Source organism: Hyperoodon ampullatus (genome assembly GCF_949752795.1).
Source record: "Hyperoodon ampullatus genome assembly, chromosome: 3".
In the NCBI taxonomy this organism is placed as follows: domain Eukaryota; kingdom Metazoa; phylum Chordata; class Mammalia; order Artiodactyla; family Ziphiidae; genus Hyperoodon; species Hyperoodon ampullatus.
In genome coordinates, this window is record NC_136916.1 from 131,295,562 (window position 1) to 131,367,650 (window position 72,089).

General features: G+C 40.2%; 1 protein-coding gene across 2 annotated transcripts; it reads left to right on the top strand.

The window, feature by feature from the left end:
• Window positions 1–13,465: 13,465 nt before the first annotated feature.
• FRMD6 (FERM domain containing 6) lies at window positions 13,466–46,486 on the top strand (the record flags this gene model as incomplete). 2 transcript variants are annotated; one of them, XM_079700093.1, is made up of 13 exons in its annotated part: window positions 13,466–13,621; window positions 19,321–19,411; window positions 22,327–22,430; window positions 23,407–23,483; window positions 25,695–25,881; window positions 29,059–29,214; window positions 32,666–32,731; window positions 33,623–33,691; window positions 36,170–36,344; window positions 41,106–41,441; window positions 42,162–42,293; window positions 44,119–44,210; window positions 46,202–46,486. In XM_079700093.1, 13 exons carry the CDS (start codon window positions 13,523–13,525, stop codon window positions 46,484–46,486), a joined length of 1,869 nt encoding a protein of 622 aa, XP_079556219.1. The 2 variants fall into 2 exon arrangements, with proteins under 2 accessions (XP_079556219.1, XP_079556218.1); XM_079700092.1 differs by having other exon boundaries at window positions 13,523–13,621; window positions 22,327–22,406.
• Window positions 46,487–72,089: the final 25,603 nt, after the last annotated feature.

Here is a 72,089-nt window from a genome sequence, read left to right on the forward strand (position 1 = left end):
GTCCTGGATGACATGTTAAACTACTACATCAAACCAGCCACAAGCTTACCCATCCTACTTCTAGGCTTCCAGTTACTTTAATTTTTATAAATTCCCCTTATATCATTTAACTAGTTTAACTATCAGTAGTTAACACTTATATAGTGTCTACCATGTGCCTTATAACTCCCTTTAAAGTAGATACAGTTATTATTTCCATTCTAAAGATATGGAAGCTGAGATGTAGCGAGGTGAAGGGACTTGTCCAAGGTCATACAGCTAGTAAATAGTCAAAGAGTCCAACCCAGGCAATGTGGCTTCAGAGTCCAAGTTCAATTTGGATATCTTGGGTACTTGCAACTTAGTGCATCCCAACCAACGTATCTTTATATATGTTTGCTTAACCTGATACACATGGAGAAAGTTGGCTTAACCTGATACACATGGAGACTTTCCTAAAAACTGTATTTTGTTGACAGTACATTTGTCCACTAAATTTAATGACAAGGAAAAAGGTGCCCTCTTTCACCTATAATTAACATACAAAAAATATTCAGGAAGCTGTGACCAATACTGACTCCCATTGCTGGGGTGAGGGAAGTGCTTCTTGAAGAACCTAATTTTAATCTTAATTGCTAGGAAATTCATTCACATTTCTGGTGACTTTCTAAATAATTTAGTCAACATACCTTACTGGGTGCCTGTTACAGACCCAGTACTACTCCAGGCATTAGAAACATAGAGATGCTGACAGAGGCTATCCTTGAGGAGGTTCCAGTGCTATTTGGGGAGACAGACTTGCCAACAAGTACAAAGGTGATAAAAGTGCAGGAGAAACACCCCTCAGCTGCCTACTGATGTGGAGACGTGCTTCACAGACCAGTGTCTTGAGTTTTCCAGGGAGAATGAAGATTCTTTGCTTTTGTTCTTTTGGAGGTGGGTGGAATAATAGGCAAGGGAGGATATTATAGGCAGAGGAAACACCATGGTCAAAAGCATGGAAATATGAGAGCAAGACTTGTTCAGGGAACCATAAGGAAAAGAATTTCAATAATATAAAACGTGAGTTGGAGAATGGCCACACTGAGGAAGGAGGGGACCTGATGGTGAAAGATTGCTGTGCCTCAGAGTTCAGATGCTATCCTGTGGAGGTGCTGTGGCCCTGAAGAATGTGAGCTGGGGTGTGATATGCAAGATCGGATGTACAGTTTAATGAGGTCACCCTGGCAGCATTGCGGGGGTGGTAGATTTAAAGAATGAGACAAGACAGAATATTTAGAAATCCAAGTGAGAACACAATGAGGAGGTATGGCAGGGGAGAAAGCCACTAGAATGATAGACTAGACAGAAAGAAGGGTTTTTTTTTCCCTTACTAAGGTTATTTTTTAAATGTATATATAGCAACTAAATCTATCCCAACCTTTCAACCATTGAGGACCACTTGTTATCCTTCTCTCCCACCTTCCTTGGCTTTAGATTTGGAAGAATTGTCTATCAAAATAAATTTAAGTCATTTGTTTTCACTTTTTTAATCTGGCAGGTAAAACTAATTGTGCTATGAAAATAAGCACTTAAAAATGATATTAAAGTTACTTAAGTGAATGCTCTGTTAACTCCCCTTGAGATATCGCCATGGGTACATATGCCAATTTTATTAGACTTTTTGAAATATTTAAAATAACTCTAAAGATTCCCATTAATTCTTTTATGAACTCCAGGAGGGAAGCCATTGTAATTGTTGATTAAAAGAATTATGTTTGTAACTGTTCTGTTTAGGGAGAGTACACCAGAATGGTGCTTTGCAGAAATATGTTTTTAATCTCAAGCGTTTAAAAAAAAAAAGTGGTGGTTTTATTTCCCCAGGTATCACTGTTATCATTACCCTTTGCTTTGCCTCTATAACTGAGTGAATAAAGTGAGTATGGTCATAGAAAATAATGTCAAAGAAGGGGAAAATTCAAAGGTCTGGGAGTCAGAATACCACAGTGTGCAAAACCATTGCCAGAGCTAGAGGAGGTGATTGGTTGCGTTAACTTAGAACACAACTTTGAAGAAAACGACCCACTGTATGATGTCCTAATGAGCCAGAAGCCTCTCAGGGTACTGAAGAAAGTGCCTTAAGATGCAGGGGAGCTCCAAGACCTGATGTCATCCATCTGGCCTTTGCTGGGGTGGTGGGTGGGCAGGCCTCTCTCCTGCCTCCCCTCCCGGGGCCTTAACTGTGTCGCTTTCCACCCTTGCAGTTCTTCCTTCTTCTTCCAACCGCATACAAGTCATTCCTTTCCCTCCATGAAATTGGCCTGAATGCTGCACTCCGCTCAGGTCTTAGTCTTTTCTCAAATCCCGCAGCCATTATGTTATCGTGCAGTTTAACATTTAACTTAAAATACAATTGTATTACTTTCTATTGTTTCTACTGTTAATTTCAGCTCTTCAGAGAGATTATAAGGTCTCTAAGGGCCAGAACTTAGAAATGGTATGAGAGACAAAAAGTAGTAAACTTTAACAAACTGTTATAGGTCTCAAATGCCAGTTGGCTTATGATTGTTCATGGACTAACAGAATACTTGCAGTCTTTTTCTTTCTTTTTTTTCCTCCCTACCTCTTAGATTTAAGAGGCTTTCTTTACTTCTTTATTCCTGCAAGTTCTGTTCTAAAAACATATAGTGAAACAGGGTAATTTTTGGCTGTAGTGGGTATTTGTGATTTGGGGGGAATGTACTCAGTAAATGGTGTTTTTTGTTTGTTTGTTTGTTTGTTTTTGCGGTACGCGGGCCTCTCACTGTTGTGGCCTCTCCTGTTGCGGAGCACAGGCTCTGGACGCGCAGGCTCAGTGGCCATGGCTCACGGGCCCAGCCGCTCCGCGGCACGTGGGATCTTCCCGGACCGCGGCACGAACCCGTGTCCCCTGCATTGGCAGGCGGACTCTCAACCACTGCGCCACCAGGGAAGCCTGGTGTTTTTTATTATTGATGTTATTTTTGATATAAAATAGTTTACTAATCCATTGCTGTTGTTAGACTATTTAGATTTTTTTTTCCAGTTTTTACTCTGATGGATAATGGTTCCTTAAGTACATTTGATCAAAAGTGTGGTGATCTGTTTGAATTATTTCTTTCTTATACATTTCCCAAGGTTGGCTTACTGGGTCGAAAGGTATGAACATTTTTATGCTTCCTACTAGAGTCATGTTGGTCACAGTGATTTACAATGCTAGCTACAGCTTATGAGTACATCCATTTCACTCATTTTTCTCCTTATTGCAATACAAAGCTTCCTTGCCTATCTTTCTTATATTCTCCCTTGTCTATAGCCAAGGACTAGCCATATAATTTTATTCATTAGAGTATGATAAGCATTACTTGGCACCAATTCAATTCCACTTTAATTGGAAGGTTCTTTTCCATTCCCAGCCTCAAGGTGCAGCAAATCTCATTGGTTAAATACAAAAATGAAATAATTTATTGGCTACTAACAGGAGAAAAATACTATGTCTTGCAAAATTCAAGATATGATTAATGACAGAATAGATAGATTAGAACCAACACATATTACCAAAAAGCAATTCCTCCACTTGCTTTCCATGTTAGGAAGTCAGTAACATTACCTAGTAGTAAATGAGTAACCCAATTAATAATCTTCCCAACAATTCCATTTCAGAGGTGAGAAAAATGGACACAAGGAAGTGAAGAGACTTGCCCAAGGGCATCCAAGTGGCAGTCAGAGCTGGCATCCAAATCGGAGCAGTCAGGCTCCAGAGTCCAAGCTTAAGCAGCACATTATATTGCCTTTTTCCTAACCTAAACTTTCCATTGATTCAATAGCTACATTTCACGTGTAGTTATCACTTGTATTATATATACATATTTACATACATATGCTATTTATGTAAAAATATATATGTATACTTACATATTTAAAATAAATACATATATTTACATATCTGCAAACTTTTCATACAATAACTATATTATAATAACTGCATTTCAAGTGACATACACAGCTACTTATATAGCGTGTATAGTGTAATAATGTTACAGTCAGGTTATAGTCCCTACCTGATTACATTTGGTAATTAGCTTAATGATTTTCCCCTTACCAATTTTTGAAAAATTGCTACAACTGTACTATAAACTGACCAATTCCGAAATTTTATATCAACGATGCTTTCTAGCTATTTTGTTTGCAGAAAAAGCATTTTCTGCAGCTACTGTAATTTATTATAAGTGAAAAACATAATAAAAGCATATTCAGCACAATTCTGTAAAAACACATAGTGGTCTTTAATAAGAGAGGATTATTCACCCACAAATTAGTATTCCAGATAAGATATTCTCTTGTTGCTGAAAATTACTGTTATGAATTAATTGCCCTGTAGACTTTGTTTGCCTTGAATGAATTTATGCATTATACCCATAAATCACTTGCTGTATGTAATGATCTTAGAGAATGATGGTATCTGACCAGCAACTCAACCACCTAAACTTTTCATCTACTCAGATTTTTTTCCTGCCTCCCAGGTCTTCTCTGCTAATGGTGAATATTCATCATAGAGAATATTCTCCTTTGTTTTAGAATCAAGAAAAACTTTAAAACTTAGGGCAATGTTTTTTTCAAGTAAACATTGATGTGGGTAGCCAGTGATAGTAGGCATTCAGTGAATTAATGAATGAATGTATCAAGCAGTATATCAGCTTGTTTGGATGGGCTGTATTCAAAAAGACTCATTCAGTTGCAAGTGGCAGAATTAGCTGAAGAGAACAAATAATTTATTCACTCACATATGGAAATTCCTAGGGGTAGTTTCTGGCTTCAGACACAGCTGGTTGTAGCAGCTCAAATGATGTAACGAGGATGCTTTCTGAGCTTCTCTTTCATCTGTGATGTCTTCCTTCTTCAGGAAAGTTCTTACCATATAAAGATGATTGCCAGCAGCTCCAGGCTTATATCATTCTCACAAATAACAATCCAAAGAAAGGAGCAGCCTTCTCCATTTGTATACTTTTTTATGGAGGAATTCTGGCCTTGCTTGAGTTATATGTTCTTCCTTTAGACCAAGCACTGTGACTGAAGATGATGTACCCAGTTTGGCCAGCCTTGAGTCACATCCCTACCCTTCCAGAGTAGAGTATACACTGTGATTGATAGCTCCACTGGAAATATCTGGGATGGGAGAGGGACACTCCCCAGTGGAGAGATGGTACCAAGCAGATGAAAACATGTTTTTTTACATTCCATCCTTCAGTCAACAAGCACACACATTTGAACCTATACACTCATACATACTTTCTCTTCTTCAATACATAAAATTTCAGAGGAATTACCACCTTATATAATACAGCTGTCCCATTTACAACCAACAGTAGACTTAACTTCCCCACCCCAAATAGACATCCCAAAGTTTAGCCCTGATGCTGCCTCTGGCTCTAAACTCTAGATCTCTAGGTGATACGTATTTTTGTCAATCAGTTGTAGATGTGTCTTCTCATGAGCTGGCAACTCATGATGGTTATTTTTACGAGCATCCCCCCAACAACCTGATATCTAGTACTTTATGTCCATTGTCTCATTTAATCTGACCAATAATCCTAGTAGGCCAGTAGTACATATTTTACAGATGAAGAGTCAGGCTCACAGATTAGGTTCCTTGCCCGAGTTCATACAGCTCTTATTGTAGAATCTAGGTAGGATTCAGGTTTGTCTGACTGGGGAGGTTAAGTCTGTCTTCTTAATCAGTATTCTGTCCATATTGTCTCTAAACATCTGATGTTCAACCGTATGGGAGGTGATCTTCAGCTTTTCAGTCCCTCCTTTATCTACTAGAACAATGGTTAGAGGTGGGAAAGAGACAGCAACAAAAGAGTCTGATGTTCTTTCCAGAGGGTTTGGCTCCAGATAGCTGATAGATGTCAGCTACTTTGTTTTTTAGATAAAACAGTAACTGCAAAAGAGGCCATAAAATGTACAATTTACTTACTCTTTTTTAAAAAAAAATTTTATTTTTTATTTTTGGCTGTGTTGGGTCTTCGTTGCTGCGTGCAGGCTTTCTCTAGTTTCGGCGAGTGGGGGGCCACTCTTTGTTGCGGTGCACGGGATTCTCATTGTCATGGCTTCTCTTGTTACGGAGCATGGGCTCTAGGCATGCAGGATTCAGTAGTTGTAGAACGCGGGCTCAGTAGTTGTGGCTCATAGGCTCTAGAGTGCAAGCTCAGTAGTTGTGATGCACGGGCTTAGTTGCTCCACGGCATGTGGGATTTTCCTGGGCCAGGGATCGAACCCATGTCCCCTGCATTGGCAGGCGGATTTTTAACCACTGTGCCACCAGGGAAGCCCTACTTACTCTTAAAATTATATGAGGAAAATAATTCTGTGGATCCAAAATGACCCTTGTAAGCAAATGACTCTTACTTAAGAAAGAAAATATTCTTGTAATACAGAGAGCATACAGACAAATTGAAAATCAGGTATCACTTGTTTCCAGGTCAGTTTTTATATTTCTAGATACTGGGATCAAAATATAGGACTCGGGCTTCCCTGGTGGCACAGTGGTTGAGAGTCCGCCTGCCAATGCAGGGGATACGGTTTCATGCCCCGGTCCGGGAAGATCCCACATGCCGTGGAGCAGCTGGGTCCATGAGTCATGGCCGCTGAGCCTGCGCGCCCGGAGCCTGTGCTCTGCAACGGGAGAGGCCACAACAGTGAGAGGCCCGCATACCACAAAAAAAAAAAAAATATATATATATATATATATATATAGGACTCGCCAGCAACAAGTAATAATGGAAGTCTACTTACATGAGAAGCTTGGCAATATACTCCATTAAAAATTGAAGTTTCAAGAAGGCTAAACTTCAAAGTGGTTCTGAAGCTAGAGGCCATTAGACATTCAAGACGTTGAAAAATTTGACTTCAAGGTTCAATCCAGATTTCTGAGTTTGGAACTTAGTTGCTGACCTTTAGTTGGAAAATGTTTATTTGGTAAGAATTATACTACTGCTTAAAAAATAGCTGGATGGTAAAAGTAGCCCATAGTGACTCAATAAGGAAACTTGTTCTCAACAGTTAGTTCTCAACAATGGGTGATTTTGCCCACGAGTTGACATTTGGCAATGTCTGGTGATATTTTGTGTTGTCACAACTGGCGGGTGGGGGGATTCTCCCTACATTTAGTGAGTAGGGACTAGAGATGCTGCTGAGCATCCTGTAATGCACAGGACAGCCCCTCACTACAATGAGTATTTGGCCCCATAATGTCAATAGTGCCAAGGTTAAGAAACCCTGCTGTATAATATTCCTTGTCCAAGGACATGTATGTAGTAAGCCAAACAACCCACTTTTAATGAGCATGTACTATATGCCTGCCATTGGAGATTAAAAATACACACACACACTCTCACACACACATACACACATAGATAGCTAGTGACCCTGCTCTAAGAAGATCTGAATAGAGGAGATAGACAAGAAAAATAACAACTACAAGTTACTGAGTCATCCATGAGGCAGAACTTTAACGGAGCATGAACTAGTCCAGGGTCAGCTCAGATTCAAGAGAAGGGGAAACAGATCCCGCCACTCCATGGGAAGCATGACAAAGAGTTTTCCGTTTTCTTTAATATACCATAAGTACTAAACATCAGCACTTGGCACATAGTAAGTAAATGTTAGCTATAATTAGTGCTATTATTTTACCTTTTCTGAAGAGTAAGTGAGCCTTGGCATTTACTGTCCCTCTACTTGGAAAACTCTTCCCTGGGATGGATGGATGGATGGATGGATGGATGAAAGGAAATAAGGAAGGAAAGGAGGAAGGGAGGGAGGGAATAAATTACATCCCTCTCTTAGTTCTGGTATCTGCTAAAACATCAACTTGTCAGAGATGCTTCCCCTGGTTACCGTGTATGAAATAGCAGTCCACACTACCACATTATCTTCATCAACTCTGTCACCTACTCTGGGTTTATTTTTCTTCATAGTACATGTCACCATCTACGTTATATTGTCTGTCTCCATTAGAGTGGAATATTTGTTTTGTTCATTGCTGTGTACTCAGCACTTACAAAAACACGTGACACATAGTAGGTGTTTAATGCATATATGCTGAATGAATGAATGAATAAGTGAACAACAACAATCCAACTAATTTTACCAAAGGCATTTTGGTATCACTTTTAGGATACCATTCATTAAGAGACCATGTCCTTTTTTTCCAGAATGATCTTAGCTACAGTATTCATATACCTAATGCTGTCATCTGTTATGTCTTTTCATAAGAAATGCCCATTGGAGTCTGTGTGCTCTTGGGAAGCAGGGACAATGTCATCATCTTAAGCATCTTGGCCCTGTTATATCCCTAACTAGATGGTGAATTCATGGGTATAGGGGCACATCTTCTATTGCTTTTGTGTTCTGCTTTTCACCAAGTAAATACTACAGTGCTGTGTGTATAACTTGAGTTTCATTAATGTATAGTGATTAAATTAAAAGATAGGGCTCTCTGCAATCCAGTTTTTCAAGATAATGTTTGCCTTATTTTTGTTAGGTAATAGAGATACCTTATTGACTGTTGAAATATGCCTATTAGCCATGCTTGCATTATAGTAATTGTCTTATCAAATTAACCACCTGTTCACGTTTTTTAGGGCGACAATCTCAGAATTGAGAATCCTCCTTTGCCTCCATTCAAAGTGAGACTATACATATTGTATGGGTAGGAAGTTTCTGGTGACCTAGGGATTTTTTAAATAAACTTTTTAACTTTAGAATACGTTTAGATATACAGGAGTTACAAAGATAGCACAGAGTTCCTCTATACCCCACAGGTACCCACTTTCCCTGTTGTTAACCTCTTACATAAGTGTGGAACATTTGTAATGAACCAGCATTGATACATTATAATGAACTAAAGCCCATACTTTTATTCCAGGGTGACCCAGTTTTAAAGGCTACATCCAATAATTTCTAAAAAATGAAAATCAATATTGAATGTCCATACTAGGTGGTAGCTTCCTGATTCTTAAAAGAAATGAAGTAACTTTGTAACCAATGGGGCTTATCAGAAAGTAAGGAATTTACAATAATGTGGGTTTAAAATTCAAGTGGGGAAATCTTAGAGCGTAACATTTTATTTGTAAGTTGGGTGTTTGTAAAGATGGCAGGATGGGGTTTGATCAGTATCTAAGCTGTTTTGTTGTTGTCTGGGAAATATGCTACTATAACATGGTTTGTTCTTCATAGATAATCTATCCCAAGATGATTGAACAGATAAGGGCTGCCCTGGAGTAGGAAATGTGCCCTCCTGGGACTGAGTTGGGATTTAGCTTAGGATACAGAATAAGTAGCCAATGGCTCAGAGGCTAAATTCTATGATTAAAATTAGTTTACATTTAGTCGAATTCTTTCCCCCAGGACTCTCCAACTTAAGATTAAATCTTATACTGAAGCACATTAGAGATACGGGTATTTTGCTATTTCAGTGGAACCTTTTAACCAGCTTTAATGCAGGCCTGGGTAAAGTAAAATCTTAATACTATCTCCCTTTCAGGGCTTTTCTAGTTTGCTATCCTCAAAGCAGAAAAAGCAGCAGTGAAGCAGCACTGCTTCTTAAAGACTCTGCTTTTATTAAATTTTCTTCAATAATCCTCTTCTAGTCTTTTTTTTTTTAATACTGCACTATCTGAACCATAAACAAACTAGTAAATAAAAATCATATCCATGAAATTTTTAAATTATTTTAATGAGGCTCTGGAAACATCCCAAAACTCAGAAGATATTTTTCCCTAGTTTATTTTTTAAATTCTAGAAATTAGGTCAGTAGAGTTATCCCCCTTTAATTAGAAATGGAAAATTATATGAGTAACTCAATTTGAAGTATAGATTTGAATAATTATACTGAGATTAATATCATTTAAGGGTTTGAATTTAAACAAGTTACATTTAATCATAGCTTATAATTTCTTGAAAAGATTTTAATGTCAGAGAGGAGGCCAAATGTTGGAATATATCAATTCATAGGGAAAAATTTTGCCATGAAATATAATATTTGACAATGAAATTGTTTCAGAACTGTATTTCTCAGGTGGTATGCCTGAGAATATTATTCTACGGGACCTTAATAGATTTTTCTTGCGGGGAGGGGGGAAATATTCTGTGCCCAAGTAAGTTTGAGAATTATTAAGTTAAATTTAAGAAGTTGCCCGTAGGACTTCTCAGAGCCTTCAGTGCTTTCTGAATTGCTAAGAGAGGGTATACAGGATATCCTGTTTCCTCACCTAGTTACATTTTTTAGGAGAACATTCTGAGTACACAAATTTGACCTGATTTAGGAATTCATACCTTTGAAAATGTTGAGGACTTTTTTTTTTTAGTTATAGTGATGATGTGTGCTATATTTCACATAGTTGCTTATCCCTAATTCTGTACCTCAAGATATTTTCCCAGTGTCTTCTATGAAGGTGTTATATCCAACCCTCTGCTCAGCAACTTCTTTCTGTTAGCTAAAGTGTTGTTTCCATATGTGACTGCATATCAGAAGTACTTGGGGAGCTTTTTTAAAAGATTAAGATTCCTGGGCCCTGACCCTGGAGATTATGAGTCAGTAGCAATGTCACTGTGCTCAGGATTCTGTATTTATTACAAACACCTAGGTGATTGTGATACAGCCGACACTGGTCCTCCAATTGGTGCGTTGGAACTGTTAAACTAAAAGTGTGCGTTCTGCAGATGGACGATTGGATTTGGAGTGCAGTTAGTTTGTGGTCATAGAACACGTGGGCTAACCATTCCATACTGGAGAGAACTATAGCACTGACCTCTGGTGACCCTGTAGGGTGATGTACTGGCTACAACCTAATGTGAGACAATTGTTATTATACTTTAACGAAATTGAGCTATTTGTAATGAGGTGGATAGACCTAGAGTCTGTCATACAGAGTGAAGTAAGTCAGAAAGAGGAAGACAAATACTGTATGCTAACACATATATATGGAATTTAAGAAAAAAAAAATGTCATGAAGAACCTAGGGGTAAAACAGGAATAAAGACACAGACCTACTTGAGAATGCACTTGAGGATATGGGGAGGGGGAAGGGTAAGCTGTGACAAAGCGAGAGAGAGGCATGGACATATATACACTATCAAACGTAAGGTAGATAGCTAGTGGGAAGCAGCCGCATAGCACAGGGAGATCAGATTGGTGACCACCTGGAGGGGTGGGATAGGGAGGGTGGGAGGGAGGGAGATGCAAGAGGGAAGGGATATGGGAACAGATGTATATGTATAACTGATTCACTTTGTTATAAAGCAGAAACTAATACACCATTGTGAAGCAATTATACTCCAATAAAGTTGTAAAAAAAAAAATAGAAAAGCAGAATACTAAGGAGCTTTTGGTCACCTTCCTAATAAGGAAATACTTACTGTATATGTTTTTACTTAGTTTGAGTAGCTCCCTTGTGGATGGTATTTCATTCATACTTTAAAAAGAAATACTAGTTTATATTTACTCACGGTGCCATCTAAGAATATATTCTGTCCCGTCTTCATGCTGACAACAGATGGACTTTGAACCTCAAGCAAATAAGCCTCATGTATGCTTTGATTTATGTCAGCAGTGATAATAGCTATTCTATTAAAACTGTATGGTTATACTTTCTGCCTGGAGATTCCTACATATCCTACAAATGTAGCTGGAAAGGAACAATATAAATAATTACTAATGGTTTGACAGACAAATAGTTTTAACATACCTTGGTTGAATAGTGTTATATTAGCAATAATATATGAAACACTAGGCACATTTATTAAAAATAGGAAATATCTACCATTGTTTTAAAATTATTCTTCAAGGTCTTGCCAATGCAGTGAGACATGAAACAGAAATAAAAGTGTGATTATTGAAAATTGGAGATAAAGTCTTCATTACTTGCAAACAAAATTCTATACACTGAAAATCTGAGAGAAGTTAAAAAATAAAATGACATGGTTTAATAAACTGATTACATATGAGAGGTATCCAAAATCCACGGTATACAAATATAGTTTATACAGTCATGTTATTTCTATGTATTAACTGGTTGGTGAAATAACATATAGAAAAATTAAGTTTGCATTGTCAGGTTAGAGAATCAGAAGAGAGCAGCACCATAAAAACTCAGGAAGAAAAAAGTTGTAAGGAGGGCTTAACAACCTCAGTAAGTGTTGTACATAGAGAGATCAATCAAAATGAATCCTGTGGGGCTTCCCAGGTGGCGCAGTGGTTGAGAGTCCGCCTGCTGATGTAGGGGACACGGGTTCGTGCCCTGGTCCAGGAAGATCCCACATGCCGCGGAGTGGCTAGGTCCGTGAGCCATGGCCACTGAGCCTGAAAGTCCGGAGCCTGTGCTCCGCAACAGGAGAGGCTGCAACAGTGAGAGGCCCGCGTACCGAAAAAAAAAAAAAAAAAAAGAATCCTATGGATTCTCTTGATGGTCTAGAGATCACTGGCTTCCTGTAGCAAAGCCATGCTGGTGAAGAGAAGGAAGTGGAAGCCAGACCTCAGTGGTTGAAGAAGGAATATGGACATTTATTTGAGTTTGATTGTAACGGAAGAAAAAAAGAAAGAGATTGATAATTTTGTTGTTGTTGCAATTTTGTCATTTTGTTTGTTTATTCCAGAACCCTTCATTTTCTCCCATGTGAGACTGGAAACTTCTCAAAGGCAGGCTTCTGCTTCTGTGAGCCCTGTAGTACACAGTACTGCCTTAAATGTAGAGGGTTTATGTTTAATTCATGACTGAATGAAAGTTTTTTTTTTAATAGTTATTTATTTATTTTCCTTTTTTTTTTTTTTTTTTTTTGGTTGCATTGGGTCTTAGTTGCAGCACACGGGATCTTCACTGAGACACTTGGGGTCTTTCATTATGGCTCTCAGCCTTCTCTCTAGTTGTGTCCTGCGGGTTTTCTCTCTCTAGCTGTGGCATGCCAGCTCCAGGGTGCGTGGGCTCTGTAGTTGAGGCACGCCGGCTCCAGGGCACGTGGGCTCTGTAGTTTGCAGTACGCGGGCTCTCTCTTTGAGGCGTGTGAGCTCAGTAGTTGGGGCACGCGAGCTTAGTTGCCCTGTGGCATATGGGACCTTAGTTCCCTGACCAGGGATCGAACCTGCATCCCCTGCATTGGAAGGCGGATTCTTTACCACTGGACCCCCAGGGAAGTCCCTGAAAGTTTTAAAACACTTGATCGTGGGCAAAGCACAGAGTACGTTTCTGTGCATTCTCATTGATTAAGTGAGGGAGCCCTCACTGTGAGACGTGCTGTACCTGTGCCAACGAGACTAGTCGTGCTGCTGCTCCTCTCCTCGTCTCTCTCCTCACCAACCTTACCGCCTTTATTCACAGCCTCCTTTTGGGCTTTTTTTACAGCTATGAAACCCACGTAGTAGAACGTCATGATGCTTCTTCTGTAGGGCGTGTGATGAGGAGCAGAGTTTTGCTTTAGAGTGCTCGGAACCAGAGGAATTGCCGAGGACTCGGAGCCCAGCCCTGATCACTAGAGAGCCCACAACACAATGAACAAATTGAACTTCCATAACAACAGAGTCATGCAAGACCGCCGGAGTGTGTGCATTTTCCTTCCCAACGATGAATCTCTGAACATCATCATAAATGTGAGTAGATCCCACTTTAGAAATGTTTAAATGATGATGTTCCCAACAGTGACCACATTCAAATTATGACTTGGCTAAGGATGAAATCATTACAGAATGAGACCATTAATAATGTGGGAGAATTGGGGTATTAAAGTGGTCTACATAGGTATAAACTTTGAATTGTGGCTTAAGTTCAACTTTGTTCAAACTTTGAATTATGGCTTAATGCTGCTTTTAACATTCTCTTGTCTGGTAAAATAAGAGAATTTTGGTTATTATATTATAGAAACATGAACACTTTGCTATTTTTAAACCTTTATTGATATATAATTTTTATGGATATCTGAGTTTGCTTTTTAAATACTTTTGAGTTGTCACCTACACACGTGAAATGGTAATACATAATTGCTAGCTTTTTAACATGCGCTTGATCATTGTTTTAATAGTAACCTGTAGCCTAAGTCTAGCCAATTTCAAGAATAGGCTGTGTATTTGAGTACTAAACTGTTGCTTACGGTTTATGAGTTGGAGTTAACTCTTTCAGTTAACATGGACATTGAGGAATATGATACTTTTTTTTATTTTTTACTTTTAAAGTTGGCTTATAGTTTACTTACAGCGAAGTATAGGAATCTTAAGTGTGCAGCTCAGTGAATTTTTACAAGTGTATACATCCATGTAACCATCATCCAGCTTGAGATATAGTAGATTTCTAGTACCCCAGAAAGACCTTTTGTGATCCCTCCTAGTCAGTAATCTCCACTCAAGGGTAATAACTATTCCCACCTCTATCACCATGGAGTAATTTTCTTGTTTCTGAACTTCATGCAGCTAAAATTATGTGATATGCTCACTTTTATATCTGGGTATATTTTATGTACTCAACATTTGGCCTGTGAAAGTCATCCATTCTATCACATGTGACAGTAATTCCTTTTTCATTATTGTATAATATTTCATTGTATGAATATGCCCAGTTTCTTTTCCAACTATTATTGATGGATATTGGGTTATTTTAAGTTTGGGGCTGTTACAAATGAAACTATTTGGAACATTTAATGTATATGCACATATGTATACATTTCTGAGCTTATACCCAACAGTGTATTGTGAATCATGAAGTACACATATGTTTAGCTTCGGTAGAGACTGCCAAACAGTTTTATGTAACCACAATCATGCCTAGCATTTTTCAACCCCTCTCCCTATTATCAACTTTCATATTCTTTCACTGATTGTATTCTGATGGAATTAAGGGAAAAATTGCCTTAGTGCATGCCTTGAATTAGTTTTCTTTGCTATATGTGACTATATTTAACCCAATTGCTGTATAAAAGAATATTTCTAAATGTTATAATGAAGCTATATGACATTTAAATAGCTCCATTAAAAGTTTAAATAGGAAAAGGTTCTGCTTATTACCATAATTATTTTGGTTTTATTCTGTCAGTCACCACAGTTTCTTGATTTACTAATGTAACCTTGTTTTTGCTCACAGGAATTGTCTGAGCATCAAACCTGCCTGTTGAATGAACTTTATCAATCCGTTTGATATAAATTTCTATTGATTAGCTACATTTCTACTCAGGGTACCTGAAGTTGTTTTGGTTTTGTGAAGTGATAGGCTGTTATTTTTGGCAACATTATCATTCTTTGTCAGTATGGGCACTGTCAGAATATATCAAAATGTAATTTACATGTATACATGAATATGCTGTTTGAGTTCTTTTATGCAGTTATATAAAAAGATATCAATTAAATTTTTTAAATATACATAAATATAAGCATAAGCACTTAAGAAACTTCTCTCCGTTCCATTTCTGTCTTTTCACCTGGTGGAATGTGTATACATGTGTTCATGTGTGTGTATGCACGTATACAGGATATGGGACAAAACCTTACTGATCTCAGGTAAGTTAGAAGGAAGACTAATCTGACTTCATGAGGAATACTAGGAGCTGACTATAATTTTCTAAGAAATTAATTTGTACTAAAATCTTAGCTGAGGAAGATAATTACAGAGAACAGACTGGCAGATAGCCAGTCCATTCGTTCCTGTAGATCAGTGATTTTACAACTTGATGTCCATCAGAATTACCTGGAGAGCTTGTTAAATACCCAGACTATTGGACTCCACTCCTTGGAGATGCTGATCTAGTAAGTCTAGGGTAGGACGCGGGGATGTAGGTGGAAATCTGTACTTCACAATTTACTCTGCAACCCTGGGCAAGTTAGTTTTTTTGCTTCGGTTTCCTCTTCTATAAAGTGGAGATAATCTTACTCTCCTCACAGGTACATTGTGAGGATATAAAGACATAACATGCATAAATGCTTATTGCAGTGCCTGGTACCTGAGAATTGCTCAGTGAATGAGCACTTAATAGAGTAGCACTTGTTTTCATTTCTTTGAGCTGTGGTCTCACTGTTAATGAAACTCAGCTGTGGAGTCTGAAGCCCATGTAGACCTGTTCTTATTCCAGGGTCTGTAGACGGCCCTGCCATGTCCCGACTCCTCATTAGCAAGCAAGCTGTTGGACCAAAGGAGGGAGGAGGAAGAACTGGGTTAAGTAGTATGGAGGCCCCTCCTCGCTAGAAAGCCAACTCAGGGCTGCCAAAGGCCTGTCATGTTCTACAAAGTGTTATTTTTGTCTTTGGAAAATAGCAGCTGATATTTGTAGAGTTGTGGTAGAACAAATTAACTGTAACAAAACTATTTCATTAATGGTCTCATTTTTTAAATCATTTCTAAACATTTTTTTGAACAAAGAAACTTTGTTCCCTGACAAATGTAGTTGATAGAATGTTGCCTTTCTTCATGTGGGGTAAATTTAGTGTTTTGGTCATTTTTAATTCTCCATGAGTTGAACTAATAGGGACTGTTCTAAATGATTTTCATCATCAGTTAATAAATATGGGAACTTGGAAATTTTTGGAAATCAAATGATGGTAAATGTAGGAGCCACAAAATTTTTGAGTGATATAAATTATGGGTAAGAGGTTACACCTCTTCACTGAGAAGTGAGTGAACCGTTCTTTTTCTGGAGCATATGTTAAACATTCTTGCTCAATATCAAACCATTGACATTGAGAATCAAATGCTGTTTTTATTAGAAAGTTTCATATAAAGTATATTTTTAGATAATGCTTTCATTCTTATTCTTAATACCTCATACTCTATGGCACTTTTTAAAGTTCCCATTGCTCCTGAAGATTAAAGAACTTGAAAAATTTCACAATCAGCCAAAATGTAGCCTTAAAGACTCATAATATGCAAATGCGAAAAACTCAAGCTTGTTTTCACAGCAGGTAAGACTTCAGAGCCACAGCCTTACTTAATTACAGTTTTTAAACAAGAACATTGTTATTTCCTTAATAGTTGTTAAAGAGCTTTATCAGTTAGGCTCCAAATACTTGATTTAAACTAGCGGAACAATAATAATTATATAGGATGTGTGGAGGAAATGCACAGCATTATTTGAACAGCAGTTACACAAAGTTACAACATAGTTCATTTTGCATACACCATGTGGTTTGGAATTTTTCTTTTAACGTTTTATCACGTTTTACCCAGAGTGCTTTGTATATGGCATTTTATTTTTTTATTTTATTTTTTTAATTAATTAGTTTATTTATTTTTGGCTGCATTGGGTCTTCGTTGCTGCGTGCGGGCTTTTTCTAGTTGCATCGAGCAGGGGCTACTCTTCCTTGCCGTGTGTGGGCTTCTCATTGCGGTGGCTTCTCTTGTTGTGGAGCACAGGCTCTAGGCACGCGGGCTTCAGTAGTTGTGGCACGTGGGCTCAGTAGTTGTGGTTCACAGCCTCTAGAGCGCAGGCTCAGTAGTTGTGGCACACGGGCTTAGTTGCTCTGCGGCATGTGGAATCTTCCCAGACCAGGGCTCGAACCCATGTCCCCTGCATTGGCAGGCAGATTCTTAACCACTGCGCCACCAGGGAAGTCCCATGACATTTTAAAATACAGTCAAAACTAAAGATTAAAGAAGTCCTAGACTATATGACATCTGAAGTCTCAAATTTGTAGTATCTAATTCAATTTTATTTAACATTAGACACTTTTTCCATTACTTTATCATTTTCTTTATTTAAGCTTATTTGTAAAGTGGAATCACAGTAATATAGAACTCAAATCCAAAGTCTTTTTAGTGAACGAAGATGATACTGATTTCCTATTGGCAAATGTATTCCCCCAGTGGTGTTGGTGGATGTGTATTGATACATTTTCCCTAAATTCTTACGTGGCACATTACTAAATGATCTGCTCAGTGGGTCAGAGAGTAGTCTGTAGTCATGGAACAGAAGGAAGGTGAGGAGCCCACAGGAAAATCAGATCCCTGGCTTTCATTCATCAGACATTTACTGAGTGCCTGCTGTATATCCTGAATATAAAATAAGACACTGTCCCAGCTTCAGTGAGTTCCTGTAACTTCTAAAACAGCCTAAGTGGTACTCTCTGGCCTTACATAAATACTTTTTGCACTTTCTAGTGGATAAGGTGCTTCAGATTATTTGCCATTTAACAGTGAATGTGGAAAAGAGCTGTAAACCTATTTTTCTTACTCCAGTTGACATTGTCACCATTTTGAATTATTTGGCTTTCAATTGTCAAGAGATCTCAACATGTTTTTATTTTCTGAGCCTGAGTTACGTATTAAGGTATGATAAGAAGTCATTAATTCAGAGTTAACTAATTTAGAATTTGTAATCATTAAAACTGTAACTGTCATCATTGTTGAAGAAAGAAGTTGCAAGTTAATATTACAAATACGAGGGGAAATGCCACATAATATATGTACCTAGAATGATAAACTGTCATGTTGCACATATTTTATTAATATACACATACAGAAATATTGTAATACACAAATGAGCAAAGGTGTGAGTTGCTGCCTCTGCCACTACTAGCTACATGACTGCAAGCTGTCTGGGTTTTCTTTTCTACTTCTATCAGATGAAGAAATTGACCCACGTGGTCCCTTAGTGTCAATCCCAACACTAATAAGCTTTAGTGGTTCTGAATTCAACAAGGCAGACCCATTAGAGTTATTGTCTCCCAAAACACTTCATTAAACATTTGAAAAGTCATTAGAACTGTATCTTTTAAAGAGTGTTATCGTTCAACATGTGACTTTTCAGAATAACTTAACCCCAGAGTTCCAAATTAATATGGTTTTATTATGTTTGAATTATACTAGGACTCAGAAAAAGAACCTGGTTTAGGTACTTACAAGATGTGTCAATTATTAAAGTAAATAAAAGGTAGGTATTCACTCATTGTGCAGTATGTGAGCATTTTGTTTAGACCATCAAGAGGAAAACTTTCCTTGTAAAGATACTTGCCAAATTAATAATTTTGATAATCTGATTAGGCTATTTGGGGTTCCTTCTGAAATACATATTTATCATGCACCACGGCTATAGAGTAAGGCCTTGCCCATGTATCCTAAGATTTATGAGTCTTGTACAAGATTGCAGTGGTACTTTATTACCAGGTTGTAGAAATTTGAATTGTGATCATTATTATTGAAACACAGCTGCAGATTAAAGTGATTTCCATAAACCAACTGTTGTTTTGCTAGTGTCTGCTTGTCCCTTCAAGGCATGTATTTGGGATGCATTACATTGCCTGATTGTGGCTCACTGTCTGGACTTGGCTGAATTGTTATCTTAAATGTGTGTTTGTTTTTGTCTTTTTTCCTATAGGTTAAAATTCTGTGTCACCAGCTGCTGGTCCAGGTGTGTGACCTACTCAGGCTAAAGGACTGTCACCTCTTTGGACTCAGTGTTATACAAAGTAAGTCTCAATCCCATCTCTGATGGAGTTAGCCAACTGTCCCTGAGGAAATGACATTTTATAGCTGTAACTTAAATTGAGCATATTGTTATGTAATTATGATTGTCAAAATACCCATAAACTGATCATGATTTTTAATCTAGTACTCATATTTTAATATGAGTACTGTTCTGTATTTCTTACAAGTTTAGAATTTTAGGTCATGAATTTATTATGGTTTGAACTTAAAAATTTGTTCCTCTTTAGGGGTCTGGGTTTTCTGTGCTTGCTCTTTTATGTTTTAATGAACTAAGCTTGATTTTTGTTTCTTGGCACTCAGGGAGCAGCTGGCGCTAGTAGGAATTTAATTGAATTTAAATTGTTTTATAATTTTTAACATTAAAAGACATTTAGACATAATAAAACTGACTTTCCTCTATTCAGGTTCTCTTGCTGTTGAATATATAATATAACAAAGTGATCTATTAATTTACTCTTTATTTTCTGTTTTTCCTTCCTTACCCCTTCTCTTTTTTCCAGTCAGAACACATGACTTGGAGATAGGGGATCAGTTTCTTCTGTATACTTTATGTGGAAAAGATTTTCAAGCAAAGGGCTCCATATAAGCTTTCTCTGCCAATAACACCTTAGTCAGAGTTAAGTTCCCAGGGTTTAAGTGCAGCCATTCCTTAAAACGTTCTTTCAAATCATATTTTAAGATTTCTCTAAGTTAGTCTTCTAGATGCCAAAAACCTTTCAAATCTTTGCTCAGTTTTCCAAGGAGACCTTTTTTTGTGAAATTTATCTATATTTTATATTTGGATATGAATTATTTTCTACTACTAGAATTGGTTTCAATTTAAAGGCTTATGATACCTTGAGAATCTGGTTAGTACCATAAAATGCTTAGGTCTGCCGTGTTGGAAAGTATATCATGATCAACTGATCAAAAAGTTCGGCTCCAAAATGTGACCTGTTTTCAGTTGTCTAAAAAGACAGCTCTGGAGAGGCCAGAGAGCATGGAGCAGGAAGTGAGGAACCAACCATTTGCTCTTCAGTTTCTTCCTGTGGTAGTGAAAGCAATAAAAACACAAATGCTCAGCTCTATCCTTGTATTAGTACACATCTCAGTCATTCTTTCAAGGAAGGGTCTGGGGGTATAAGATGCCCTACAGATTCTAAATAACCTTACTTTTATTTTGTACTCAGAGTTAATTCTTCTTACTACAGCTACAGCCACACTGTTGATCTTTGTTGTTGAACAAGTCAATCTCATAAAACCAGTTTACAGCTTCCTTAGGTTTCAAAATAAGAGTTTTTCAGATGTCCTTTTTAAAAGGGAGACTGCAGGATGGCAAAAAAACATTGGAACAGGAATCAGATGACCTGGTTCTGATTTTGGTTCTACCACTAGCTAGCCGTGTGGCTTTAGACATATCCCTTGCCTTCTCTCCATTGCAGCTTTCTCTCAGGTCAAATGGAAATCACTGTTCCACCTGTTTTCAGAATTGATGTGTGCTTGAGAATTCCTGAAGTACAGAACTCTGGTCAAACTGTCAGATGGTAGAGACACAGTGATAGTTTAAAAAAATATGTATGTGCCATTATGGTGAACAGTCTGTTCTATTCATTATGTTGCTTCTTCAGACAGGAACTCAAGCCAAATACAAATCAGATTCAACAGGAAGGTTGTCTGATCTTGTCCATTTCATGTTTAATTGGTAACATAAGAGAGATGGGAGATAGTTTTAGTTGTGATAAGTGGATTTTAGTAGCGTCCTATTGTTTTGGGGACCTCTTCCTTACCCGTTTTGTCCAAACTGGTTGACTTAATATGCCATTCATAGACAAAAAGTAGCTTTACCCTTCCTGTTCTCTTATGATGCTTTTCCAGTCAAACTCCAACATTCAGTCATGAGTGACAGTGTGGTCAAGTGTGTTATCCTTGAAGTAGTCAAAGAGACACACTTCTCTTCCAGAATGAGTACATTTGTATCCAGGGCTTTCCAAGAGCATGCTGCCATAGTGATGGTTAGAGGAAAAGGAAGGAGCTTTTATAAAAAGATTGAAAACTGTACAAGATAGGAAGGCTTTTCATATGAAATATCTCTCTCTTTAAAAGAGTCCATTTGGGAAATCAGAAAATTTTTACATTTTTTACCAGCTTGTTTTCACATGTTTAGATCATTTTTACATGGGTTTTTTAGCAGTCTTATGTTCTGTTCATCTTAAGAACATCATTCCCTTGAAGAAATGTTTTGACATTCATTCTTGTTTTGCATAAGATTCTTCTCCTCTTCCCACAAGGTCAATCCCAAAGGCAGTGCGAGTAATGCTTTATCATTTCTTCATGCTGTTTTATGTGGAGGAGACGGAGAAGGAATAGTCTAAAAGACTTCTCTTCACAAAGCACATGGGTCTTAAAGACTATTCTTCACAAAACACATGGGTCAGGCTCCTCACTTGGAAATGGGTTGGTTCTCATCAATGTTTTCTAATTTCTTACATAACAATTAAGGCGGTGTTTCTGCCCTGTTTCATTACTTTGCACTTATGAGATGAGTCCTCTGTCAGTCAAACAAGAGCATGTTTTTCTAAAACCGAGTAACACCCACAGTGTTGGAAGTTAAACTGTAAGTTATAACGACCCCAGAGACTAAGTAAAAGTAAGGGTTGGAATCTAATATTTCTTATAAATGTTAACATATTTTTAATGAGACGTGTTCTCTATTGCAAAAGTAAAATAATTCATAAAGATTGTCATTAATGTCTATCCCACAGAACCTTTTATCTTTTAATATCCTGTTGAGTTTTCTTGGTAATATGTGAATTCAGAGTACATTCACAAATCTTGAGGCTTTTTTGAAAAACCCATTTCTTTTCTTTTAAAAAAATCTATCCTTTATCACCTTGTCTCCTTTTTTTTTAATGTGCAGATAATGAACATGTGTATATGGAGTTGTCACAAAAACTTTATAAGTATTGTCCAAAAGAATGGAAGAAAGAGGCCAGCAAGGTACGACAATACGAAGTCACTTGGGTGAGATTACATTTATGAGCAAAATTCTTTTGATTTTTTAAAAGGTTTATTTTAATTATTATACATTAGAAAAATATCTTAACACTTTATACAGTAAAGATTGGGAAAGGGAAATGAATTATAAGTTCTAAAATATCACATTAGTGAAGTATTAATAGCTTATAGCATGTAGCAATATATTTTGAATATCTGCTAAAATAATATTGGATAATAACTTTTTAGTAATCTTGGGATAATGTTTTGAAATGAAAAGCATGGAAAAAGTATTTGTTCCTGTTCTTTGGCCACGTTAGTTGTCAAAACTGATGGTCTAGAAATTATTAGTCATTTTAAAATACACTTTTACTATCCTTACATTTGATATTTTGTTACTTTATTGAACCGGTGCCTTCCATTTGCATAGGGGAGCATTCACTGGGAATTTACCTAGTGTTTTCAAGATCACCCCCTCGCAAATCAGTAATAATCCCCAGTGTCTAATCCTTGATCCTCCAATTTGTATTTAAGAATTCTTGGAGTAAACTGGAAGGCTACTTCAAAGCCAACTACAAAGTAAGGAACATGAATGTCTAAATAAACAAACAGCATGTTAGCATTTGGTATGTGGAATGTCAGACGAACAGAACATTGTAATGAGGAGCAAATGGTCACCACAGGGGACAGAGCTGAGAGAGGAGCTGGATCTCAGCTAGAAATTTCCACTGGCATTTATTTTTATCTTCCCGTATGTTGTCATTGGCATTACAGTGAATGAGTATCAGATATAGTTATAAAACTTCCCGTTTTCGCATAAACCTGGTATCCATCTAGGACAACTGAGACAACTGTCTATCCGCTGCAAGCCCCTACTCATTAGAAGTAGATCAAACCTTTCAGTGTTTACAAAGTAACATGTAAATAATGGTATTTGTTATTTTTGAAACCCACTTTTGAAGTAACTAGAAACAGCCTGATTTTTACGCATGTCTTTGTTTAGGGTATTGACCAGTTTGGACCCCCTATGATCATCCACTTCCGCGTGCAGTACTATGTGGAAAATGGCCGATTGATCAGGTATGAGGACAGGGAGAAATTCCGAACCGTTATTTTTCTACAGTACTCATCCTCTAACATATCAGATAAAGTACTTGTGTTTATTGTTTGTCTCCACCTGCTAGAATATAAAAGAGCAGGGATTTTAAAAAAAATTTTTTACACACGCATGTATCTTCAGTCCCTAAAACAGAGGTACAGTAGACACTCAATAAACATTTGTTGAATGAATGAGTGATAATGTTAGACTCTCATTGAAAATGTTAACCATCTCATCAGCTCACATTTTCTCTACTCCACATTTTCAATAACAAATCAGTCACCAAAAAGATACTTCCTTTAAGAAAGAACTAGCACTCATGTAAAGTGGAAAGTTGGCTAATGGATTATATTCTTTTCTGGTGGTGGTGTGGGGAGTGGAACAGCAGCAGGAACTCTGTCCTATAAAAATGCATGGGTGTTTATATAGCCTGGTTTTCTTTTCACTTTTGGGGTCTTGCTTCTGTTCTTGGCAGTAGCTTTAAAGCTAAGATTACACCCAGTGGAGGTATCCTGTGAGAATCTTAGATGCAGTTTGGCAAGGGCAGGTAATTGATTCTTTTTCTGGAGGCAGGTGCATGAATAATACTGTGCTCATGATACAGACTCAGAATTCCCCAGTTTAGAAGCTCAGTTTATTATTTGTATAGGAGGATTCAGTGCTGGAAGACTTTCAGAGGTGATTTTGTTGGCTGATAGAAAATACTAGAAATGTGAACTCTGTGTTTTACTTACTTATTTTTAAATTTTGAGAAAACCCACGTAAAAGGGACAAAGATACCTGTGGCTAATGAGTTGTATCTGAGATTTGCTCTTAATATTTATGTTACTGCCACATGCAAATTAAAAAGTAAAAAGTATTAGCCCGTAAAGAACGTTTTTAAAGCAGAGAAACTTTTCTAGTTATTCTCAGTTTATATAAACTTTTACTCAGTTTACTTAATTGGAATGGAATGTGCTGGAAAGAAGGAAAATATATTATTTAGCCACTAATTAGCCCCCTGGGACTAATGAATGTTTAATTGATCCCCATACTTCTGCCCTTTTCCCCAGTGATGAGCTAGTCCAAACACTGTGTACTCAACATTATAAAAAGAAGTGCTCGGAAAAGTCATAAGGGAAAAAAAAAATTACATAAATGCTTTATTTTTAAATTTTAAACTTTTCATTTTTAAACACAGTCTTGGTTAAAGTAAACCCGTATGTTTTTATTATCGTCAACTAATGAGCTATTAATCTCAGGTGAACATTCAACCTAAAGTAATAGGGAGACAAATACTCATTAAATACATACACACACACACACACACACACACACATTTTTCTTGCATTTTTACTTTGATCACAGAGGCGTCCTGTTTGCCTGTGACATTTTTTGGAGCTTGACCATATTTTTCCCCAATCAGCACTTCTTACTCAGTGTATTTAATGGGGACTGTATTTATTTCTGACCTCAATGGATTGTAATGACTGCACTATTAGTATTTCCATTTGTGACGACTATCATGATTCTTACAACATGTGCCTATAAAATCACACCCATAAAGTAACAGCCACTTAATTAAAAAAAAAAAGATTTAAGGAGAGTTTTCAGTTTATTCATTCTTAGAGGAAAAAAAGACTATTCATAGTTAGGCAAATTCTTTTCTAGTAGGGCATATAAACAGAAATATTTTGAAAAGGGCCTTAGTGTATTTGTAATGTGCTCAGATGAAAAACAAAACAAAAAAGGACAGCATAACATTCAAGCCAGGATCGTCTCCTCAGATTTGTCCTTATTTGTGTCATGTGTGCAGCATTATTGTAGCAAAATTATTTTAATACAGACAACAGATGCCTAGGCTTCTATTCTAATACTTGTTCAATGTAGTATATCCCACATTGGAGTGGAATGATTCAGATCTGTTTTCCATTCTCTGAATGAATCAAATGCTGTTGGCCATAGGAAGTGTTATTTTTGCAGTCTGGGTAGTCTCACTTGGGGTCCTAACACCCTGCAACCTTGGTGAAGCAGCAGTTAGGCAGCAATCCAGTATTAGCTACAACCTCCCCCTTTTCAGTGAGTGAGGAGGGAGGGGGGAGGAGGGAGCAGGAACAGAAGAGCTCTTGTCACCAGATGGATAGCAGGATTTGGGTTGTTTACATGCCTTTAGATTGTTCCATCAAAATGTGAGTTCTGTTTTATTTTCCTAGTGACAGAGCAGCAAGATACTATTATTACTGGCACCTGAGAAAACAAGTTCTTCATTCCCAGTGTGTGCTCCGAGAGGAGGCCTACTTCCTGCTGGCAGCCTTCGCTCTGCAGGCTGATCTTGGGAACTTCAAAAGGAATAAGCACTATGGAAAATACTTTGAGCCCGAGGCTTACTTCCCATCTTGGGTAGGCACTGTTTTCAAATTCTAAAGTGTTTTCTCTAGCACATTTCTAGTTCATTGTGTGGGTAGTCATGCTGCTACAAGAACTGGGAACCCAGATGTTTGATGGCCAGTACACCCTCCATGACACCCAGATACACATTTCATACTTGAGAGCGTGGCACATACAGTCTCTTGATGGACTCAATCTGCTTATGGCTTATGAGGAAGAGGATTGCTATCCATCCTAAAGATGGTGGAACTTGGAATTTGCCAGCCTTCTTTTGGCATTTACATGGCCTTGACCTTCTTATTTACTCTTAAGTCAAGCAACATTTTTTCCCTTCGAAGGGAGAAAAACATTACTCTTTAAAAGGTGAGATCATTCACAGCTTCTCCTGTGTTGAGGAAACAAATATAAGTAAACTGCTTGATCTGACCACCATCTCCTTCACTCACAAAAGAGGAGCAACCCCCTTACTTCAGCAAGAAAACTTAGGTTATTTGAGCACACTGACTGTCTCAGAGGTCCTTTCTCCATCCCCACCCTGTTGATATCGCTTCCCATTCTTCCTCTAGGTCTCTGCTGAGACATCTCTCTCTCCCGTATCTTCAGCCTCTACCCCAATTAACTCTTCTTAAGTCAGAACATACTTTGTTTGCTTCACACCTCCCCATCCTCAGGGAAGAAAGGAGGGAGGGAAAGAAGACCTACCAATCTCGCCTTCCCTTCTCAGTAAAGCTTCTTGAAAAAGTGACTACGTATATTTGATTTTTTAGCTTCTTTACTTCGACGTGTAATCCTCAACCCACATCCATCTGCCTTCTTTCCTCACCACCCCCTCCACTCATGGTGCTGTCCTTAAAGCCAGCAGTGACCTTTAAATTGCCAAATCCGGTGGACACTTGTCACTTCTTTTCCTGAATTTCTCTGCTGCATTTGACACTTAGTCACTCACATCCCAGGAGATCTCCTCCAAATTAATGCTTTTTACAACCACCTATGTGCTGGCACCTCCTGAATCTGTTTCTCTCCCCTATATCTGTAAGACAGCTGTTTACCCATAGGCACCTCACACTCAGAATGTCCCAAATCAAATTCTTCTTCTTCCCACCTCAATTCCCTGTGTTCCTACCCCTGTGTTCCTAACCTCAGTCAGTGGCACTGCCATCCACCTGATCACTTAGAAACTTGAGTCACTCGGCGCTCTTTCTTATCACCCTTCTTTCTCCCTGCGCCATCCAGTCAACGAAAACATCCTCTAACATAAACCCTTGATTCCGCATCACCCAGCTTAAGAAATAAGATTCGCTTGTATTTTTGTTGCTCTTAACTTCCTAAACATTACCACGTGTCCTCCCCGTCGTGGTTCTTCATGTTTCCCAGGCTCCAGCTCTCATCAGCACTCCTGCAGATGCTTGTCCCTGCTTCAGGCTTTACTCACAGCTTGCAGAGGAGTTGATTTTACTTCTGATTTAAACCTTCATCTGTGGAGTGAAGCCCAGGCTCCCAAGCATGACCTAGGAACTTCCCAGCATGTGGTCCCTGCCAGCCTTTCTAGCTTCCTTTCTGATTGTCCTGCACCTTGTGTGTTGTGTTGTAGCAACACCCAGTAATTTCTGTGTCTCCACACCTACTGTGGTGTTTCACACATTGGGCCTTTCTGTCTGAAGCTCCTTTAGCTGGTGAGGCCCCCTCCCTGTTTTACCTGGCTACTCCTGCTCATCAGCTCAGGTGTGGTTCCCTGGGCAGACTGTCTAGGTGCCCAGTGCCCCTCCTCTGGGCTCAATAAGACCCTGAACATAAGTATTTTATTTTCAAATGCTCTGTTTGTCTCTTGCACCCAGTGATCTAAGTGTTTCTTAGCATATTCTAAAGGACAGGCATAAACTTAACCTTTTCTGTTTCTTCAGCATTTCACATCACGGTGCTCAATATAAGCTTTTGTTCACTGGCTGACAGTGCTTCAGTTGTTCAAGAAAACCCACAAAAGATGTCAGGCTATTACATAGCAATGTCTGTTGGGCCAAAATTAACCTGTATTTACATTCTCTAGTTATCATCAGGTACTCAATGACCCTTGGTCTTTAAAGCAGAGCTTCCCATTAGTGTGCCATGGCACCCAGGGTGCCGAGATACCAGCTTCCTCAACCCTTGCGATCACCAAAATCATCTACTTCATTGCCCTTACAGATATTATTTTCTAGGGGTTCTTTGACCTGAAAAAGATTGACAAGTACTGATTTAGGTGATCTCCATGTAAAAGAAACCTAGAAAGAAAAATCTGTAACTTGAGTTCTCAGCAAAACTTGATTATTGGCCAATAACTCATCATGTTTAATTCTCCTTAAAATATTCATAGGAAGAAACAAAACATCAGTAACTATAAAAACAATGATAAAACTAAAAATTCTCTAATTTTCAAATCCTGGTCATTTTAAGCACTAAAATGCTTTTTGTTTACTTTGCATAATTCTTTCCATATTTTATAATCTTCGTGAAATCAGCTGAGACTTTTAACTTATCAACACCTTTCTTTGAACCTGCAGCTACTGGATACTATATATTTTTGATATCTAAAAGCTTTGACTACTGTCTGATGAAAACTGAAGTCGCAGTGAATTGTAATGAATATTTGAGTGAAACTGTTTTCTCATAAGCATTTGAGTAGAGTGTTCATATCAGCCTCTTATGCAAAAACCAGAAATGTTTCTGAGAATTCCTCGCAGTCCCCTGCTTTCTTCGGATTAACATTTAGAACCTCCCACTCTGTGGCTGTAATTTTAGAAGAGTTAAGTAGGATCCGGAACCTGAAGATGTGCTGACAGTGGCTGCATTTCATGGTACCAATAATTCTGCAAGTACAAGCAGTGAGGTGGACAAAATTGTGCAAGTTTGCATGGTTTTTCTTTGTTGGTGATTTTAAAACCAAGAGAACATATTTTTCCCATTTCTTGTGATTTTTCTTCTTAGATATGGAGTACTACAACTAAATTGACTCTGTAGCTTCTAGTATTAGCTGATTCAGCCAGGTCACATAACAGATGATCAAAAAAGAATAAGCGTGGGAATTTTCTAATGGAAATCAGCCAATTTACATGGCCTATTTTCGGTTCTCATCCTTTCATCATTTGGGGGATGAAGGTAGTATTTGCATCCCTCCAACAAATGTTGCATTGCGCTCCCATTGTATTCCAACAGGTTGTTTCCAAGAGAGGGAAGGACTACATCCTGAAGCACATTCCAAACATGCACAAAGATCAGTTCGCACTGACAGCTTCTGAGGCTCATCTTAAATATATCAAAGAGGCCGTCCGACTGGATGATGTTGCCGTTCATTACTACAGATTGTATAAGGTACAAAACTGCAGTAGGTCTGCAGCCATACCTCCTTGATCAGGAGAAGCTTTTATTTAAAGTTGTCATTTTAATTTTTTTTAATGGGCTTTTAAAAGAGTTTCATTTCAACTGCTGTTTGTCATCATTGGTCAGTCTTGGAGTCAGTGATGCTTTTCCTCAGTCCTGGGAGCAGAATGGAGTCTTTTTAATGGTCCTAGTATTGAGATAACAAGTGGCTGTAAATTGTGCATCTGGCTTTTCAGTGATTATGAAATAGTTATTTTTCTCCTTCCCAAATCTGCATTTCTGCCTTGGGGAGTAACATTTGCAACTTGTTCGATCAGTAATTTTTAATACTCCTTGAAGTGAAGCCGTACCTGCATGTATCCATTAGTAATAAGAACATCACCACAATAGCTAATGTTTATTGAATATTGTGTTTATGGGGCCACTTTATATTTAGCCTCTTTTAAAAATCCTCATAACTATAAGATAGGACTGTAATCTTCATTTTACAGACCAGGATACACACCAAAGATCACAAAACTAGTAAGAGCCAGGATTCAACCCAGGTCTACTTGACAAGAGCCTGTGTGCTTAAACCACTGACTCTGTGCTGTCACTCTAAAGTTTGTTACTGCCTTTCTCCTGTGTCCTTGTGTTTTGTGTTCTTGTGTCTCTAGCCTCATTTTTCCATCCTGGGTCAGAGGTCACAGACCCAAATAATAACTGGGGCGGGCTCTGCAGGGAACTGGCAATACTATTTATCACGTTCTGTCTTCTCTCCTGCTTCTCCTTCCCACTCCTCTCCCTATTTCACAAGTATCACTTCCATGGCAAGAACCCTTGAATTCCCACTTAAGTATTCAAAGGTATATTTATTCTCCAACCAAATAGGATGCAGTGGTTCAGAGTGCGGTCTGTTGGGCCTACCTTGCTGGGATTAAATCCCAGCTTCACCCCTTACTGTGTAACCTTAGGCATGTTACTTATCCTCTCTGTGCTTTAGTTTCCCCATAGATAAATGGGGATGGTAACATACCCAATAATCTCTGAGGTTTATTGGAGACTAAAGGAATTAGTGGGTGAAAAGTGCTTAAAACAGTACCCAGCACGTGTTAGGCATGAAATTAAACGTGTTGCCTTTACCATTATCATTGTTATTGTTAGGTGTGTTTTCTCTCCTACATCCTTTGTGGTAAGATTAACATAACTAGACAGTTGGAGACTAGACCGTAGTTTGGATATATTGCTGGGTAATTTTCCTGGCTGGTTCAAAAGACTTAAAAAGAGAGCAAAGGATGTTATTTTTCCTTTCATGCACAAGAGATGCATTGTTAATGCCCTGTCATCTTTCAAAGGCATAGAGTTCCACAAGATCTCTTCAGCTAAATTCCTGGAAGACTGAGTTCTTTTTTTTCTTTTAAGGGGGTTCATTGTGACACCTCAATTTATATGAGAAAATGCAAATAAATGACATTTTTTGACAATAAATTTATATTTTTAAATGTATTAGAAGTATGAATGATATATCAGAAAGACTGTGGCTTTATAAACCCTCCGTCAGCATTCACTCTTGCTGGGATCCTAGGCAACTGTTGCTACAATCCTGGGCATCTGTTAAGTGGGAAAGATCCTATACATATCACAGGTTGGGAAGATTCAACAAGATGGTGAATCTGAAATAACCAGATGGAGTGCCTGGCACATTAGTGAATGCTCAGTAAATATTGGTTGCTTTTTATTTTGTAGGGAAGCTTTGGTATTTTAAAGAATCCTATTAAGATCCTATTAGGAATCCTTTAGTGAAGTAGATATCTCCAATTTATCTTTCATGTAAAAATTAATCTTTCAGCTTGCTTAAAGTGCACTACTTTTATGTGTCATAGAAAATCACTCTGGTCTGCTTAAAACAAGATAACTAATACTAATGAACTGAATGAGGTGGGGAAGTAGATATGTTTTCCTTATAGGCAGAATTTTCATTCTTTAAAGAAATCACGTGGCCGCCATTAAAACTGCTTCATTTAAGGCCTGTTAATAAAATGGAGATAGAAGACAGGAAGCTTAAAACAACAAGAACAACAACAACAAAAAAAACCTCTGTGCCTCTTTCCCAGTAATACGCACCTCATACCCGCACTACCAACATTTTTATGCGCACAATCTTATTTCAGGAAGCAATCAGAACAGCCTTGAAAGGGAAATTGGCCTAAGCGCATAGTGATGGATTGGTTTCTCCTGTTAAACCTGTACTGTGTGTGCCTTTCTTGATGTAAAGAGTATTAGTGGGGGGGGCTTCCCTGGTGGCGCAGTGGTTGAGAGACCGCCTGCCGATGCAGGGGACACGGGTTCGTGCCCCGGTCCGGGAAGATCCCACATGCCGCGGAGTGGCTGGGCCCGTGAGCCATGGCCGCTGAGCCTGCGCGTCCGGAGCCTGTGCTCCGCAACGGGAGAGGCCACAACAGTGAGAGGCCCGCTTATCGCAAAAAAAAAAAAAAGTATTAGTGGGAAAAAACAGCCCTAATAGTGAAAATAGGCTGTGGCTTCTCTTTACTATGCCAGGTAAGGATGCATTTTCTAAAAATTTTCCTTTCCATGATCATGCAAAAACTGGCAGTAAATGTAATAAAGATCTGCATGTACTCATTTATTGTTTTTATTGAGAAATCTCATAATGAAAATATTTTAGTTACTCAGCAATTTTGTTTTCTATTTTGAACTTCATACCTTATATCCACTTGTTACAAATGAGCACTTAGAAGATGTGGCCAAGTTCAGAATACATTCTTAATTGTACAATTTTTTCTCTTATACTTGTTGTAGGTTTTTTTTTTTTTTTTTTAGTTTATGGTTTAGCTGGTAGAATGTATATCGTATTGGCAAGTGATAATTGAACTTTTTAAACATAAGTATTTTCTTTCAAGACTAACTGAATGTAAAGCTTTTATAGCTTTATTAGCTATCTTCATGAAAGAGCATTAACTATTCAGGCTTGCCTCTGACTTTGTTTTCAGAGTTGGGAGATTTAACCAGTTTTAGACACATAAAGTCTAGTACACCTCAGAATATAACTACAACCTTATATTCAAGATTCTAACTTCTGAAAAAAGATTAAGCATAAGAGAGAAGATTTAAAAAATGATGTAAAAGTAGCAAAATAGTCTTACTAGAGTTCTCAGTAACACAAATATTTAGAATATTGTCAGATATGAAAGTGTATATAATATAGTAAAAACACTAAAACTTTGAAATCGCAGGGATTTAGAAAGTAGAAAATACCATTACTGATTTAATATGTACCCATGATTTTCTTAAATCTTATAGAAAACAAGGGATGCAGAAAGGCAAAGTTATTTTAAGTCAAAAGCTTTCTAATCCTGAAATTTATCTTTGGTTCTTTTCTTTGGTGCTGAATTGTTCATTATAGAAGAAAAATATACTTTTTCATACAATTTTATCCCTATAGGATAAAAGGGAAATTGAAGCTTCTCTGACCCTTGGATTGACCATGCGGGGAATACAGATTTTTCAGGTTAGTTAATGAGAAGTAAGTGTCAAATGGCATCCACTATGTCTTACTCTGGCAGTGTGCCTGCCTGGTCCTGCGATAGGTTCACTGGTCCATTTCCAGTCATTGATTGGTCATTACTTCCTATTTGTCTAGCACAGATGTAGATAATGTGGGATAGACGAAGTAAAGCAGTCTGATCCTTGACACTAATAAGTCCTCTAGAACAGAAAACAACAAACCAAAGATTGGCTGCAGTTCATCACTCACAGATCATTAATATCCAGACATTTTTCTTTGTGTGTCATTAATTTTTATTATTATTTTTTATCATCTGGTGTATCTATAACTGTGGAAAGAAAAATGACTTTTTAATACAGTGACTGACCAGACATTTCAATTTCCGTTACAATTTTCTGATAAAACCTGTCCCTTGAGTAAGTAGTTACCATCATCCTTTTGCAGGTGGGATGGTTTTATGCTACAGCCATCAACAAGGGAGAGAGATGCCTCCCTCTGTGAGACCTGGGAGAATATAAGGATGCCTTATCTTCGATATAGGCAAAATATCCAGTTATGAAAGTCTGAGTGCCTTATCTCATCTCTTGAATGCCTGAGTCTTCTGGACTTTTTATTTAAATTTAGGGATAGGCCAGAAGGGAAAAGATTGCCTTAAAAGGGCAGGTTAACACAGTCACTCAGGAACCAAAAGCGACAGAATTGTATCACTCCTCTTTTAAGTACTGTCTGCATATCTCCAAAGAGAGTTGGGGACCTCTTTCAGATTTTAATTATTGTATTTTAGTTTTCTGGGAAAGAAGTTAGAGCTGTTTTAGAATAGCTGTCAGTTTCCTCAGTAACTCTCTCTGCATTACTTGTAAGAGTTATAAGTAACTCTTATAATTCTTTCCACAGAATTTAGATGAAGAGAAACAATTACTTTATGATTTCCCTTGGACCAATGTTGGAAAGTTGGTGTTTGTGGTGAGTTTAAAATAACTGACTTAAAGTACTCAGTTTTTTGTTTTTGTGGACTTGTATTGTTTTTTGTTTTGTTTTCTTAAACAAAATATTGTTTCAGGCACAAAACTTGATATTTTCTCAAAATTGAAGATGAAAATAGTTAGCTGTCTTATATTCTTATGCATGTGCTATAATTATAATCCTTGCCACTTTTCAGTAGTGAACCTAAAACACAGAGTCTTATAGCAAAAGAAATTCCTAATTTTAATTTGTGTATCTGGTCCCCACCACCCTACCCTAAGTTATTCTAGTTTCAGAAGAAATGTGATGGGAAAAGTTCAAGATGAATTCATCAAACAGAATTGTTTTTAAAAATGTACAGCAGAGGGATTAGAAAACAGAGAGCTGTAATCAGAGGGTAAATTACTCTTAGCATGGGGGTTGGCCAGTTCTTGTGGAAGCTAACTTCTCTTGAGCAAAGAATAAAGAGTGATATAAAAAGATGTTTCTATTAATATCTGTCTGTTGAAACTCATCATTATAAAGAAAGGACTGCAATTCTTAACGGGAAAAGTACTTTTACTTTTAGATTATTGAGAATGATACACTTTCTTTTGTTGGAGCAAATTCTTGATTTTTCCCAGCTGTTTCACTGTTTTGTCAGCTGTATCCATTTGGGGGAGGGTTCAAAGAATTACAGTTAATTATATGTATTTCTAGTGGTCGTTAAAATTCATAATTTCGCTTTGTTACGAAATTATTGGAAAAAATACACAAAGAAAGGAGGAAGATAAGGATTAGGACACATGTGCTTCTTTCTTTCCATCAGGAAGATGGCCTATATAAATAAAGGGCTCTGTTGCCAAATAGCATTTGGGCACTGACTCCACATTGCCCTGGGAGTTAAAAGACCTGTTTCTGACTTTACATTGGGCACAGTCCAATCTGATTTCACTTCACTCATACATTAAATGGGGCCTGACCTGCCTCCTACTCACTGGCTCTTTCTCATTCAAGCTCTTTGGGAAAGGAGTGGAGCTATTTGTAAATGAGCAAATTATTACCCCACTTGCCCCCTTCATGTCCCCAATTAAGAAGTAATAAAATACATTTATAGAAATTGAATTCCTTAAGGGCCCTGCACCCAGTAGTTCCTGAATCTAGTTGTGTATCACTCGCATCTGAGGGGCTTATTTAGATTTCCGGGCCTCATCATCCTCACCTAAGAGATTTTTGATTCAGTTGGTCTGGGGTGGAGACCAGGAATCTATTTTGGCAAACTTCCCAGATGATTCTTCTTGCAGCCAGCCCAGCCCTGCCTGGTTGTGTGACCCTGGGCAAATCACTTAACATCTCTGTGCCTTGGGTTCTTCATTCCAAAATGGGGATAATTGACTGTACCCCCCTACCCTATAGACTTGTGAGGATTAAGTGAGTTAATACATGCTTAGTGCTCATTAAGTGTAAGTTATAAGCATTCTAGCATTGAGATCCAATGTTGGTTCCTTTTAAAATGGAAAGTCGAGAGGTAAAAAATTCCATCCATGTCTGAGTTATACAACCCCATATTGCTTTGCACTGACTTTAAGTGCAAAGTGACTTTTTGCTTTATCTCTCCTCTCCAGCTGAGAATCACTGTGCCTGGAATATTCCTTTCTGTAGTCCTGCTGCCCTGTTCATTGTCAGGAAAGTTAAAGGAGTTAATAACATTCCATAACTGTAAGGAACTTTGCCAAACCCTCACCCTCAACTTAGAACTTTATGTTAATGATCCCAAACCTAATGAATGAGATGCCTCTACTGACAGAAAGATACTTAGGCTACTTCCATCTCTTATTTCTCCTTCCTGTCTCATCCCTCTAACTGTCCTTCTGGCTTCCAGCTCCCTCTTTTATCCAACTAGAGAGTTTTTCATTTTTCCTAAACCCTAAATAGATATCCTTTATTGTTCACTATCATAACTCCTTGTTTATTTCCTTCCCAGAATTTATCATAAGCTGCAATTATTTTATGTGTTTATTTACCATCTCTCCCACCAGAATGTAGTGACATAGGGGTAGGGACTTTGTCCTCTGCGCTGTTATTTTCTCAGGGCCTAGCAAAGTGTTTGGTACATTGTAAGTGTTCAACAGATAGTTGAATGCATTACCCTTCTAGAATTTGTTGTCTTGTTTACTGAGTTAGGGTGTTGGGATTACATTTAAGGATGCTTTTGTGATGGGCCCTTCTCTTCTCCATTATGTAAATGGCCTGGCCAGCCAGAGAAACCAAAGATGGAACCACAAGACCCTGGCTAGGCACTTCCCTGAATTTTTGGTAATCCTCTGTCCTGTGACGTTTTTGAAAGGGAAAACAGTAATTTATGCTCTGGGAATTTTGGATGGAGCTTTATACATCTATTTCTGAGTCTGTAGTTTTCCTTACTAACTAGAAAATGAAGGGGAGCTTGGCACATCGGACACTTTTCTTCCTGATCTGATTCATGCCTTCCCTCCACAGGGGAAGAAGTTTGAGATTTTGCCAGATGGCTTGCCCTCAGCCAGGAAGCTCATCTACTACACGGGGTGCCCCATGCGCTCCAGACACCTTCTGCAGCTCCTGAGTAACAGCCACCGCCTCTACATGAACCTGCAGCCTGTCCTGCGCCACATCCGGAAGCTGGAGGAAAACGAAGGTCCTGCAGGGTCTCGGGCGGGAAGCAGATGGTGCTTTTGCCACCGGGGGCCCCCTACCCTACAGCTGCCAAGAACTGGGGCTTTAGTCTTCTGAAGAGTGGGACCTGGGGACCGGTGTCTCCAGATCCCCAGCATCATTCCTGTTTCATCTCAGCACTGTCCCGGAAGGCCCACAGTGCTAGTCAGCATATCCGAGATTATCCCTGCCATTTAGCTACCTTCGAGAACAGTCTCTGTAAGGTTTCCCCACACTTGGCTTGAGAATTCTTGCAGAAAGCCACCACATGAAGGTGCAGGCCAGGGTTTATGTGCATATCAGCTTTTATCTGCATCTCAGAGCTTTGTTTATACACTGATCCACCTTGGTGCTGTTATCCACAGGCTATCTGGAATTCCTTCCAGTGTGATTATTCCTTAGGTTAGAGTGGCAATAAAGGTGGGTCACAGAATGTCTCCAGTCTCTTGTTGACTGCTAGGAGGCCCCACGTCTGGCTGAGCAAGAAAGACAAACAAAGGAGAGAGAGGTTTACAATTGAGGATCTTGTCAGCCAGTCCTGTGGGAGCTTTGCTGAGACACAGAATAGAGCAGTGCCTTTGGGGCTTCAGAGTTCCAGGCCCTGAAAGTGGGGTCAAGTCATGGTGAAGAGAGGAAGACAGGGATAGGGACTTCTAGCAGCAGACTTCAACTTCACAGTATTAACCTAATGGTTAACTCTTTATCTCCTGTGGTTACCCTGTTCGGCACACTCCAGCTTCTAATCCCCAAAAATGCTACTTTGCGTATTTGGTTTTTTAATGTCTTCGATGTTTTTGCAAACTCATTTTGTAGTAATTCTTGGTAATTCGATCGGATTCGATTTGGGGTATTTGCATGAACATTAGGAGGCAGATTCATATCTTAGGTCCATATCGGAAACAGATTTCGACCTCTCAGACCTCACTTTTCTTATAGAAGTGAGACAAGTACCTGTCCTCTTTTTTTTTTTTTTCCTAATTGGAGTATAGTTGCTTAACAATGTTGTGTTAGTTTCTGCTGTACAGCGAAGTGAATCAGCTATGTGTATACACATATCCCCTCTTTTTTGGATTTCCTTCCCATTTAGGTCACCACAGAGCACTGAGTAGAGTTCCCTGTGCTATACAGCAGGTTCTCATTAGTTATCTGTTTTATACATATTAGTGTATATATGTCAATCCTAATCTCCCAGTTCATCCCACCCTCCTTTCCCCCCCTTGGGGTCCATATGTTTTTTCTCTACATCTGTGTCTCTATTTGTGCCTTGCACACAGGTTCATCTGTACCATTTTCTCTCTTAACAAACAAAAACCTTATAGAGGTTTGCATCTGATTGATTTCTCTCAAAAGCTGTCTGTCAATTTAAATGAGACCCAGTTTGGAGAAGCCATTGTAATTTAAGTAGTAGTTGGAATGTGAATCATTTTCCACTGTCTGCCACCAAACTGCATCTGTCTTCGGAGAGAATTGGTCTCACTGTCAAGTGTATTGGCTTCCCCTGCTGCTAGACTGCCAGTTCTTTCCCACGATGACTCATCAGTATAATAAATTCATATACCTCTCTGACGCTGATGTGAAGATTAGGAATTTAAACAGGACAGAAGCGCCAAGAAAGCGTGTGAGAATAGGTAACTTAGGTGCGGAGCCCATCATTTTGCCAAGTTGGCTTCATTCCTAAATGGCCAACTTGGCACCTTGAGAAATTCACTTATTCCAGCAGCTCTCTGCCAGCAGCATTTTAGTAAATTCTTGTTTAGGTGACCTTAATGGGAGCCCCTTGGAGCTTGAAAGAATTCACGAACGTCGCCTACAGGTTCTAAAGCAAAATTACATAGAATGTGGAGTTAAGAGGGGAGGGCTTTGTCTGTTATCAGGCACAGCACCAAGTGCATTTGGGAGCTTATGTGAGTAGAGGCAGTGAGGGAATGATAAAGGTGCGGATCGGATCTTTTACATGGATACATATAGATAGATTTTGCGGGGGTGGCTTTTTTTCCTTTACATCTTTAGTTTTCTCTGCTTAGAAATCCCTCCAGATCTGAAGAAAACCTGAAACAGTTTTCTTTGGACTTACCTTGGCCTGAATCCAGTTATCTCACCCACACTTAAGGACTCCATCATTTTAAACAAAAAAAGCTATTAACATTAGCCAAAATCACAGCATGAGAAGAATTTATATTTTATTAATTAAATTTCATCTAGAGTCACCTTGTCTGAAACGCTGTTTTCTCATTTTATAGTAAAAATGTTCACAAGAATCTTAACGGTATTTAGAACAGATGGATAAAAAATGCTTTCTGTCATTAAAAATTTTTTTCACCTCAGCTTTATTCAATAGCTAGGGCTTATTCTTAGGTCTGTGTCAAGAGGGCACATTGACTGCATTATATTATAAAATAACATACGAAAAACTTGGTGGTCTGTGGGCTTTTACAGTAGAGGGAATAAATAGAACACTGACACATTGATGATTTGCCCTGTTGACACCAGTGATTACTAGGGGGTGAGAGGTTGCATTTTGCATCTCTTAGAATAAATTTCAGAATTATTTCAGCGTTTCCTTCTTTTTTTTTTTTTTTTTTTGCGGTACACGGGCCTCTCACTGTTGTGGCCTCTCCCGTTGCGGAGCACAGGCTCCGGACGCGCAGGCTCAGCAGCGGCCATGGCTCACAGGCCCAGCCGCTCCGCGGCATGTGGGATCTTCCCGGACCGGGGCACGAACCCGTGTCCCCTGCATTGGCAGGCAGACTCTCAACCACTGCGACACCAGGGAAGCCCTTGTTTTCTTCATTTTGTAACTGATTGGTGTGAAGCTTCTTAAATGTTTGCAGAGGGTCTAAGAGATAAAGCACGATGACAGGAATAGAAGCCAGCAAATGGAACACCAAGGCTGCGCTGACACATTGACAGGAACTAATTCATGCTAGGCTCCTATTAGATAGAAAACAAGTTGGCAAAGTGCTTGTCTTCTAGTGACTATGCTTGTGAGTATAGAATAACTGTAGTTGATTCCAAATCTACCAGAAATTTGGGAGTAAAAGGGCTATTTGTAAAGAGATAGAAAAGCTTTAAAATTATTAGATCCACAATTCTCAATTGTCTTAGAACTCGAACACCATATAGGACTTTTTTTTTTTTACTTTTTCTCTTCACTTTCCACCCTTCCAAGGGCCACATGGCTATTGTATTGAAACTAAAGTGAATAGAAAGTATGAGAATTTTGCAGACCCCTTTAGTTCTTCATCTTCATCTTAACTCCTATTGCCTTCAGAAAATAGGAATCATTAGAACCCAGTCTAACCCTAAAAAATGGGCTGTAGATGGATGTACTTTGGTTGCAGTGAGGTGTGTGTTAGGCTCTGATGTCTGGTTCCAGTCTGCCTCTGTAGGGCTACACACACTCACCTTTGTGGTTTCAGCTCGATTCCTTAGAATTGACATGAAAGGGCTGAAGCCCAGAAATGTACACACAGCCTTCTCCAAGCATTTTTTCCATTTTGCATCCTGGAATGCATATTTTTTCTTCCTGCTGATGTTCATTCCCTCTCTGGGGAAGCCTGTGGTGATTATACTTCAGAGCTGGATTCAAACATCAAGAGTGCAAGTATTTTTACTTAACGAAGACACAGTACAATTAAATCCATTAACAGGCCCTTGAGAACCCAATTAGTCTAGTAGTCAGCAGTTTCTGAAATAATATCAATTTAACATTCCCCAAATGCACTCTCCATTTTTAACATTGTTCTAATATGTTATTTCTCATCAGTATTAAAGATACAAGGCAGTTTAACTATTTCTTTGTTTTAAATTTCTGACCTGAAGCACAAAAATAGTATGATTGTATCAGTTGTACACCTGTAGCTCAGTTGTAACTTTGTGCCTTTATGTAATGGTTAGTTTAGCATTGGATAAAAGGGACTTTCCAATATTGTGTCTTTGCTACCTTAAAGAGGTGTACTGACACGTTAAATCAAAGAACAGTTTTATCAATCAGAGGCTACATGAGTATAAATTATCAAACCAGTAGTGATTACTATGTGTTCTTAATAGATCGTAAAACCTCACTGACTCAGCCTAAATGGAGAAAAGCAATCTTCATCCATGAAAATCTAAATTCTAGAATTTTTTGAAAGGAATTCTCAGAAGAATAATTTTATTTTATTTTAAATTGTCTTCAACAGTTAGAGCTAAGCTAACAATGGCCCAAATTGAACAGATGAACAAATCAAATGAAAGGCAATTAGCATAAGTATATTTATTGAACCATTTCTGTAGCAGTCATTTTGAAATTATCTGTGGGGAAGGACCAGATTTTTAAAAACTTCTAATCCACTGTGGACCGATACTTTTGCAAAGTTCAAAATCACATTCGTGGGTGTCTTGGCAATGTCAGATCACTTTGAAAGTTTCTAAATGTTTATTCTCAATTCCTGAACTTATTCCACTGTGGACCAATAACAGTTTGCAGACAAGAAGTGATCTGCCATCTTACACTTTGAGTAGCATTCTTCTATGGTGTTTGAAGCTTTAAAACTTTGAGTAGTTAAATACTCGCCTCATAGCTATGGTACTGGTTTTTATTCATTTTGCAGTCTTCTTAAATTGAGCTCCTATCAGAATTATTAGCACTTTCCACTCACTTCTGAATGTGAAATTGTACTTGTTCGTGGCTTGACCCCAACTAATCAGCTGTTCCTTCTGCCTTGGTTGAATATAATGACGAGCTGTCTTCCTCACCACACAGAGAAGAAGCAGTACCGGGAATCTTACATCAGCGACAACCTGGACCTCGACATGGACCAGCTGGAGAAGCGGTCCCGGGCCAGCGGGAGCAGCGCGGGCAGCATGAAGCATAAGCGCCTGTCCCGTCACTCCACCGCCAGCCACAGCAGCTCTCACACCTCGGGCATCGAGGCCGACACCAAGGCCCGGGACGCAGGCCCCGAAGATGCCTACCCTGGCAGCGCCATCCACCGCAAGCTGAAAACCTGCAGCTCCATGACCAGCCACGGCAGCTCCCACACCTCCGGGGTGGAGAGTGGCGGCAAGGACCGGCTGGAGGAGGATTTGCAGGACGATGGTAACCTGCCCCCGAGGCCCTCCGAGCTAACAGTGCTGACCTGTCGCCTGGGATGCTCTGCTTTTTCTCTTCCAGTTTTTTCGCATTATTGTTTCTGTAGAATTGATGTAGTAATAGAGAAGAAAGGAACACAGCATTTGGCTGCTTAACCCTGTGTTAAGGAGATACGATCAGACCTATAGCCTGTATCAGCCAAACTTAGTACTTGTGTGCATCTTTTTTAATTTTTCTGTTTCAAATAATCGCTATAGCATTCAGGTTTGGGGAGAAGATACACTGATTCCATTTAAGGAAAACTGCAGAACATACGTGTGCTTACTCTAGAATTCACGTGGATATCAAGTCAAGTCGCTAAATGCTCTGAGAGAAGTCAGCTGTGGGTGATGGGGAGCTTCCTGCACTACTCATTCTGTCCTTGTCGACAGTCTGCTTTGGCATGAGGCAAACGACCCATCAGTCTCCTTGGGCCCTTCGTTATTACAGCATGCTAGTACAGCTTTTCTCTTTTCTTAGAGAGAAAGAATAATTGACAGTCAAATCATGGCATTAGCAGACATGAAGATAACACAGCAGTCCTGTGAAGAAGAGAAGCATGGAGTCTCATTAGCAGATTTATTTTTAAATATGAATAATTAAATAATCTCCCTCAAGGAGTGGCTATGAATTACAGTGGCCATTTCCCCTTATGTCACTAAATGTCTTTTCTTTCTTCTGTGTCAGAAATAGAGATGTTGGTTGACGACCCCAGGGACCTGGAGAGGATGAACGAAGAGCCCCTGGAAGTCAGCCCAGACATGTGCATCTACATCACAGAGGACATGCTCCTGTCTCGGAAGCTGAATGGACACTCTGGTGAGCTCCCTCGGGAAGGTCCTCTCCTTAGCTAGTGGGTTCAGAGGATACTTAATAATGTAAGAAACCTAGGTAAGAAAAACAGTACAAATTGTTTAGATAGTATGATCTCAAATTATAAAAATGTTTACATGTATATGACAAAATATACATAAAAATATTAATAGCCTTTTCTCTGGATGATGGGGTTATGGATGTTTTTATTTTCTTCTTTGCATCATCCTAGTTTGCCAAAATCTCTACAGTTTAAGCCCATTGTTTTAAAACCATGGAGCTAAGATTGAGTAGTGACGTAGTGTACTGCTCTATCCTTCATTCTTGTGGAAGTTTGGCAGGAGTCTGTTCAGTGTTCTGAGCACCAGGCTTGATACTGAGTTTTCTAGGGCTGGTTCTGGGTTTTGGAGCAAATTATTTACAGGCAGAAAAGGGCACATTTACAAGGAAATTCAAAAGGAACCATACCCAGTGCCAACCAGTGCACTAGTCCACATCTTCTTCCTATGAAGATTGACTCAAAAGTTTAAGGCTTTTTAGAAGATAAGGAGCTTTCTAGAGAAAGATCTTCTACTCAAGCACTTTGTACCAACCCCCAAGACATGAGTGTCATCTGAGAATAATTTAAACTGTCTACATGTAAACCAAGAATGTACATATATCATTTTTTAATTGAACTAATCATCAAACAATACACTCTAGACACTGAATTATTATGAGACCCTTCTAAAGAGATAGAATACGAAAAGTCATTTCTGTAGGTTACTAGCAGTGGCTGAATAAAAATCACCTTACTTACTCAAGGTTCTTTTTTTATCAGGTGGAAATGTGCTTAAGCCACTTAGCCTTAGGGCTCTGGGCCCTGACCTATTCACTTGCTCCATCTGTTTGCAAGAAAAATATGAGTGGTCTTCACTTACATCTCCAGTTCTCATTGACAATTTTACCTTCAAAACATTTTTCCTGGGTGCTTTATTCCCATGCCACAGTCACTTAGGGAAGTGTCAGCCCCTGGATTTCTGTTTCTGAATTATCAGTTTCCCCGACCACTGGGGTGATGAGGAGCTCCGTTGACCTCAGAGCCCCAGAACTGACTTCTCACTGTGGCCTCCCATTTTGGTGTCTCATGGTGGGATCTGCTGCAGGAGGCCTGTGCCACGGTGTTCCCGCTGGCCAAGAGGAGCCTCCGGAACACAGTGTGTTCCATATGCTGGTCCTGGACCTAGCCCTTTGTGAGCGTTTGCTCTTTAGTTGGATGGGTGCTAGGCTCAGCGCCATTTTAAGGAGCAGACAGACACAAGGACACACAGACACTGGCCAGGACACACAGCTCCTTAACTTACCTGAACCCAGTTCCCACCCAGATCTGTGTGACTCCAGAGGAGGCCCGAGCCCCGCACTTACCCACTGCTCGTCTAAGTAGAACCAGACGTAGAGGCTGTGTCCAGGTTAAATTCAAAGTCAGTGTTGTGTGGAGAGTGGGGGGAGCTTTAGGAGATACAGTAAAGAGATTGCTTTGCACCTTCAGCGTTTGTGTTCATTCCTAACTGCATCATAAATAGCTTAATTAAAAGTTTATTTTAGGAAATGCAGTTTCTAACCTCCGTCCTGTGCTCTAACCCCGCATATATCTCACTCCTCCTGTTCACTGCAGCACAAGGAGAGAATGTGATCCCCCCCTGGTCGTCTGCTGCCAAAGGGCCACAGTGAGATGTGTGGGCAGTGGTTAATAGTTGCCCCTTCCTTCTTGGTAGCAGTATATGTCAGATGAGTGGCAAGAGGGATGAATAGTTTGAAGTCTTCACTGGTTTTCCTCTGCGTTTCACTTTAGGGTTGATTGTGAAAGAAATTGGTTCTTCCACCTCCAGCTCCTCCGAGACGGTGGTCAAACTTCGAGGCCAGAGCACTGATTCTCTCCCACAGGTATGGAAAGGATTGAAATTTTAAATCAGCAGCTGAAGGTATAGAAAATTTTAAATAGGAACTTACATTTATAATTACATAAATGAGCAGAAATTTAAAACCTTAATGAAATGATTCCTAGTAGATACATACATTCTAGTTTTAGTCTGAATTTATGTCCATTTATTTTCTAGTTCTGTTTATCTTTGAGTTGGGTTTTTATTTGGATAAACTATGTACTTTGTTTCATACTTTATGTGGGTGGGAAGCCTCTAGTCTTCAGGCTTCAGGTTAATTCTGGTGTGTGTATGTGTGTGTGTGTTGATCTCAACAACTGGGAGGGTAATTTTCTCATGAGGTGTGTTGTGGTAGAAATGTTTCCACACTCTAATTATTCCATTCAGATTGAATTTTCAAACTATGCTAAGCTAGAGCATTTGATAACCCATGATCACTGGTTAGACTATTAAACTATCAGAAGATGTAGATAAATTAAAATACACCATTGCAGCATTTCGATATAATCTACTGCTGATATTCACCTCTGTCTCCAGGGAAGCACTTGGGTGCTCTCTGTCTCTTTTGTTTTTTTCCTTCTACATGTGTTCCTCTTTTCTTTCTTTCTCTTGTATTCTGGCAATCTTTGCCTCCTATATTTTTCTTTCTTTCTTCCCTTTTTTCTCATTTGTCCTTTTTTTCTTTTCCATTTAAGTAACCATAATGTGAACATGACATTTTATTAAATATTCTTCTGGGAACTCCAATGAGTGATATTTATTGCAGTACATGTAGCATGATGATTAGGGCTACAAGCTCCAGGGTCAAACTGACTGGGTTTGCGCCCCAGCCCTGCCAGTCAGCGTTAGCTCTTACTGTACATGAACGTTTGTGGGGCACAGCGAAGGATCAGCTTCCACATCTACCAGATGGGAAGAGCATTTGCGTGCCTGCCTTGATGCTTTGTGGTGATGACCTGATGAACTCTATGTGAAGTTTCAGTGGAGCCTCAGAAGACGTCAGTACAAGGATCGTCATCTTCAGGAGGCTCTCAGACCTGACCCTTCCAAGTAAAATGTTGTTGAACTCAGGCTCTGTTCTTTCTTCCTGGTACTTTTGCCTCCAGCAAAAGTGATATCTTATTCTAACAAGGCTGGCCTTTGTGGTTTCAGCCGCAAAAGTGGATTAGAACTGTAATGCCTCGTTTCATTAAGTAACCATTAAGGATCTTCCATTCATGTAATTATTGGAACCATTTTTTAACCTACTTATATTTTCATCTGGAACCACCTCTTGGGATAATGAGTTCTAAAAGTCTGCTACCTGCTGTGTGGAGCATTTGTCAGAGTGTGACCTCTTGCCGTGTTCGGGAGCCCACCTCTTTATCCTGGGGCTGTCTCGCAACATTTGCTATACCAAGAGCACTTCATGTTATTTTTCTACCCAAGAATTCTGGCTTTTGAAAAAATAGTTTTTTAAACTGTGTTTCTTGAGTAATAATTGGTTTGTTTTCCCATTTCTTATTAAAAGAATAACAGACCTCAGCATGAGAGTGTTGCCGTGCTGAATTGCCATATCCTCATGGAAAAACCGAGAAACAGTATCTTTACCTCTGCAACCTGATTTTAAGATAACTGCTTGGTTTCTGAGATGCTAGAGACAATTGGATTCACATTGCACTGACTTCCCTGTGCCTTGGGTTATTCATCTGTAGAGGAGGGAGAATAATAGCACCTGGCTCACAGACTGATGGGAAGATTGAATGAATTCTAGGGTCTAGCACATAATAAGGGCTCAGTAAATGCTAGCTGCTATTATTGGTGGTGGTGGTAGTGACGTTTTGCCCCACAGGGCCCCAGGGCCCACAGACCACAGATTGGAAACCACTTCCTAACATATAAGGATTCCTTAATCTTTTATGATTTTGCAGCTCCTCTCTGTACAAGGCAAATAGTGCTAAACTTTAGCTTTAGTCTATGCTCTTAAAGTTGTTTCAACCTTCTCTTGTCTTATAGACTATATGTCGAAAACCAAAGACCTCCACCGATCGACATAGCTTGAGCCTCGATGACATCAGACTGTATCAGAAAGACTTTTTGCGCATTGCAGGGCTGTGTCAGGACACTGCTCAGAGTTATACCTTTGGGTGCGGCCATGAACTGGATGAGGAAGGCCTCTATTGCAGCAGCTGCTTGGCTCAGCAGTGTGTCAACATCCAAGATGCTTTTCCAGTCAAAAGAACCAGCAAATACTTTTCTCTGGATCTCACCCACGATGAAGTTCCAGAGTTTGTTGTATAAAGGACGTCTATGTGCAGCTGTACAGACAGCCTGCTGTTCGCTAGAGGCTGTGAAAGCCATGGGTTCTTTCTTTACCTATTACTGTGCCATATTTTCTTCACCCCAAACATAGCTCTTTCTTTATAATATTTGCGACAGAAATAAAAGCTGAGGGACAGTTGCACTTTAAGTATTACATAGAAGTAAAAGGACTATAGAGAATGTACACCAAGACAAGTGCCCAGAAGTTCACTGATCCTTTGGAAGGAAATGTGCTTTACTGGTTACCAAGCCTTCAGAATATCCAACTGTGGTGTGTTTGTTCATTGTTTTGTTTCCCAGTTCAGTTATGTGTAACACTTTTTTTTTATCATGTGAAAGATGTTGTTGGGTTCCTTTGTTTGCTTGTACATTTTTTTTTTCTTACCACTCCCTCATGAAATGCCGGTGGTTGGAGGGAAGAGAGAGAGAAGAGGCTCTCATTTTTTAATAGAGAGACCATCACCTACTCATAGCCATTGCCACCCCACTGGGGCTGTACCAAAGTGAACACAAATGAAGCAGTCAAAATCCAGCATGCCAAAGATGCCTCCACCAGAAGGGCAGCCCAGGGCCAAGAAGATGTGAGTCAAGCAATAACCAAAAGACCGTGCACGCCATGATGCTTTGTGACTCCTTTACACCTGGTCAGTGCCACGTCATCCTCCTGCTCTTCCAGAAAGCTCTAGGACTCAGCTGAGCCCCTTGTCCAAGTAACGGATCGGTTGTGTTCATGCCATAATGAATTTTGTGGAGTTTCCAAAACCCGTTTCTGTTAAAACTATGGAAATGTCTTAAAATATGTCTGTACTGGGTGGATTTTTTCTTTTTTTAATCAACAGCAAAGTATGGTCATGCTGGTTTCTGCTTAACCAAAATACCCTAACTATACGTACATGTTATACATATGTAAATATATGAGACTGTGTGTGTTTATATGTATTTAAAGCTTACTAACTTTTCATTTTGGCTCCCATGACTATCTCGTATACATGGTCTTTCTTGTTTGGTACAGAGGATACATCATCAAATGAATGATGCCTACAGACAATCAGTTGATAGATACAGAGTTAAGAATGACTGTTTTCTCATGTGTCTTTTGCCATAGTTCTCAGCCCTGGTTGCATCATAGAATTATCTGGGGAGCTTTAAAAAAATAACAATGTCTGGGTCCCACCTTGGATGAATTAAATCAGTCTCTTGCGGTGAGACCCAGGTGGAATTGAATTGCCTTTTCTTTTAAAGTTTCCAGATGGAGCTAGTATGTAACAGGATTGAAAACCACCGATCCAGAGGATATCTTTTTCATTAATTTTGAAGTATACAGAAAATGTTAGTGTTTGAGAAAGAACTATTTTTAAGACAGTTACTGCCACTGCTGTTAGGATATATAATGAAACCAAGTCAGGAGATTGAATTTAGTAACCTTTAGATGTACAGTAACAGTGTTGCTCACACTTCAGGAAAGTACTTTAGCACAATGTCTTTCTATGAGATGTTTTTAATGATTTCATATTTTACAACATTTGTTTACCATATTTTGATATACCATTTTTTCTATCTACCAGGTTTTATTAAAAAAAACTATATTATTTTCTAAAGAAACAGTCATATTTTTATACAAAATTAAGTTTTCAGGTAACAAAGAAGTAGACTTAGGGTACGGCAGCACCTGCAGTGTTCCCCATGGATGGGAGTCAGTATTATAAACACATGGAGAATGAGAACAGACTCCACCTATACTGTCCCTAGCACGCCCCTGCCGTGGACGTAACAGGGCAGTGTGTACACACAAGCCTGGTCAAATTGGCTTAACTTGACACTTTAAAAGGAAAAAAATTCTATGACATTCTATAGTCATGAAATGATTTTGCTTTTATGAAATGTTTGAAAGAACCAAAGTTTCAGGTATCAGAATGTATAAAAGTATCTCAATCTGTGTATAAAAAGATGAAAGTATGAAAGGATCATCTAATGACTATTTTACTTATGTCATTAAATAATCCACCATTTCTTACAGATGCTTAAGAGACAAATCCTAATGAAGTTTGACTCTAAAGAGCCCAGCTCATAATGTGGTACATTTCCTTAGCTCCTAGTGTTTCTTGTTTAAACATTAAGAAAAAATATCTTTAATTAAGTACATAGTGCTTTATACTTTATTTTCTCTCTACTTCAAACAGAATCAGGTCTTTAGGGTTTTTCCAGCATCGTTGGTGGTTTTGCACACCCTCTTTCTAATTGCATTTATGAATAGTCTTGTGGGTTTTCAAAAATGAAACATGCTAAGGACATTTTTGCTTTTTGATCCACTGTTTGCAGCAGAATTATATATATGTATGTGAAAATCCATTTTGAATATCTACATTTTTGTATTTGGAAATTGTTTTAAAAATAAAAAAGGAGAAGTATAAAGCTGTTATTTATTCTGCATTTGTTAATATCCATTGCTAGTCAGTATACCAATTTGGTATATATTGCCTCTATACATCTACATTTGTATTTGCAACAATGAACTTTATATCTACATAAACTGTAAATAATCCTTTCTGTGAAAGGATCATCATATCAAGATGATACCAAAAGTGTGTGGAAAAAAATGCATTATTTTGTAATTATTCTTATAGGAATTTCATGGTAAGATTAGCAGTCAATAAAGTTACTTTTTATTTGTCTTTAAAGTGCCTTTTTTAAATTGAGTTCTCAGTTATGCAACAGTGAATGTTCTCTTTTTGTTCTTCTTTCCTATAATAGAGCACATTAAAGGACAACCTGGTAGAATTCTGAGCAAAATGGCCCTTGTGGAGATGATGCTAATAGCTGATGCTGAGCCCTGCCATGTGCCACATCCTGCTCCACGTGTGTTAGAAGCTCATGTGTTAACTCATTGAATCCTTGTATTCCCATAAGGCAGGTACTATTATTCTTCTCAAGTTAGGGATGAAGGAATCAAGGCTCCAAGAGGCGCAGTCTGAGAGGGTGAGGCAGTCAGCCACTACTCAGTCCCAAAGTGTGGGGCTGAAAGGACTCTCCTTCTTAAAATATAATAATATTTTTCATTTTTTAAATTAAAATAGCTACTTTAACTTTTACCCATTCAACAGACATTATTGGAATATTGGTTCTAATTTCAGAAAAATGAGTGATTGCATTTAAAAGCATGCATTCACAAGACCAAATGTGAGAGCAACATGGCATAAAGTATAGAGCCCTGCTCCTAAAGGAGAATCCATTGTCTTGTCTTTGCTCCAGCTTTCTCAGCTGTAAAACAGGAATAATTCAAAGGACTGTTGGGGATTAAATAAGGTAATGGGTATAATATGCCCCTGATGACTAGGGTGGGAGAGAAGAGGGTTCTCAAGTCTTCTAACAAACATTGAAGTTTTATAGAATTGAGTCATTTGGAAGCATAAGATACAAAGCAGAAGCTTTCTAGCAGGGTGTTGTTCATGAATTTTGCAGAGTATCTGGTAAGTTGTGTCAGTTGGAGGCAAGGGGAGGAAACATATGGGCACCTACTATGTGTCTGGTACCATACAAGTCACGGCTAATCCTCACAGCCCTTCAAGGTGTCGTCACCCTCATTTTGCAGCTGAGGAAGCAGTTCAACTTGCCCAAGATCCTGTCACTAGTAAGTGATAGAGCAGAGTTTTCAACATAAATTAGTCTCCAAAAGCTTTGCTTTTTCTATTATATACACCATGTTACCCCGTGTTCTCAGAGAAAGCTCAGTATCTAATAGGAAAGACAAACTTACAGTTTTGATACTGTGATAAATGGAGTTTATTTGTTCACACACTATTTTTTTTGGAGCACCCACTATCTGCCAGGCACAAGGCGTAATCAGATGTTGCTTTGACATAGGCAGTGAAGACCTAGGAGCTGGGAGTGGGAGGTGGCAAAGATCAGAGAAGGTTTTATTCAGAAGAGCCTTGAATGGGGACTTCTGGCAGGATGGGTGAGGTACAAGCTGTCCAGGCAGGGGCTTAGAAGCTGGGGACAACAGTGCTCATTCAGGACCTGCGAGGGACCCTTTGGTTCAAGTAATGATCCCCCCAGCCTACTCACGAGAGGCTTTGGATGCCCAGGTGAAGACACTGAGTGTCTGGACAGCAGGGAGCCATTGAAGAGGGTTATAAGAGGAGAGATGTGTTTGGAGTTCGAGAGAAATAATGGGAACAGTGCAGGTAGGGGTGGGGAGGGAGCAGCAAGAGAGATGACGATTTGAACTAAGGATGTGGCAGCAGATGCAAAAGCTATATAGGAAGCAGAATAGCAGGATTGTCTCACAGACGTACACACACACACACCGTTGTCACCTCCAAAGCTAAAAACTGGAGAAATAGGCAATTTTGCCATACTTGGCAATAATCTTGAGAGAACTAGAGAGTTCATTACTGCTTTATATTATGAATTAAAATATACTCTGCATGAATACTTTGAAAATTGGCACAATGGCTTCAACTACTCTAGTCTCCAGCAGTGTTTCTCAACCCTGGCTGCACATTAGAATGACCTAGAGAAAAATGCCTGGGGCCCAGACCAGAGCTGCTGATCTATTTTGTCTGCGGTGGCCATGGTGCCAGTAAAAGTTCTGCAAGTGATGCTTACGTGCATCAGGGTTATAACCTAGTGGTCTATAGGTGAGCCCAAGCAATATGGACCAACCAGTTATCTGCTCCTGAACTAGAGTGATCCACACATGGGATGGGTTGGGTCTCCAGAGTGTCCAGGTGCATTGCTTTGTGAGAGTGGCATTGTTTTCTTTTCGCCAACATAGCTGTCAGAGAGTGAGGCACTGAACTCACTGTTTCAGAAAGTCTGAATGCACCCACATACTAGAGACCTGGGTGTTACATAAATATGACCAAGTCTGGCTAAGTATGAGGGTGGAGGTTATGTGAGTACCAGTAAAATATTTTAAAATCTCCTCCCTGTCGCTGTTTGATTTGCCTCATCATTTCTCTGATGCTTTATACAAGTTGATCCCTACACAGAGGTGTAATGAAAATAGTAAGCTAAATTCCACCCAACCCTTTGATTCTTAAGACATACATTTTGACTTAATGGAGGAGCCTGAGCTCTGAAAAGTCCTGCTTAGATGGTATGAGCCATTGTAGGTAATGGAGTCATATACTCTCAAGAGATTAATTGAAGATCTAGGGCTTCCCTGGTGGCGCAGTGGTTGAGAGTCCTCCTGCCGATGCAGGGGACACGGGTTCGTGCCCCAGTCCGGGAGGATCCCACATGCCGCGGCGCAGCTGAGCCCGTGAGCCATGGCTGCTGGGCCTGCGTGTCCGGAGCTTGTGCTCCGCAACGGGAGAGGCCACAACAGTGAGAGGCCCGCATACCGAAAAAAATAATAATAATTGAAGGTCTATAAACATGGCACTGGTATAATTAACCAACTCATTACTTAGGATGGGTGTTTACCCATCTGGTGTCAATTGTAGTCAGTTAAGGTCTCTTCAATTTATTACTGTCATTATGGCAAGAGGTGGAATTCTGCCAGCTTAGGAAGGAATTATGTTCCAAGTTTGCTCCTAAATTGGTTGTTTAATATTTAGAATACACATCCCAAACTTGCCTAACTAGCCCACAAATGCCTGTTTATCCCACAGAGATTATTAGAGATGATTTTTTTCTGTGCATTAGTAATTATCTATCAAGGAAGAGGCCCAGTGTATAAATAAGGTAGGTGGAGTGACCCCACAAACACATGGAGATGATAGCGCCCCCCAGTAGACCAATAGTTCAGTCTTCAGGTTCTTCTCAGAGTACATTCATGCCCAGCTATACATAAACGTGGAAACAAAGCTTCAGGCAAACCATGCCAAAATGAAGCAGCTCTAAGCCAGTTTCTACCTTGGGGTTCCACGAAGGGTGCTTTTAGTGTTTTCTCAGGCACACCCCAGGCCCTAGTTCAGAGCTGCTCAACCCGCTCTGCCATCATGAAAGAGTCAGCTGGAATGAAGCCAACACCTAAGATCAAGTCAGAGGCCCTCTCCTGATCTACAGGGATGGGAGGAAGTGGATCGGTGTAAGAGCTTCCCGGCAAACAGAAGCCCCAGGGTCTTAGATTCTGTCCCTGATTTGCTACAGGGTATAAATAAGGTGCTATAAGAGAGAATATAAGGAACCTATACTGGGGCCTTTAAATGCAACGTCAATATAAATGTGGAAGACCATAAAATCCACTGGAGAAATTAAATAGCCTAAATAAATATACCATGTTCCTAAAAGGAAAGACTCAATAATGTGTCAATTTTTCCCATTAGCTCCAATCAAAATCCCAAATGAAACATTTTAACCATGAGGGGGTAATCAGAACCAGTTTTACCCTCTCACCTTAAACAGCTAAAAACCCAAAAATATGCATGAAAATGTTTTTTATACATTCAACAACAGGTAATGCAGTAGTGTAAGCCCCAAAAGGAGAGAAATAGATGAGACTTATCACTGCCCCAGCTTACTGCCTGGAGAGTGTTTCCAGGCCCAAAGGAGGGGGGAATGGTCTCCCTGAGAAGGCAGAGTGGAGAATTTGGGGATGCCAAGGTAACTAGAGTTCAAGGGACAGAGTACCAGAGAAGAGAGAGCTGCACAGAGCAGGGGGCGGGGAGAAGGAGAGAGCGTTCTCTGGAGATCTGCAGAAGGTTCCCCTCAAGTTTTCAGCTGAGCACTTAATCAGCATGTACATCTGAGGAAAGCACCTGGGGTTGGGAAGAGAACCACGAGAAAGGGGCAAAACCATCCCCGGAGCTTATGTAGGGCCAGAAATAGTTTGTGTTCCCACCAGTGAGAGTGAAAAAACCTTGTGATACATGGGGCATCTCGTAAAGTACTCAGAAGGGTATTTTCCAAGACTAAAGTTTGTTCTGGTGTTGCCTAACAAAGTGTAAAAGTAAGCCTTTTTCAATTTTGAAAGAAAAGTGTTGTCAAGTTAGAATTCTGTACCCAGCAAAAGCCTCTTTTAAAAACAAAGATGAAATTAAAATTTTTTCAGGCTTACAGAAGCTGAAAGAATTCAACACCAGCAGATCTGCACAAGAAATGTTATCAGAAGTCTTTCAGGCACTGAAGAGCCCCAGAAATGGTAAGTATATGGGTAAATATAAAACACATTTTTTTTCATATTTTAGATCTAAAAAGATAATTGAAAATAATTGCTAATTGAAAATTTTAAAAATAATTGACCATTTAAGGCAAAGTTAAAAACAATGTGTTATGGGGTTTATAACATATGTAAAAGGTAAATTGTATGACCATAATAGCAAAAAGACCAGGAAAGAAAAATGAAAGTATACTGTTGTAAGTTTCTTATAGTATATTTGAAGTGGTATAATATTTAAAGATGGATTATGATAGCCTAAAGGCATATCCTATAAACTCTAAAGCAACCACTAAAATAAAAGCATGAGAAGTAAAATAGAATAATAAAAATTACTAAACCCAAAAGAAGGCAGACAAATAGGAAAAAAGGGACAAAGAAGTACTAGGACAAGTAAAAAACAAATAGAAATCTGGTTCATTTAAACCCAACCATATCAACCATCAATTAAATGTAAAATTCACCCAAAGACATTTACAAGGAATAGTGAAGAATTTTTTGAAATATAGACCCAGCAAGAACATATTTACTTTTCCAGCTGCAAAACACACTATAGAAGTCCTGTTATTGATAATGCTGATTCAAGGATTGGCAACTTTTTTCTGTAAAGAGCCAAATAAATACTTTAGGCTTTGTGGGCCATATGGTCTATGTTGCAGCTTCTCAACTCTGCCATTGTAGTGTGAAAGCAGCCACGGACAATATGTAAACAAATGAGCATGGCTGAGTTCCAGTAAAACTTTATTTACAAAACAGGCAGCAGGCTGGATTTAGCCCACAGGCTGTGGTTTGCCAGTCCTGATCTAGAACAGTGTAATAGAGAAAGAGGCCAGAAGTGGACCAACATGTAAAAAGGAACATAGTATATGAAATAGGTGGCATTTCAAATCATACGGGGAAGAGTGGATTATTCAGCAGTTAGTGCAAGAAAAATTAGCTTGTTTCTTTTGAAAAATAAAATTAGAATCAACTTTGTATCATTCACAAAAATAAGTTAATTAAAGAGCTAAACATTAAAAAATTTAACTATAAAAGTAGAGGGCAGTGGAGAAAAATGTATTTATAAACTTGGGGTGGGGGGAAGCATTTCCTAAAGTAAACACTATAGTCGCAAGTCACAAAAAAAAAGGTGATAAATTTGAGTACAAAAAAATTTTTTAAACTTTCCTGTATACTGTCTAAAAGTAGATGTCACCTAAAGGTAGGAGACACACAGGGAGAAAATATCTGCAACTTTTAAAACAAACAAATAATTGGTATCTATAGTATATAAGAGCTTCTATAAATCAATAAGAAAAAAACAAACAACACAGTCGAAATATGGGGGAAAATATTATTGGGCAATTCACAGAAGGAGAAATTTTTAAAAACAGCTAATAAATACATGAAAAGCTGTTCAACTTCACCAGTAACAAAGTAAACCAACATTAATATACCATTAAGATTTTTTTTTTGCCTATTGGCAAATTGGCCAACCAAATCAGCAAAAAATAAAACAACTGATAATATCCAGTGTTTGTACAACTGTGAAGAAATAGATTTTCATAATTTTTTACAGGAGTATAAACTAGCATTATAGGACAATTTTGAATAAACTGACTTACAACCCAGCCATTTATTTCTAGATGCTTATCCTACAGAAATAAAAACATATTTTAAAATAAGACTTAAGTATTGATTTGAAAAGAGAAGTATGTAATATGATCTAAATGTCAAGTAAATACTGGCACAGTCTTATTTTGGAAGTAGTTTAGATGTACTGACATTAAAAGATCTTCAGCATATGCTGTTAAGTACGAAAACAAAGGCACAATGCAGCACATTAGTGTAGCACAAAAAAAACAAGGTATGTAATTATATGTGTATGTTTAAATGTAAGTAAGTGCATGAAAAATGACCTTGAAGGACATCTAACAAACTAAACTATGGGTAACTCTGAAGAGGAGAGTGATTAAAGGCAAGGTAGGAAAGGGGACTTACCTTCTTTTGTTTGTTTTAAGTCCATATTCTTCTTAGAAAAAACAAACAGAGATATCACATGGAGTAAAAAAAAAAACTTTGGAAAAAACAACCTATTGTTAATATTCTCAGAGAGATAGAAAATAGTGCACTCAGACAATTGGAGAAGACTGCTATATGGATAGAGATATAGAGAATTACAAGAGCTCTTCAAAATATGATAGCCAAACTAAATGTTCCAGTGGGGAAGTTGGAAGATAAAGTAAATTTCTCAGAATGCAGAACGAAAACAGAAATGGTAGATGTTAACATACATGCATACATACCAATAGATAGCTTATGTACATACATGAAATGAAGGGAAAATCTTCCAAGAAAAATTTTCAGAACTGAAAGATACGCATTTCCAAACTGGAAAAAATGCAAAGAATGCCCATAAAATAAGTAATAAAGACCAATCCAGGAACATATCATCATAACATTTTAAAAACTAGGGATAAAGAAAAGATCCTAAAAGCGTCCATATATTCCCTCCCTAACCCCTAGTTGAGTTTTTTTAAAGACTTTATTTGGGGAGTGGGGAGGGGCAGTTTTAGGTTAACAGAAAAATTGCGGGGAAGGTACAGAGGTTTCCCATATACCCTCTGCCCCCACACATTATAGATTTCTTTAGAAAAAGGATGGAAAGAAAGATGGATGGAAGGAAGGAAGGGAGGGAGGGAGAAAGGGGGAAGGAGAGAACACGAGAGAGAAAAAGAAAATAGTCATATATAAGAAGCAGGGCACAGAATGGAATTAGTGTTTTCAAGAATAACACAGGAAACTGGAAGACAATGAACAATACTTTAAAAATTGAGGGAAATGTTTTTCAACCTAGAATTGTAGAATAAATTAATCAAGTATGAAAGTACAATAAAGACATTAAAGTCTTTGAAAGATTATCTCCCATATCTTCATACTCGGAAAGCTACTGAAGGATGTGCTCCCACAGGATGGGGGAGTGAGTCAATTAAGAGGAAGATAGATGTGAGATCCAGGAAACATGGGACCCAGCACATGGGACCAGCTTCTCGCAAAGGGAAGGCATAGTTTGTCAGCCGTACAGCAGACTCAGGGAGCAGCCAGTCCATGTAGAAACAGGAAAATGGAGGGTTCTAGGAGAGGCGTCTCCAGAAGGAAAATAAAACTGACAGCTCACTCAATGTATTTGACCAAGTAGAACAGGATATCGAGAGGGGCTTCATAGATCTGTGAGGAATGTGGGAAATTTTGATACACATATAGAATAACTGAGCAAACAAAAAGAGGAAATTAACTCTGAGAAAAAAATATTGAAGAAAAATATATCATCATAATATTCTACAACTGGCTTAACAATGAACACTTGCGTAAGCATAAAGTAAATATTGTATAATATTGATTTAACCAAAAATGTGACATAACTGTTGGGAGGAGAGGGAGATTCTAGGTGGGGTGGTGGGACAGAGTGAATGTGTGTAAAAGTGCTTTCTCCTATCTTCCATGATAGGAAGTTGACAGATAATATTCCAAATTGGAAAAGCAGCATACATGTATTATAAGAATGTTACTTAGAAATATGAAGGTAAATATTTTTCTTCTAAAACCACCTCAAGAGTTGAAAGTGTTAGCATTTAGGGAGCGAAGGAGGGGCTATTTATTTATTTATTTATTTATTTTTTAGGGAGGCTGCAATTTTTAATTTATTATTTATTTATGGCTGTGTTGGGTCTTCGTTTCTGTGTGAGGGTTTTCTCTAGTTGTGGCAAGCGGGAGCCACTCTTCATCGTGGTGCGCGGGCCTCTCACTATTGCGGCCTCTCTTGTTGCGGAGCACAGGCTCTAGATGCGTAGGCTCAGTAGTTGTGGCTCATGGGCCTAGTTGCTCCGAGACATGTGGGATCCTCCCAGACCAGGGCTCGAACCCATGTCCCCTGCATTGGCAGGTGGATTCTCAACCACTGTGCCACCAGGGAAGCCCAGGGGCTATTTTTTGTTAGAGGCTTTATAGTACATTAGTCTGTCAAATTATGTAAATGTATTATTTTAAAATTCCTTTTTAATTCTTTTTAAGGAGATAAAACTAATTTGAGTCACTAGCATAGAACCCTGGGTTCCCAGAGACCCTAAAGAGTACAGGACTGGCAAATGGACACCAGTGGTGTGGAGGTCAATCTTTGTTTTGAGGACTGGGCTATAAGTTTGTCTCGAATGAACAGAGACCTGGGTGCCAAGGCCAGGAGGTGGAATGGGAGAGGGGACCGTTGTTCTCAGACGCGGGCTCTTCCTGATAATGCACGCAGGCTATTCTAGGAGGTGTTGAGATGTAAATGAAAATGGTTTGGGGGAGTCACATGGGAGCTGAGCCGTTTGTAGTGAAGGCACCAGAAGGCGGGTGGGTCTCCCTTCCTCCCTGCAGACTGGGAGGCGTGGGGTTGATGCCCAGTGAAAGTGATCTGGCTCCCATTTCCTTAGTGAGAACAGCCAGCAGATGGGTGTCTGGTAACCCAAAGCCTCTACTGAACAGGCCCAAGTCAATTGCTCCCCCTGGCCGGGGGCTGGGGCTGACTCAGGTTTCAGCCACAGGCCCCTGGGGGCTAATGTCCGAAAGCGGGGCAGAAGATTGAACCTGCGGCCTGGTTTGAGGGAGGGGGGGAGACACAGAGTATATCAGGATGGGAGGAGAGCTAACGAGGAGGCTGTGGATCCATCTGTTCCCTAGTTCAAGGGTTCACGAACCTCAGTGATACTCAGAAAGACTCAAAGAGGCATTTTTGAAAGACAGATATATTTCCAGGCCTCACATCACACCTGCTCATCAGAACCTCCAGGGGTAAGGCCCAGGATTTTTATGCACACATGCATTCTTCTCACCACCCCTGGGAGCCCACGTGCAAGCTGGTTCCAGACCACTCCTGCCCATGACTCCAAGGCAGTCCTCGCTCTATTTGAGCTGTTTCTCTTCTTTCTTCTTTACTAGCTGTTCAGACGCAAAAGAAACTCTCCAAAACCCAGGGGGGCAGTGGGGGGAAATCTGCTTTTTGCAGGGGTTTGACAGCATCTGTCAGTTATGAATTTGTGCTCTAGGAGAAGCAGGTGCTTCCTGGGAGACGCAGGAGCAAAGCTCTCCTTTAGACTGTTGCCATTTTTATTCCCATCCTTCATCTTCAGTGAGAACCTCTGAAAGGCAACTGAGGTTCAAAGACAAATATTTCTTTCCCGTTTGACAGCCTCCAAGGTCTGAGTAGTGCTCGGCACCAAGTAGTGCTCGGGAAACAAAGACGGTACAGGGATGGGCTAACTTCAGTTCTGGAAGATGTGAGCTCTGCTTTTGGAACCCGTGTCTTCTCCTCACCCAGATCACACAGTCCTGGGATAATATGAAGAGAACACTGAGAGCAAAGCGCCAAAACTGGGAATGGTGGCTGGATTTATTTTTTTATCTGAGCCACCAGATGCTGTGTTCAGGCTCTTGATGGTTCCCCCATTGGATTCTAGTGTTTGTGGTCACAAAGGCCTCCCCATCAAGGCCATCCTAATCCCAAATCTAAAACAGATTTTCTATGATGAAGAAGATAAATGGTAAATGTAGAAATTCAGGGTCAGCTAAACCTTATCTTTATAAACTGCACCAAGTTATAAACTTCTTGAGAGTGGAAACCACGTCTTTCTTGCTCACAACTGCAGCCTGAAGGACCAGCATCACCTGGCCTAGAAAAGGTGCTTGATAAATGCCAAGTTCAGCAATGAGTGGAAGGTCTGCAGCCACGGGCCAGGGTGCCAGGTGGGCTTGGCAGAACCACATGAAATTCTGGTCTTTCCTCTCCACCTGGAAAGGTCTTCCTCTGGTCTTTCTCTTCATTCCAACCTCAGCTCCATGACCCCTCCTCAGAAATGGTCCCTGAACACCCTGTCTGAAGTTGGCCTTTCCATCACATCTCTACCCCATGACCCTATTTAGTTCTCTAATAACAAACGTCACGATCTCCAACTCTCTGATTCCCTAACTCGTTTATTATTCTTGATTACCTGCTTCCTACACCATAATATCAGCACGGCTGAACTCTCCACCCACAGCACCTGGAACAGGTTCTTGGCCAGTAGGCAGGCACTCCATGAATTCGAGTCGAATGAACAAAGCAGTATTACATTATGAGAACAAGAGAGACACTTTTCTCCGTTCTACTACACACGTTTTATTGATTCTGGACCTGCGCTGCATCTTACAACCGACGTACGTATGTGATGTTGCCGTTTACTCCCATCCTTCCTGAAAAGCTGTTAGCACATCAGGGTGCTCATGTTATAAACCGTGTCTTAGCATCAATGAAGGACACCAAGCATTATCCTGAGCTCTCTAGCTTAGCTGCCTCTAAATCTAGCATGCTTTTGCTGAGCAATGAGGAGGAGGGAGGCACATCAAAGGGCATAAAATAAGGAAACCAGTGCTGAGAAATAGCTGGAAGGAATGAAGAGCACAAAGGGCATCAGGAGAGGGCAGGGTGGGCTGGCAGTGGTCTTCCTCAGGTGCTGGGCAGTATGAACTGTCCTTCCTCTCCTGCCACCTTCATCCCACCTTGGGTGTTTATTAATGTGCCAGGAGTAGCTGTGTCGCCTCAGGTGTGCCAGAGACCATACATGTGATGGCCTACAGCACTGGGGTGGCAGGGCACGTGGGCAGTCCTCTGCCTGCTGGAGTCCTGGGCATGGCACAAAGGTGAAGGCTCCGCTTAGGGACTTCTTGGGTTGGAACAACGGCTTCAAGCATCCTGCCAAAGTGTGGTTCTGCAGCGTCTGTGTCAGAACCAATCAAAGAGTTTGCATAATAGGCAGATGCTCAGGAGGCAACCCCTCCACCCCAGAATGGGCCTCCAGAAGCAGGCCCCAGAATCCACTTTTTCATAAGCTCCCCCCGACCCTCCCACTGCCCCCCACCCCCCAACATGATTCTTTAGGTGAGTGGTTCTCAAACTTAACAAATGCAAATGAGGGAATGATCTGATTCACCTGGGGACCTATCCCAACTCCAGGCAACTTCGATTACAAATGGGAACGGAATCCCACAGGCCACTGTTGGATGCGTCTGGTGAGCTCCTAGGCGGGCAGGCACGGCAGGGCCTGGGGGGAACTGAACGGAGCTCGGCTCTGGGGTGTTCGCTGTGTGTTCCTGGCTGCAGCCTGACCCCTGGTGGTCAGAGCTAGAGGTTTGGTAGGAGGGACCCGGAGCATTTGGCTATTTGCAATGCCAGGAAAAGTTATAACAAACTCCACCTCTGCTTGCAAGAGGTGGGATTGCCAAGACTGGGATGATTTGAGGAGGGGTGATGCGCAAGTTATGGATTTTCTAAATTCCTTGTTTTGCCTCCATCGTTGACTCATCTTGTCAGCGTCCCTCCCCAGACATCTCTAGGCGGCATTTTAGCTGCATTTCTGCATCTCCTTGGAGGGAGGAGAGGGGGAGAGAAAAGGACAAGAAGTTGGGTGTTTTCACAACACATTCTTCTTTTTAAGGTTGGGAGCGTGGCCAAGGTTAGCAAACTGACAACCAGACACAGGTGTGCCTGTGGCTGCGGTTATGCGTGCCGCTGCCTTTTCCTCATTAGCCCAGGCCCCACTCTGCCTCTCACCTGGCAGGCGCACCTGAACCCACTGAGGATGGAGCGAGACGGCAAAATGGCTGCACCGCTGCGGCAGCCCTTCCTCTGTCCCTCGGGGTCTAGGAGTGGCTCGCTCAGCGTCCGGACACTGATCCCGTCAACTTGCTGAAGCTCAGGCCCAGGATGCAAGTGGTCATAAAAAGAGGTAATTTAAAGAAGTCTCTCCAGTGATATATTGCCCTCTCCTTTTCCTTTTTAATTCTTGGGCATTTATAACCAACAGAAAGAGATCACCTGACTTTAGTGATAAATAATAACGTGCTTTGGGTTACCAGAACGGAAATATAGAGCCCAAATCAGGGAGCTATGATTCTTTCGGCCAGTGACCTCAAAGCAAGATGAGTTAGTGTAACAAGGGGAGCAAACGCAGAGAGGAGAAATTTCAACTGAGAGAGTCAGTGGAAGGAAAGTGGCCTGAGAGGCAGCACCCTGAGCTGCTGCGGGGTTGACCGCGTGCCGTCGGGTTATTCAGGGGTTTAATACACATGACTGAGAGCCCTCTATGAGGAAAGCACTGAGCTGGATGCTAGGAAGACAGAAAAAAGTAAGGCATCTGGCTCCTACCCTCAATTTATTTTCAGTCTTGCAGAAGGCAGTGGAAAGACACATAAGCCAAAACTGATCAAACTATTTGGACTATGAATGTATCTGGCATGTTTAGCTCTTTGATTCACTACGTGATCATCATTGCTGTCACTCATTCACCGAGCGCATAGAATTTTATTTAATTCTCACCATAATCCTACCTGTATTTATAATTATCCCCATTTTATAAATGAGGAAACTGAGTCCTTAGATTAGATAACGTGCCCAAGGTCAAATAGCTGGAAACTGTGGGAGCTGGCATCAGCCTGACTCCAGAACCCGTTGTCACCCAGCAGGTGACAGTGTCCTCCCGGGCCTCCTCCTCTAATCGTGTTTCTGCCACTCTCTTCCTAGAGTCCACTTCTCACATCTCACTTACACTTCTCTCTCCGCACTCACCCACCCTAACATCCTTTCCTCCCGTCTCCAAGGATAAGGCACGCAGCCGTGGAAGGCCATTCATCACTCTACTCCTTCTCCTCCAGCCCTTAGGACTCTGTCCGCTCACCTCCTTTCTCCTGCACCCTCAATCCATCATCTCTGCTCGTTCCTTCCCCTCAGCCCATGAACGTGTCAAAGGCTCTCCTTCACTAAACAAACCCACAAACAAATAAAACACACCACAACAAAAGCTTCCTATATTATACACCTATTAGAACAGCTCAAATAAAAAATAGTGACAATACCAAATGCTGGTGAGAATATGGAAAAACTGGATCTCTTGTAAATTGCTGTTGGAAAAGCAAAATGGTACAGTCTTCTGGAAAATAGTTTGGTAGTTTCTTATAAAATGAAACATATGCTTACCAGGTGATATAGCAGTTGCATTCCTAGGCATATATGCCAGAGAAATGTGAACTCATGTCACAAAAATGTCTACATGATGTTCATTGAAGCTTTATTTCTAATACCTCCAAACTGGAAATAACCCTAGTGTGTTTCAGGGAGTGAATGGCTAAACTAACTGTGGTATATTCATATGATGAAATATTCCTCAGTAATAAAGAGAAACAAGCTCTTGATACTTATAGCGATGCTGATGTCGTGGGGAAAAAATGGAATGAAAAAAGGCCAGGCTTAACTGTTACACACTATATGGTACCATTTGTATAATGTTTTCAAAATGACAGAATTACAGGGATGGTGAACAGACGCATGTCGCCAAGGGTTGGGGCATGAGGGAGCTCTTTCTGGTGATGGAACAGTTCTGTATTTAACTGTGATGGTGGTTACACAAATCCATGCAGATGATAAAGTTGTGTAGAACTATTCATACACACGTATGAGTGCATGAAAAAACTATTGAAATTTGAATAAGGTCTGTAGCTTGTAGCAATGTCAATGTCCTGGCTTTGAAAATATATACTACAGAAATGTAAGACGTTACTACTGGGGGAAGCTGAGTGATGGATACATGGGGCCTCTCTGTACTTGAAAGTTTTTGCAACTTTCTTTAAATCTACAAAAACTTTTTTAAAGTACATGTACTTAAAACACAAACAAACAAAATCCCAAAGCTTCCTTTACCCTATATCCAGTTCAGCCCTGCTGGGTCCCCAGCCCATGGGCCATCACCCCATCTCTCCTCCTCTTCTCACCCAGGACCATCCAGAAGGTAACCTGCCCTCACTGTCTCCACATCCTCACCTTCCATTCACTCTCCAGTCCTCTGCCATGTGACTTCTGCAACCTCCCCATTGCCAGATACTGTGGAGAGTTTGCAGTCTTTATGCTTGGGCCTTTCTTCTGCTTCTGAAACCATTGTATCTTCCCTCCTTGGGGGCAGGGGGTGGTCTCTAATCATTTGGTGTCTATGGCAATGCACTTTTCTGCTCGTCCTTACGCCTCTCTGACCAATATTCCTTCTCCGTCTCCTTTGTGGACTTCTCTTTCCAATAGCTTGTCTTCTGCCCCTTATCCCTTAAATATCAGTGTTAAGGGATTGACACTGACCCACTCCTTGACCCGCTGCTTTTCTTCCTCTTCACTCTATTCCAGAACAATCTCATCCACTCTCTTGGTTTTTACTGCACTTACCTGTTGCTGTCTCCCAAATCAGTATCGCTAGCCTAGGCCCTCCCTCAAGCTTTGGCTACGTCTATCCACCAGCCTGCGGTCATCTCACCCAAATGTCCTCTGAGCACTTCAGAATCAATGTGCACAAAACCTTTATCACCTTCCTTCTAGATCAACTCTTCCTCCTATAAGCTAGAAACTTAGGAATCCCCCTTGATCACACACATTCAGTTGGTTGATGGGGTCCTCTTGAGTGGGCCTAAATGCTCATGTCTATACCTTTCACCACCGTCCTGGTTCAGGGCACCATAATCTCCGCCTAAATTACTGCCATAGCATCTGGACTGGTTTCCCTCCACACAGGGAAATCCTTCCTAAATCTGTCCTCCACCTTAAGGGTGGAGCAATCTATTTAAAATATGAACTTCCTTCATAAAACTCTGTAGTGGTTCAGTCCATCACTTAGAGGCAGAACCCCAGCCTTTTAACGTGGCACACAGGCCCCTCTATCTAGCAACTGCCTATTGCAGGGGCTGTTTTTCAATGCATTTCACTCTCCAGCATGACAGGACTGCCTGTGGGTGTTGCTTGCACTTTGCTGTTCCTCCCTCCCGCCTGTCAGGCAGTGCTGTCCAAGGAGAGTGTCTTTCCTCATCCCAGCCCCACTCCCCCACCCATGTAGACTTAGCTACTCCTGCTCGGTCTTTGGGAACCATCTTTCACCTACCCTCTCCACCCCTCCTGTTTACACTGCAATTATTTGTCTATGTGCCTATAGCATGTTTCCTCAAAATGTAATAGAAGGGATGATGATACCAGATTTAAGTTCAGGTCTTTGAATTACTTTAAGCAATCAAAATACTCCCTTGCTTGCTAAGTGAGATTTATGAGCTACTGAGGAGGTAGGGCAACGCTTTAGGTTCCATACATGCCTTTCACAAGCTGTGAGAGCTGGAAGGACGTGGAAAGAAGATGATCGCCCTACCAGCAGAGGGCGACATAGAGCCGTGGCTTGGAGGATAGGAGGGACCACTGCAGCCCAGGCCAGGTGTATGCAAGGTGAGCTGGAGATTAAAATCGGCTCCCATAACCCTGTATCAGTATAACAACGACAATGCACAATGTCTGAAGTGAAAGATATGCAGTAGCAGAGAACATGGGGGCAACTGTGAAAAACATGCCCTTGTCATTACGGGAAAAGAAATAAGAAACACACTTGCATCTTCGTATGAGTAGAAGAGGAATCCAGGATTTTTAAAGTCTAGTCAAGGCTCAAATAGACCCTCGATCAAGGATGGAGACCCCAAGTATAGCCCATTTTGGAGTTATGAGCTCGACGAGAATATGGACAAAAAGGGAGGTGACAAGACCAAGTACAGACACCAAGAAGGCAAGTCCTTCAGCTTCTAAGCACTCCCACTGCAGTCTCCCCTTCTCCCATCATCTTTCATGCCTTATCAGAACTCCTTTCATGCTCTTTGGTTTGTCCTTACCATTTTAAGGGTGAGGGAGGCAACTTTTTTAAATGAATGCATTTTCGTCTGATTTGAAATATGCCTGGTTTCAGACTTCCACTGCTTTGCTAGCCTTTCTCTTCTGAAAGAAGAGAGTTGTGTGCCATCTTGTGGTGGAGGGCTGCCACAGCAACAACAATGCACCCACAGCATCCTGCCCAGTCCGGCACCGGGGTTACCAGATGTACGGCTCTGGAAAGCGTTCTGGGTCAGGGCCCATAGCAGTCAGAGAATGTACCCGTGGAGAGACGCTGGGGGCTGAGCTGGTCATGAATAGCATTGGAGTAGGATCCAAAGAGATTTTTCCTGATCTGCCAACCAATATGATTTTATCTTTTGGTGCCATTTTCCCTAATTGATAAATGAATTCTGATCCATGATGGTGTTCTTGCACAGTGGCAAGAACCCAGGCTGAGCTAAGCCCCCTGGTGTCTAATCGCCTCCCATCACAGACCAGCCAGGCGAGCTAGCAACAGAGAACGGTGAAAAGGGAATGGAATGAGGGCCAGGAGCTTCCTACTCAAGCGCTACCACAATCCAATGTGTTACCCTGGGGAAACTGTTGTACTGAGCACCTCCCCTGTGTCAAGTGCTGCCAAGGTGCTTTTCCTATTTCTTCCTCATGGTCATCCTGTGGGATCGTGGGTCTACACGTGAGGAAAGTGAGGCTCGGCAAGAGGGAGTCACAGACCCAGGGAGTGATGAGTCAGGTGTGAGTCCAAAGCATATGGTCTTTACATTTTAAATGTATTTTCTTTTTATAATTTTTGTTATGTGAATGTGAGGTGGGGTTGGAGGGTCACACGTAGGCCCGATAGCTTGAATATATTGTGTCCCTTGATAACAGGGCAAGCCCAGTTTCCACCTGAGTGTTCGACAAAGCTACAGATGCTGGGCTGTTACTTTTTAATCCCCCATGTATTCTCACTTCTCCCCATCTGACTTTGTTTCTAAAGGCGTTTTAAGAGATTGAGCCACCTTAGCTTCAAAAAGCATATCCTTTGATTACTGTAGATAAAAGATACAACCTCAAGAGAGAACACTGTCTGCGGGATTAATAGGAAAATGAAGTCTTCTACGGAGAGGACAAGATGCTCTCCCTGCCTGATGTACTTACTGCTTCTCTAAGGGCTGTCACTACAGGGTCTCACCTGATACAACTCCCTGTGCTTGCGAGGGGCTTGTTGTCAGAGTCTCCATTTGACCCCTGAGGGAATTTGGGTTCAGAGAGATTAAGAAATGTGTTTGATACTATATATAAAATAGATAAATAACAAGGACCTACTGTATAGCACAGGGAACTATAATCAATATCCTATATAATGGAAAAAAATCTGAAAAAGTGTATATATACATATAACTGAATCACTTTGCTGTACGTCTGAAACTAACTAGTTCATTCTTTTTTTATTGTTGAAGAATAGTCCCTTATATGGATATACCACAATCTATTTATTCCCTTGGTGATGGAAATTTGGATTATTTCTATTTGGGGGCTATTATGAATAAAGCCGCTGAGAACATTGACGTGCCAGTCCTTGTAGTGGACATAGCCTTTCATTTCTTTTAGGTAAATACCCAGAAATGGAATATCTGGGTTCTGTGATAGGTGTATGTTTAAGTTTTTAAGAAGCAGGGAAACTGCTTCCCACAGTGGTTGTACATTTTACAGATCAACAGCATATGAGAGTTCCAGTTTCTCCACATCCTTGACAACACTTGGTATGGTCGGTCTCTCCCATTTTATACATTCTGATAAGTATGTAGTAATATCTCATTGTGGTTTTAACTTGCATTTCCTTGATGACTAATGATGATAAATATCTTTTCATGTGCTTACTAGCCATTCATATATCTTCTTTAGTGAGGTGTCTATTCAAATCTTTTGCCCATTTTAAAAATTGGGTTGTTTGTCTCTCAAGTGTCACAGCCCTTTGTTTCCTAATGCTCATATTTTGAAAACCACTGTTTGGTTTTTTTTCTAGTTTTTTGGTTGCTTTAGGCAGGAATTGTAAATCTAGTCTCTGTTATTTCATCTTGACTGGAAATGGCAGATTAACTAACCAAGGTCTTTGACCCCCAAAGCTGTGCTGTTTCCTTAAGAAGCCTGATGTAAGAGAGAGTGGGTAAAATCTCACATTTAAAAAAAAGATTTCATGAAAAATTGTTTCAATAAATGCTTAAAACCCCATCCCTCACTCCTTGTTGAGTGGTTCCTATACATCAAATTTTAAATTCCCAAGTTTTGATTCTCATACATTAAATCTATTACTTCGGTTCAGTTCTTTATTATGGAAAGTCACAAAAATTAATCTCATGCCAAGTTTACTCATTTGGAGGTGATGGAAAAGGTACTGTTTCCTCTGTAGTTCTGATATTTCATTGATTTCCTAATATAGAGGACATTAGCCATTTAGTGTGAAAAGTACAAATTTTTCTGATAAATCTTATCTTGTCCCCAAACAGAAAGTAGAATCCAGGACTGTGGGATATTGGTGGCTCTAAACAGAAACACTAATGATTTACCATATATACTTAGCTTCACTTCATTAACTTTTTGGAAATGAATATGCTGGGAAAGCTAATCTAATGTCATCCATTAAATAAGAAAAATGGAAATTAGATCATTAAAGTGAATGTGGCTGGTGCCAAGGCGAACACAATGAAAAATGCTTTATTACTCTTCCTTATTTCAAAACAGCCCTTTAATTAAGATTTCTTACACCAGCAAAACTAATTTCACAAGTTTATACAGCCAGCATATTTCCATTTACACTTCTCAAAAGTGGTGCTTTTGCATTATAGGGATTTTTTTTCTTTTTAAAAAATAAATTTATTTATTTGGCTGCGTTGGGTCTTTGTTGCTGCGTGCTGGCAGCAACTCTCCGTTGCAGTGCACGGGCTTCTCATTGCGGTGGCTTCTCTTGTTGCAGAGCATGGGCTCTAGGTGCACAGTCTTCAGTAGTTGTGGCATGTGGGCTCAGTAGTTGTGGCTCATGGGCTTTAGAGCACAGGCTCTGTAGTTGTGGTGCACGGGCTTAATTGCTCTGCAGCATGTGGGATCTTCCCGGACCAGGGCTTGAACCTGTGTCCTCTGCATTGGCAGGCGGATTCTTAACCACTGTACCACCAGGGAAGTCCTCATTATAGGGATTTAAAAAAACAAAATCTTTATTGGAGTATAATTGCTTTGCAATGGTGCGTTAGTTTCTGCTTTATAACAAAGTGAATCAGCTATACCTATACATATATCCCCATATCTCCTCCCTCTTGTGTCTCCCTCCCACCCTCCCTATCCCACCCCTCTAGGTGGTCACAAAGCACTGAGCTGATCTCCCTGTGCTATGTGGCTGCTTCCCACTAGCTACCTATTTTACATTTGGTAGTATATATAAGTCCATGCCACTATCACTTCATCCCAGCTTACCCTTCCCCCTCCCCATGTCCTCAGGTCCATCCTCTGTGTCTGTGTCTTTATTCCTGCCCTGCCCCCAGGTTCTTCATAACCTTTTTTTTTAGATTCCATATATGTATGTATGTTAGCATACGGTATTTGTTTTTCTCTTTCTGACTTACTTCACTCTGTATAACAGACTCTAGGTCCCTTATGTGCCACATTTTCTTTATCCATTCATCTGTCAATGGACACTTAGGTTGCTTCCATGTCTTGGCTATTGTAAATAGAGCTGCAATGAACATTGTGGTACATGACTCTTTTTGAAGTATGGTTTTCTCAGGGTATATGCCCAGTAGTGGGCTTGCTGGGTCGTATGGTAGTTCTATTTTTAGTTTTTTTTAAAATTAATTAATTATTTATTTTTGGCTGTGTTGGGTCTTCATTTCTGTGCAAGGGCTTTCTCCAGTTGTGGCAAGCAGGGGCCACCCTTCATCGTGGTGCGCAGGCCTCTCACTATCATGGCCTCTCTTGTCGTGGAGCACAGGCTCCAGATGCGCAGGCTCAGTAGTTGTGGCTCATGGGCCTAGTTGCTCCGCGGCATGTGGGATCTTCCCAGACCAGGGCTCGAACCCATGTCCCCTGCATCGGCAGGCAGATTCTCAACCAGTGCGCCACCAGGGAAGCCCCTATTTTTAGCTTTTTAAGGAACCTCCATACTGTTCTCCATAGTGGCTGTATCAATTTACATTCCCACCAACAGTGCAAGAGGGTTCACTTTTCTCCACACCCTCTCCAACATTTACTGTTTGTAGATTTTTTGATGATGGCCCTTCTGACCGGTGTGAGGTGATACCTCATTGTAGTTTGGATTTGGATTTCTCTAATGATTAGTGATGTTGAGCATTCTTTCATGCGTTTGTTGGCAATCTGTATATCTTCTTTGGAGAAATGTCTATTTAGGTCTCATTATAGGGATTTTATGTTTATTATCCAGGAAGGAAATGAGACCTAAAGGCAAGGGAGACAGCTCAGCATGGTGGGATGACAGTCGTCCTGCTCAGCTCAGGCAGACATAGTGAATGGTAACATTTTCAGTTCCTTGGACCCAATTTAGTATTATCTATTTTTCACATCAACAGCAACTCTAAGAAATATTATTGGCGGTATCAGGCTGGCTCTAGATTTTATCCCTCCTTGAATGTGTTGATGAAAGTAGAAACCTGAGTACCAGTAACATTTCCAGTTGCTGGCTTCTGTGAAGATGGGGCAGCCGAAATTCGATAACTGTTCAGAATATTAATTTAAGCTTCAACCTGACAGCCAATGATCACTAGAACATATAGTACTGACCCAGCTGCTCAGCTTTCCTAGAAATGACTTGATTACACAGTTAGAGCAGCTGCTGGAGCTAGCCAAAGACACAGCGGGGGGAAAAAAAACAGTTAAAGGAAAAATAAGGCAGGATTAATTTGTGGTCTAACTCATTAAGACCTCCTGCTGTCATCCTTTGCCAAGCCGCTGAGGCTTCACTTTTTAGAAAATGATCACATGCCTCCAGCTACTGTTATTAGTTTCCATGATTTTGCAGAAATCATAACACCCACCCCTAGGAATCATTAAAAGCTCTGGAGCATGTCATTTGTTCAAAGTGGGAAAAGCTTTCCCAAGCAGCCCAGGGATAGTCCACAGGGCTTTGGCCCTTCTCTCTGGTGGTGGTAAACCACTTGAACAAGTGGCTACACATGCCCAGCGTACTGGTCACATTTCTGCCATCCTCCCCTCCCCCTTCTTCTTTTCTCATCTTCTTTCTTCTCTCCTCTTTCCATCTTTCCTTCTCCTTTTCCTTGTCACCCTATGGATGCTGGAGTGAGGTTGAAGATGAGGTGTCAGGGACATAGCCAGATCTGAAGCTACTGACAATGCACTTGAGTCATCTGTATCCATCACTCATTTAATCCTTACAAGAAACTTAAGAGGAGGCATATCTCCCCATTACATAGGTAGAGGAATTGTGGCTTAAAGAGGTTATGTCATTTCCTTAAAACCATTAAATTCGTGATTATGCAATTTCTTTCTGTTTCAAAACCTCTCTTCTCTGCTCTGTTCTGTGATGCTGAGGCTAGGACTCTGCAAATCACATTTCTGCTTTGCCTGTGGCTCTTTCTTGGCATGTGAGAAGGACAGTCTAAGGCTAGATGAGGAAGAAGGGACTTTCTTCTCCCTGCTTGCTTCCTGGTATTGTCAGCATCACCCCAGTAATGGTTTTTCACCTCAGCAGCAGTAATTTTCCACATTCCTAGAACCAGCCCCTCAGAAATACCAACATCGGGGCTTCCCCAGTGGCACAGTGGTTGAGAGTCCGCCTGCCGATGCAGGGGACACGGGTTCGTGCCCCGGTCCGGGAGGATCCCACATGCTGTGGAGCGGCTGGGCCCGTGAGCCATGGCTGCTGAGCCTGCACATCCGGAGCCTGTGCTTCACAACGGGAGAGGCCACAGCAGTGAGAGGCCCACGTACCGCAAAAAAAAAAAAAAGAAATACCAACATCAGTTAACTGGCACCCCCTTCCCAGAGGTCTGGGTTGCAGTTATAAAGGGCTCTACTCCGAGCTTCGGGGTTCTAATAACCTTATCCTCTTCTCTTTGTGCCACTAGCCTTGGGGGCAGGAACTGCTTCCTAAAGTTACTATCTTTCTGGTGCCCCAATATCTCCTTTTACCTTTTCAGGTCCCTGATACCCTTTTAACCCATTCCCACTATTAAATTCTTTTCTGTTAAAATTATTGGTTTGGTTTCTGACTACGACACATAGGAGCAATAAGATTCAGAAACAAGTATGTCTGAGTCCAAATGCAGGCCCTTGATTTTTGTTCTGTGCTATTCCCCTCCATGTCCACCCCCATTTGCAAGCTGGTGACAAAGATTCTTTGCTTGATCAAACTTTATTCAAGCTCCTGAAACTTCTCCGAGGCCATCAGTGTGCTGCCTGGTTTTACCAAGAACCCTGCTGAGTTAGTTTAACCAGATTCCTCCACTCCCCTGGATATCTGATCAGTGATGTCCCGCCAAGCGATGTCTGATCACCCTGGCTTGCTTTCAGCAAGAATCCTTTTAGGTCAGTTTAGCCAGAACCCCCTTTATCCCTAATACTTCCTCTTAGAGATAATTTTCCATCCACTGACCCCCTGCTTCCTGCTCCTTGGCTACAAATCCCGTTTGCCTTGAGCCCAGTCTCTCTCTCCCACTGTAAAATCCCATTGCCGTGGTCCCTGTACCCTCACGATGGTCCTGAATAAAGTCAACCTTACCATCTTTAATAAGTGTCATTAAATA